The following is a 72,089-nucleotide window of genomic DNA, read 5'->3' as shown; positions in this document are numbered from 1 at the left end:
TCAGGCAGTATCTACAGCTGCTGGTGCCTAATAATGACTGTATTCTCCCTGAGGAGAGTTGTGCAGGCTCACCTGCTGGGGAGATACATATGGAGGGCCTCATTCACAATACCCCTCTGCCTATACGTTGGCAGGGGTGTCGCACATCCATACAGAATATACAATATAAAAGTTAACAATTCTCTTGTTTAATGAAACATGAATTTTGTTCTAGGTGCCAGGGTTCAGGAGATGTAGGCGTTTGAAGTGTTCAACCTCTAGCTGAAGGCAGAATGTAGAAGAAGCTGTAGGAAACACTTTCACTTTTCATTTTTGTAAAAGTACATGCACCCTCTGCATCTGTAGCTGAACCCTTGAAAGAGTGATGGAATAATGTTGTACATATTTATAACATAGTTTGGTAAAAGTTGTTACTTTTTAAAAAAAACCCTTTAATGGGAAAAATAACAAAGAATCTTATTTGTTCATATTTGTAGTCAATTATTGGCAAATTTTAATTACGTAATTATTAAAACTATTGTATCAAGATAAAGTCTCACATGTCTTGAAAAAAACTAAGTTAACTTTGTTGTGATAAGTAATGCTTTTCCAGAGATATTGTCATATAAAGAAATGCATAGCAGAATGTCAAAAATTGACCTGCTCTTTGTGGCACCAATGACCAGGAATATGAACATCTGATACAAAATCCCATGATGCTAAAAATAAATGAATATAACAAAACTCGATGTCATTAGTCACAATGTATTGCAGTATATTGTATAAGTAATCAGAACCCCTAGGATTTAAGTTCCCTAGAGCGGCTGAAATAATAGTAAATAAAAGAAAAAAAGTTTAAAAAAAATCTGATTTAAAAAAAAAAAAAAAATCTAATCATCCCTCTTTCCATGGAACACACATAAAAATGCATTTCTAAACATATTAGGTATTGCCACGTCCCAAAATGTCTGACCTATCAATGTACAAAAACAATTATTTCCAGCAGTAAGCCCATAACGGAAAATAGCACCTAAATTTCCAAATCACCACTTTTTTTGCCATTTTGCCTCCAATAAAAATTTGAATAAATAAATATCCCATCCCGCAAACAATGACACCTAACACAGCTCTGTAAGCTGAAGTTTAAAAAAGTTAGGGCAAAGCAAGGCAATTTTGTTAATACAAGGTTTTTGAATTTTTTTTAAAGGTATTAAAGAGAACCCATCAGGCAAATTAACCCCCTAAACTAAATATATTTTCATAAACTTCCATTAGAAAGCATTGCCTCTATCCCTTCATTATCCCTCTACATGCCTGTAAACTTAAGCAATAAGGTCGTAAAGCTGTATGCAAATGACCTGTGAGATGTCAAATGAGTCATTAGCATATTAAAGCTTTCCAGCTTATTCCTGAGGGTGAGACACAGTCACACCCCCAGTGCCTGACTGACAGCCTGTATAGTGATGTGATGTATAATGATGTAATGGCTCCTCTATGTGCTTCCTGGTGCTGGCGCCCCTGCAACCTGTGTGTGTATGAGATACTACTATACACATGACTGACAGCCTGTATAATGGTGTGAGGTATAGTGGTGTAATGGCTCCTCCATGTGCTTCCTGTCCAACCTGTGTGTGTATAGGAGAGATACAACAGCTCCAGGATGCAGCCATGTTATAGCAGAGCATGTCAGGTACTTGTGTAGCTGATGTCTGTGTCACACATGTGTATTAGGAGGGAGAGCATGTCAGCATATAAAGCACAGACACTAGCAATGCTTTACTATACATTACACACAGACATGAGCAGGGGGAGGAGAGGGGAGGGGTAACAGGGGTGACACCACTGCCTCTGACCATGTGACCAACCTCATTTACATAATAAATAAAAGATGATTTTATAATGATTAATGTATGAATTGACTAGATAAAGGCTGGGATGGAATCCTTGTGAGCTGCTCCAACAGGTAGTGGTGACAGAAATAATGACCTGATGACAGGTGTCCTTCAAGACATAACTAAACTATATAAATTTGCTATCGCTGCAATTGTACTGTTCCAAACAATAAAGGAGAGGTGTCATCTCGACAGCACATAGAAAGCCATAAAAAATAAAGCCCATCAGAATGTGATGTTTTTCACAATTCCACCACATTTGGAGTGGCACTGAATATTAAATGGTGCCGCTAGGAAATACAATTAGTGTAACGGATAACAAGCCTCTGAAGGCAAAAAAAAATTTAAAAAGTTGCAGTGGCGGGAAAAAACAGAGACACAAAAATACTAAAAAACTTGGTTTTGAAGGGGTTAATTACATTAACATTAATTATGTAACTTTATTTTGAATACAATTTGGTAAACAGCTACATTCCATAATTGTATCAATATCCAAATACTTCTAGATCTCATGGTATATACAGTAAATATCAAGATACATATATTCTAGCTACCCCTTTAACTGTGTCTTTCTGTACCCTGTTATTTCTGATAGACTATTAGTATACTGTTAGTATGACGTTGTTTGATTTATAAATATATACAGTATACATAGATATATTTTAGAAATTGTGCAAGAGAGTCAGAGACGGATACAATCTTATTTTCCCACCAGCAATCTGCCTGAATGGATAGAACAGGCTGCTGTCACTGATCACACACAGAGAAACATAATGAAATGCTTTATCAGATGATTGTTAGGGGCCCTCCCACACTCATATCAGCTTGGGTCCTTTTTTTAGTTATCCAATTTAGCATGACACAGATTTAATGATAGTGTTGATTATTAGAAGTTGTTTCATTACTTGCCACCACAGGGTCATATAGTAGTTTGTGTCTCACCCTCCCAACTTTACTTTATGCAAGTGTGAAATGGCGAAATCCAGACTCGCTGGGTTCACCACGCACATTAAGCAGATTAACCAATAGGGAGAAATGGCAAAACTATTATAAACGACTCACATATTTATTGTATTCTCAAGACTTACAGCTTTGAATGAACGCAGCCACTTAACTGAATTTCGCCTTTTTACACGGCACGTCACTTCTGAAAGGAAAGTTGTATATCTGTAGCTATTCCTTACAGATTATGCCTAGAAAATTACATAGTGGTTTGACTGAAAACAAGAAACCGGTTATTAGAAAGAATTAGATTTTGTCAGGATCTATTTCCCTTAAAAAAAAAAAAAAAAAACGAAAAATGCTAACAAAAGATCTTAAAATGTAGACTATGAATGTTTTTTTTTTGTAGCTTGTAAATAGGATTTGCTTGCACGTTATTGGATTTTCAGTAAAGCTACATATTTAATTCCTGGCTGCTGATTCAAAGAAGATGTGGATTCCTGGTGTTAGTGCAGGGTCTATGCTAATACTATTTATATAGTAAAAATGGAATGGCACTGCCTCATCTTATATCATGTTCTGCTTCTATGAAGAGGTGAGCAGATGCCTGGATGGAGGAGCAGCTGTGGATATTGTGTTCTTGGACTTTGCAAAGGCATTTGACACTGTCCCTCATAGACGCCTGATGGGTAAAATAAGGTCTATTGGTTTGGCAGAAACCATTTGCAATTGGATTGAGAACTGGCTGAAGGATCGTATCCAGAGAGTTGTGGTCAATGATTCCTACTCGGAATAGTCACCAGTTATGAGTGGTGTACCCCAGGGTTCTGTGCTTGGCCCACTACTATTTAATATATTTATTAATGATATAGAGGTAGGAATTAATAGCACTGTGTCTATTTTTGCAGAAGATACCAAGCTGTGAAGTGTAATACAGTCTATGTTCATAGGCTGCAGGGTAACTTGGACAAACTGAGTGTTTGGTCATCCACTTGGCAAATGAGGTTCAATGTGGATAAATGTAAGGTTATGCCCCTGGGGGATAATAATCCAAAGGCAAAATATGTCCTTGGGTGAGTAAATCTGGGTGAGTTCCTTGTTAAGAAGGACCTGGGGTACTAGTAGATCATAAATTGAATAAAGCCAGTAGGACCTTGTCATGTATCAAAAGCGGTATGGACTCTCGGGATAGGGATGTTAAAAGGGTAAAGGGTAAAGGATGCCCTGGAGCTGGAGAGGGTTCAAGGTAGAGCCACACAAATGATAAGGGCTATGGAGGGTCTAAGTTATGAGGAAATATTAAAACAACTAGATTTATTTAGTCTGGAAAAGAGATGACTATGAGGGGACATGATTAATTTATATAAATATATGAATGGTTCATACAAAAAATATGGTGGTAAGTTGTTCCAGATTAAATCAAATTAAAAGACGAGGGGCCACTGTCTCTGTCTGGAGAAATCAAGGTTTAGTCACCAGAGGCTTTTTTACTATGAGAACTATGTCAAGATCCCACTTTATATAAAATATTAAAACCAGGCTGTTGTTATTCGGCCAGAAATCTGCCACGTTAGGTGATATATTATCTCCAAACTTATTTACTTCAACTCATGTAACCCAATCGTGGCTAACCAGCAGAGGTAGTAGAGGTAAATGTGCTTAACCGCGATGTGCTACATGTACGTGTATTTCCAAAACAAAATTTGCATCCTCCTTACAAAGCAATGAGAATTATAAAATAAATTCATTTATAAATTGCAACACCACATATATAGTGTATTCCATCACCTGCACAGGTAGCACTAAATATGCCTAAATTGCAGAGCACATAGCGGGAGCATGCCGCGATCCATTACTTTCAAATACAGTTACATATACATGCAATATTACAGCTGTTTCCAGACAATTTAGGGACATACACAGTGGAGAAACCTCACATTATAGTGTTGTACCCATCAAACGAGTTAACTGCCCCAAAAGAGGTGGAGACTGGGCTAAAGCCCTCCGTAACAGATAAGCTTACTTGATTTTAAGCCATTAGGCTTAAAATTAAGAAGCGACTTAATGTATATATATTATCATTTTGTAATATTGTGTTTCTGCATGTAATTTCTTTTTTTTTCTGTGCTTTGGCTTCATTCCCCTCCCATTGTCTTTTGTGACGTAACCTGTGACCTGCTTGCCGCCCATTTCCGCTTCTTCCCCATAACTCTGAATCATGTATTGTAATGTTTAGACTATGATTAAGAACTGCATTTAGTTCAAAAAGCATCAATTTTTTTCTATAATGGTACCTCTTTTAACTATTTTTAAAAGGATGAAATAAACTCAACTTTTACTCTTAGGTTTGGCAATTATCTCTGCCTGGTTGCTGGATTCACCATCTTTTATTATACATGTTAAAATATGGAATTTTTAATAATTAGCAATCACAACTAATTACAGTTATTTTTTCAGCTTTATCACCTGGGTGAAAGGACTATCCAGGCGTTGTTCAAAGGCACTTTCCACTTAGGACAACTATGTACTTAGGATAACAATAACACATTCTCTTATTCACTGCTATTAACAAAAATACAGTATTTTACAGATATAATAAGTCCAACCTGTCTCTATCAGTCCTGGTGTACACAATTTTGGTTGCCCCTAAACTTATCCCTGAATCTTCTGAGTTTAGGCTCGGCGGACATTTTGTTTTTCTGCCTGTTGCTGCACTGAGCTCCTCTCTGCCTCTAGCCCCCATCCCTGCATTCCAGGAGGTGCTCACACAGACACTGACTTCCTGCCGGCAAGCAACAGCACAGCGTGAGGAGAGTAAAGCTGCAAGCTACAGACAGAGCAGATCTTTATCCAGGGGAGGGAGGTATATAGCAGTGCTGTGTGTGTTATAGGTGAGTTCACACCCAAAGAAAAAAGTTTGTATATTGCGACCAGTGTGTGACTGGATATACAATATGTACAATTGTTTGCAAAGAAAGAAAACAATGCCCAATAGGGACAACTATACCCATTCGTCAATTTACCTCAGCGTGCGTCCTCCCTTTAGCACGCTGAGGTCAGCCATTAGGGAAATAGGGAGTATCGCCTCCCATCAGATACGAGGGGCAGACGGATAGGGACACGCTATATGAAGGGGATTCCCAGCACCCACTATAGCACATTGGTGGTCTTGGCTAAATCCGACCCACTTATAGTGGTTGCGATTGACCTCTGCTGATATTTTTAATGTCACAATCGTGGATGGAGTAATGTCTTTCCATTTTTATTATTATACAAATAAAAGTTAAATTTTAGTGACGAATGGGTATAGTTGTCCCTATTGGGCATCGTTTTCTTATAGGTGAGTTAGCAGAGCTGAGAGTGTCCTTGTGTATTATATCCATCTAATGGATCTCATCTCTCATCTCTGATATCATCCAACTGAATATTTGGATATAGAATTGTATATACATTGTATGAAGTAGATCATTACATAATTGGCACATAAAGCCATTGATCGAGGATAATTTCATATTTTTCCCAGACTAACGTACTGTGTTCATATGCACATGAAATAAATTTACGTATTGGTCTCTCAGGTAATATTAGAAGGGTCTTGGGTGTCTTAAATGTCATTCAGGCAGAATCCTGCGAAAGCATTTGCAGAGATTAGCCCTATTAGTAGACCACACATTTTCTGGGATCCTGATAAATGTTACCCATTGACTTCAATTACTGCATCAGGATCAAAACTTACTGCCATTAAAATCGGCTTAGATCTCCCAGACATTTGTGGAAGGTCAGAGGTTGCACATATTTAATGTCAGTGCTGTCTTTATATGCAGTTAACCCTCAAGAACAAAAACGAGAAAAAGGACAGGAGTGGAAAAATATAACCCTTTATTATAACCTTTTTAAGGGCTATTTGCCCTTCATGAAATTAGCACTTTCAAGTATCTTTATTCATTGATCAGAAAGAATAGTTTAACAGCCGCTTAGTAGTGAAAATGTGATAGGAGTCTTGGGTTACCTTCGAAAGTTTAAGATGTTTGAAGTGAATTTTTACCTTTTTAGCAGACCTTGATTGGTCTTGACATGTGAAGCAATATGAAGCTATATTATCAGCATTTCTTGCCCTGAATGCAATGGTCAAAGGAGAAGAAGGTTCAGGGATTTAGGTCCTGCCACATTATGGAAATTGGCCATCATGGGACATCAAGTCGGATAATAACCAAACCAATAAGTGTTTTCTGAAATAACTAAACACTCAATCGGAGAGAATGCTGTATCATTGTCATTGCATCTCATCAGTACAGTACAACTTTACTGATGGTAGACTGCCCTTACTCACTTGCTCATTATGTCTTCTAGGGAATGGAACACTTTTTGTTATATCCTGGAATGCCTGCCTCTTGGCTTTGCTGGCTAATGGTTTTTGCACAACAATACTATCTGCACAATGGGTGGGCGGGACTAGGCTGTAATTAAAAGAGTGGAGTGTGCATGAATTAACAGTTGGTGGAGCCAAAGGCACTCCAGGGGGCAGAGTGGAGCACCTCTGTCTCATTTGCATAATTTTATAAGCTCATTTTCTGAAGATTTGTGCCATTCTAGAATATAATAAAAAAGGGTCCATCCCCTAGTAGACATAAAGAGCAAGTGAGTTAGGACAGTCTAGCATCAGTAAATCTGATGGTAGATGTCCTTTAATACCAAATTAGAGTAATGGTTGTTTTTTTTTTTGTTTATTTGATTTATTTTGAAAGAAATTATATATTTTTCTAAACAAAAAACAGTATCCAATTAGAATCCTATACAGGCAGTCCCCTACTTAAGAACACCCGACTTACAGACGACCCCTAGTTACAAACGGACCTCTGGATTATGGCAATTTAATGTACTTTAGCCCTGGGCTACAATGATCAGCTGTGACAGTTATCAGAGGTGTCTGCAATTAAGATTTATTGTTAATCCTGGTTCTTATGACAACCCAACATTTTTAAAATCCAATTGTCACAGAGGCCCAAAAAATTTTTTGGCTGCGGTTATAATTATACAATATACAGTTCCGACTTACATACAAATTCAACTTAAGAACATACCTGCACCCGTGATCCTCGGTATGGATTGCGGGTGCACCCGTGCCTGCTGCCGCGGTCCCCGCTCCCCCTGCCCTCACTTACCTCTCCTGGCTCTGGTCTGTAGGCCGCATGCTTCTTCCCTGCAGTTGCGCGCTCCTGCCTCTCGGGGGGGGGGGGGGGCGCGTGCGGACTTCTCCCAGCCTTAAAGGGCCAGCGTCCTTCTTATTGGCTCTGGCATTCCCGGCTCGGCTATATAGCCTGGCAACTCCCAGCATCCCCTGCCGGATCTTCATGTCCTGTTACTGAAGAGAAAGCCCTCTGTGTCCCTGAGCATTTCCAGACACCTCCATGTATTCTGTGATTCCATGTTCCTGTAATCCTGTGGCGGTCCTGCGATCCTGTGGCGGTCCTGTAATCCTGTGGCGGTCTGGTATCCTAGTAGTCTTCTGAGGTCCTGCCAGCCATCCTTCTGAGGTCCTGCCAGCCATCCTTCTGAGGTCCTGCTAGCCGTCCTTCCGAGGTCCTGCTAGCCGTCCTTCCGAGGTCCTGCCAGCCGTCCTTCCGAGGTCCTGCCAGCCGTCTTTCCAAGGTCCTGTCAACCCGAGGTCCTGTCATCCTGAGGTCCTGCCTTCCCAAGGTCCTGCCTTCCCGAGTTCCTGCCTGCCACGTGTCCCTACCTTGGCTGCCACTGTGGGCCTAGTTGCACCCGTAGAGCGACCTGGTGGCTCCCCGCCGCAGCAAGTCCATCCCGCAGCAAGTCCACTTAGACTCCGCTCCCGGGTCCTAAGGGACTATTCCCCCGAGATTGTGACAATGTATAACTGTATATAACAAGGTCTGGCTCTCTCTCTTCTAAATTGATCTGGGGATGCAGGGGTGTCAGGAGATAGAACTGACAATGATATGAAATTTCATTTAGGGTGAGAAGTTTGCAAGATTGTGACAAAATGTGGCCGACGTTTTACTTCTAATAACTGCAAAATATAATTACATGTCAGTTGAAAGAAAAATCTAAAATATTGTTTTACAGCTTGTCACTAAAATCACAATGCATTTCTTCTGGACAAACCAAATGAGATATATGTATAGGTGACAGCTGCTTTCTGGCTAGTTTACATTAGCATATTCAGCTGTGACAAAGTAACAAGCAATCAGAAACATTTTTGTCAGTCCATCTGCCAAATAGAATAGTAAATGATACTTTAATTGGACATCCTCAAATATTCATTCAGCAAAGTTCCATGCAAAATATGAGCTAATGTATGTTCCTGTTTACAATGCTTTCTATAAAAACAACTAAACATATGATAATAAAAACAATCAAGTTATATGCGTATACACAGACGTAGATACAGGTTAATTCATTGTGTTCCGGATCTCCATACATCACAGATTTTGTCAGAATGATCTGAGATATTTATATGAATGCTCATTTATTTGTTGAAGTAGCTTCTTAGATAATTTGTGTCCTACAATGCTCGGCTTAATATGAATTGTCTGCCATGACACGTCAGTGACGCTTATGTTTTTGTTCTGCCAGCGCTTTCCTGAATAATTTTAACATGACAGCAAAAATATGGGACAAATTTATTTATATATTAAATCATTGAAGTCCTATAGATCGTCCTGTTTTCAGAAAGGGTTGTTAACCTGAAACAAATAATTTAGGATTTTATTAATGTTATTCCCCATACAGTGTTTTCTTTTGATCTTTTAATAACATTTTTATCACATTATTTTTATTATTTTGGAGAGATTTCAGTTTGTTTTGATGTATAGACCCCACCATTTATAGTTATTAGCTCCCCACTAGTGCCCATTCTCCCATTCTTTCCTTTACTGTCTCGCAGTATAGAGTTCTCTGCTATCCTCCTAATTAATTTTATCCCTGCAACCCCTAAATTTTACTAATCTCATTTAAGAATGGAATGAGAAGAGTCATATTTGCCTGTGGAAGATTTTTTTAACAGGTAAACGTGTGAGATTTCACATGGGAGAGGGAATACATTCTGGATAGGACATTTCATAACCTACCTTAGGGGAATAGTAGTTTAGTGGGGTAAAAACAGGTGAAAGGTTACCTTTAAGTTATAGCTCATTTGCCATCTCAATAGATGTATATATATATATTTGTAATTGTTTATTTTATTTTATACTTTACTGTACTTCATGTTCTATATTTTATCACTAAAATTTGGTGGATCCAGTTCAAAAATATATACATTTATTATGAGCATCATTTATTATTTGTATCAAGTACAGAGATGTTTGTATGTAACTAGGGGTAGTCTGTAAGTCTGGTGTCCTTAAGTAGGGGACCACCTGTATATATTGGGGCTTATTTACTAAGGATTCGCGGACGCACTTTCGTCAGACTTCCCGGCATTTTCAGGTTTTGCACAGCTGTGACAGGTATTTTACAGGGGATTGTGTCGCACACGATCGGATTGTGGCGCAGCTGCACTCCCTTTCATGCACCAGGAATCAGGGTGCGGGCCATAAGACGATCTGACTGATTTGGACTGAGTGCAGGATTTAACTTTCAAATTGTGTCGCAATACAATGCACTTACATTCACCACTTAAAAGGAGGTGAGCTCTGTCCGACCTGAGCGGGGAAGCGACACATACAGGATATCAGGCGCATGATCTTAGTGAATCGTGGCAGAGTTCATGATCGTCTGACAATGCACTGTTCTGCAATGTTCTGTGAACTCCTCTGGATGGGTAAGTAAATGTGCCCCATTATATATAATAATTACATGTGTGTCTGTTACTGTAGGTCTCCATATGTATGTGTTTCAAACACCCACACACAGAAAATAATAAAATCTGTTTCTCTAATTTCCTTTAAGACAGGAAATTGAAAAGTGGGCTTGATGGTGTGGGGCACCGGGAAGATAGGCGATGCCCTGGCTTGCTAAATATTCTATACCATGTGCTAGTATATTATATATCTATGCATGTCAGAGATTTCATTCTGTTATTTTGTAGATCAAAATTATTATATATAGATCTATTATTATGTTTTTTTATAGGACTTCACTTCACTCCACTCAGGGTACGTAGGGTACCCAACAGGATAACCAATTTGTCCAAGAATCATAACATGAAAGATAACTTGGCACATATATTTTTTGGGGTAGGATTAAAGTTATCGGGGAAGATTTATCAAGTGTCTGAAAGTCAGAATATTTCTAGTTGCCCATGGCAACCAATCACAGCTCAGCTTTCATTTTATCAGTGCTCATGAATATTTTAAAGGGGAGCTGTGATTGGTTGCCATGGGCAACTAGAAATATTCTGACTTTCAGACAGCTTGATAAATCTGCCCCATCCTCTTTAATGTGCGTTGGCTGTGTTTCAAATCAAAAAGCATGTGTGCACATCATAAGGAATAATTCAGACAACAGCTGATTTAAGTCTCACTCATGCTATCATTGCCTGTGACAAATCTGCACTGCTCAAGCTTTATTTGGATCCACAGATCTTTATAGAAATTAGGAAAGAAGCAGAAGGGGGCAGAGAATTCCCAGCTCATGTAGTCTCTTGATTGGAGAACTTCCTTGACGTCAGGATAATGCATTTCTGAAATTCTTTAGCTTTGAAACTTTTCTATCTCGGCACCATCTTGAGTTCATTGTTTCTAATACAGTAGAAATGACAGGATTTGATCTATCAGCTAGGTTTACCATAACATATTAAATGCAAATGGAAATTTAATAGGTCAAAAACAATCCAAACTATCCAAGGGCTTCATCAGACATGAATTGCATAGAGGAAATAAGTAGAGAAAGTGGAGGTGTTCACTTTTAGTAAAATAGGTTGTGGAAGTGGCTGAGAACTCCAAATGTGAAAAAAGAGCTCTGACAGGTCTTGACAACAGCACTTTATAAAACAGAAGGTAACCTCATATACTCACTGGCTGGTGCAAACTCTAAGATCTTTATCTCATGATCTTGTCTCTAGGTGGAGTATGAAATGTATTATAGAAGTACAGTCTTTGTAAATGAAATCGCCGTAACATGCCAATGGGTTGGCAAACAGACACTGGAAGGTACCTGGGAGTAGCAGGGAGGAAAGTCTCTGTGGGAGGAGTCCGGTAGGAGTTGTCTGTGGACCAATGGACCATCTGGACCACCACGGGAGATCTATGTGGCACCTGGTCTTCTCTAGAGCCTGCCGCAAAGTGGGATGCTCTTGCTGCGGCAGGGTGTCACTAGTTCCGTCCACGGGAGCGACTAGGATCACGATGGCAGCCAGGGAAGCAGGGGTAACAGGAAACAGTCCAAGCCTGGAATGACAGCAGGAAAGCGGCTTGGAGGGATGAGCTGGAAATCATGGCAGGCAAGCAGGCTGTAGCTGGCACAGGACCCAGGTGGGCAGGAACAGAGAGGTCCTAGGAAGAGAGCTGGTGGCTAGGAGGCGTCTGGGAACGCTGGAACATGGGAGCCACCAGGAGCCTCTGGGAATGCTGGAGACAGGATACATGGAGGCAGTAGAGAGAAACGTAGCACACATCCTGTGATGAATTTTAAATGATCATTTATTTCATATCATATATTTCATAATTACAGCTCCACCGGGTTTATGAAAATAAGGTACTTCTTTTTAACAACAGATCATAAAGTTTCCTTGGTGTCATTTCGGTCTGAATCGACCTTTTTCAAGCACGATCTGAAACTAATTTGAAAAGTAGAGCAAAATTAACATATATTCTATGAAACAGTATTTTAAACAATATTAGCGGACCTCATAATAAAAGGAAAACAATTTGTGTTGTAAGTGTAACAAGAGGTGTAAGATTATAATTAGAGATGCGTACTCGAAACTGCTCGTTGCTCGGACGAATACTTTGCCCGCTCGAGAAAATGGCAGCTCCCGCCGTTTTGCTTTTTGGCGGCCAGAAACAGAGCCAATCACAAGCCAGGAGACTCTGCACTCCACCCAGCATGACGTGGTACCCTTACACGTCGATAGCAGTGGTTGGCTGGCCAGATCAGGTGACCCTGGAATAGACTAGCCTCTGCCTGCGCTGCTCGGATCATTCTGTGTCTGGATGCCGCTAGGGAGAGAGCTGCTGCTGCTGCAGGGATAGTGTTAGGGTGTTCTATTAGCTTACTGTTAGGCAGGAGTGAGTCTACAAGAACCCAACAGCCCTTCTTAGGGCTACAATAACGTTATACTTTTTTTTTTTTTATTTGCAGCTAGTACCATATTGTGAGGAATTAGCAGGGGGACTTGCTACCGTTGTGTTTAGCTCTTGGTGACACACATATCCACCTCAAACACCAAAGTGGGAAAATTTATTAGGGGTTTGATTTCAATTAGGCACAGTCTGCCATTTACTTTTTATTTTACGTTTATTTTTTCATAACTCAGCGTCATCTCATCTGGCATAGCAGTGTGCTTTCATACTTGGCTAGAAAATAGCCAAAGGAGAATCCAAACGGCTTACTTACGCCTACAATAGCGTTATATATATTTTATTTCTGGTTGATCTGCTGGTGGCTGTCCTTGCTGCAGTGCATCTACTACCAAATTGTGAGGAATTTGTAGTGAGACTTGCGACCGTTGTGTTTAGCGTTTAGTGACGCACATATCCATCGCAAAGACCGAAGTGGGAAAATTTATTAGGGGTTGGATTTCAATTAGGCGCAGTCTGCCATTTACTTTTTATTTTACGTTTATTTTTTCATAACTCACCGTCATCTCATCAGTGTGCTTTCATACTTGGCTAGAAAATAGCCAAAGGAGAATCCAAACGGCTTACTTACGCCTACAATAGCGTTATATATATTTTATTTCTGGTTGATCTGCTGGTGGCTGTCCTTGCTGCAGTGCATCTACTACCAAATTGTGAGGAATTTGTAGTGAGACTTGCGACCGTTGTGTTTAGCGCTTAGTGATGCACATATCCATCGCAAAGACCGAAGTGGGAAAATTTATTAGGGGTTGGATTTCAATTATGCACAGTCTGCCATTTCCTTTTTATTTTACGTTTATTTTTTCATAACTCAGCGTCATCTCATCTGGCATAGCAGTGTGCTTTCATACTTGGCTAGAAAATAGCCATAGGAGAATCCAAACGGCTTACTTAGGCCTACAATAGCGTTATATATTTTATTTCTGGTTGATCTGCTGGTGGCTGTCCTTGCTGCAGTACATCTACTACCATATTGTGAGGAATTTGTAGTGAGACTTGCGACCGTTGTGTTTAGCGCTTAGTGACGCACATATCCATCGCAAAGACCGAAGTGGGAAAATTTATTAGGGGTTTGATTTCAATTAGGCACAGTCTGCCATTTACTTTTTATTTTACGTTTATTTTTTCATAACTCAGCGTCATCTCATCTGGCATAGCAGTGTGCTTTCATACTTGGCTAGAAAATAGCCAAAGGAGAATCCAAACGGCTTACTTACGCCTACAATAGCGTTATATATATTTTATTTCTGGTTGATCTGCTGGTGGCTGTCCTTGCTGCAGTGCATCTACTACCAAATTGTGAGGAATTTGTAGTGAGACTTGCGACCGTTGTGTTTAGCGTTTAGTGACGCACATATCCATCGCAAAGACCGAAGTGGGAAAATTTATTAGGGGTTGGATTTCAATTAGGCGCAGTCTGCCATTTACTTTTTATTTTACGTTTATTTTTTCATAACTCAGCGTCATCTCATCAGTGTGCTTTCATACTTGGCTAGAAAATAGCCAAAGGAGAATCCAAACGGCTTACTTACGCCTACAATAGCGTTATATATATTTTATTTCTGGTTGATCTGCTGGTGGCTGTCCTTGCTGCAGTGCATCTACTACCAAATTGTGAGGGATTTGTAGTGAGACTTGCGACCGTTGTGTTTAGCGCTTAGTGACGCACATATCCATCGCAAAGACCGAAGTGGGAAAATTTATTAGGGGTTGGATTTCAATTATGCACAGTCTGCCATTTCCTTTTTATTTTACGTTTATTTTTTCATAACTCAGCGTCATCTCATCTGGCATAGCAGTGTGCTTTCATACTTGGCTAGAAAATAGCCATAGGAGAATCCAAACGGCTTACTTAGGCCTACAATAGCGTTATATATTTTATTTCTGGTTGATCTGCTGGTGGCTGTCCTTGCTGCAGTGCATCTACTACCATATTGTGAGGAATTTGTAGTGAGACTTGCGACCGTTGTGTTTAGCGCTTAGTGACGCACATATCCATCGCAAAGACCGAAGTGGGAAAATTTATTAGGGGTTTGATTTCAATTAGGCACAGTCTGCCATTTACTTTTTATTTTACGTTTATTTTTTCATAACTCAGCGTCATCTCATCTGGCATAGCAGTGTGCTTTCATACTTGGCTAGAAAATAGCCATAGGAGAATCCAAACAGCTTACTTAGGCCTACAATAGCGTTATATATTTTATTTCTGGTTGATCTGCTGGTGGCTGTCCTTGCTGCAGTGCATCTACTACCATATTGTGAGGAATTTGTAGTGAGACTTGCGACCGTTGTGTTTAGCGCTTAGTGACGCACATATCCATCGCAAAGACCGAAGTGGGAAAATTTATTAGGGGTTTGATTTCAATTAGGCACAGTCTGCCATCTCATCTGGCATAGCAGTGTGCTTTCATACTTGGCTAGAAAATAGCCATAGCAATAGGATAGCATCGTTTGGTTTTAAAAACTAAAAAACACAAAAAAAAAACACAAAAAAACACAAAAAAAAAAAACAAAAAAAAGTTAAAAAAAAATTAAAGTTATAACTTTCATTTTCAAAATGTTTAACCCGAGGGCTAGGGGTAGAGGACGAGGGCGGGGACGTGGGCATCCAACTACTGCAGGGGTCAGAGGCCGTGGTCCTGGGCGGGGTGAGACACCACCTGCTGATGAGGGAGCAGGGGAACGCCGCAGAGCTACACTCCCTAGGTTCATGTCTGAAGTTACTGGGACTCGTGGTAGAGCACTGTTGAGGCCAGAACAGTGCGAACAGGTGATGTCGTGGATTGCCGACAATGCTTCGAGCAATTCGTCCACCAGTCAGTCTTCCACGCAGTCCACCCATGTCACCGAAATCGGTACTCCTCCAGCTCCTGCACCTCAGCCTCCTCCCCCCCAGTCTGCCCCCTCCCAGGAAAATTTGGCATTTGAACTGGCATACTCTGAGGAACTGTTTTCTGGACCCTTCCCACAGTCACAAACCACTTGTCCGGTTGCTGCTGAGCAATTTTCCGATGCCCAGGTTTTCCACCAGTCGCAGTCTGTGGGTGATGATGACCTTCTTGATGTAGTGGAAGAAGTGTGTAAAGAGGTGTCCGACGATGAGGAGACACGGTTGTCAGACAGTGGTGAAGTTGTTGTCAGGGCAGGAAGTCCGAGGGGGGAGCAGACTGAGGGATCGGAGGATGATGAGGTGACAGACCCAAGCTGGGTTGATAGGCCGGGTGAACACAGTGCTTCTGAGACGGAGGAGAGTCCTCGACCAGAACAGGTTGGAAAAGGCAATGGTGGGGCCAGACGGAGAGGCAGGGCCAGAGCAGGTGCATCAGCGCCAAATGTGTCACGTAGTGAAGCTCCCGTGGCGAGGGCTCCCGCGGCGAGGGCTAGATTTTCAGAAGTCTGGAGGTTCTTTAAGGAAACACCGGATGACCGACGGACTGTGGTGTGCAACCTTTGCCAAACCAGGATCAGCAGGGGTTCCACCACTACTAGCTTAACTACCACCAGTATGCGCAGGCATATGAATGCTAAACACCCCACTCAGTGGCACCAAGCCCGTTCACCTCCGGCCGTGCACACCACTGCTCCTTCCCCTGTGTCAGCTGATAGTCAGCCCCCTGCCCAGGACCCTGGCACAAAAACCCCATCGTCGCCTCCACGATCCTCCACAGCATCCACCAACGTTCAGCTCTCCATACCCCAGACGCTGGAGCGGAAACGGAAATATAGTGCAACCCACCCGCACGCCCAAGCCCTTAATGTCCACATCTCCAGATTGCTTAGCCTAGAGATGCTGCCCTATAGGCTAGTAGAGACCGAGGCCTTTCGCAACCTCAGGGCGGCGGCCACCCCTCGGTATTCGGTCCCCAGCCGCCACTACTTTTCCCGATCTGCCGTCCCAGCCCTGCACCAGCACGTGTCAGACAACATCATCCGTGCCCTGACCAACGCCGTTTCTGACAAGGTCCACCTGACCACGGACACGTGGACGAGTGCTGCCGGGCAGGGCCACTATATATCGCTGATGGCACATTGGGTTAACTTGGTGGAGGCTGGGACCGAGTCTGACCCTGGGGCTGGTCATATACTGCCGACGCCGAGGATTGCGGGGCCTACCTCGGTCCAGGTCTTTCAGGCATACTATGCCTCCTCCTCCTCCCACCCCTCCTCCACCTCCTCCTCCGAACTACCATCCGTGGGCATGGCGCCATCAGTCGCTAGCTCTAGGCACAGCAGCAGTGCCGTCGCTAAGCGACAGCAGGCGGTGCTCAAACTGCTGAGCCTAGGCGATAAAAGGCACACCGCCCAAGAACTATTACAGGGCATCACGGCGCAGACTGATCTGTGGCTGGCACCGCTGAACCTGAAGCCAGGCATGGTTGTGTGTGACAACGGCCGTAACCTGGTGGTGGCTCTGCAACTCGGCAGACTGACACATGTGCCATGCCTGGCCCATGTGCTAAATCTGATAGTTCAGCGTTTCCTCAAGACATACCCCAATCTGTCTGATTTGCTCACGAAGGTGCGCCGCATCTGTGCGCATTTCAGGAAGTCCAGCACAGATGCTGCCACTCTCAGGGCAGCGCAGCGCCGCCTCCAACTGCCTGCTCACCGACTGTTGTGCGACGTGCCCACGAGGTGGAATTCAACATTAACCATGTTATCCAGAGTTTACCAGCAGCGCAGAGCGATTGTAGACTGCCAGATGTCAACTTCCATTAGAACTGGTAGTCAGGTCAGTCAGCTTCCTCAAGTCTACAATGAGGAGTGGACGTGGATGTCTGATATCTGTCAGGTGCTGAGTAACTTCGAGGAGTCAACACAGATGGTCAGTGGCGATGCCGCCATCATCAGCCTCACCATCCCGCTGCTTGGCCTGTTGAAAAACTCTCTGATCAGCATGAAGTCGGAAGCTTTGCGCTCGTCACAAGAGACGGGGGAAGAAGATTCCCTTGTTGATAGCCAAAGCACCCTTAGGTCTGTTTCTCAGCGCATATCGGAGGAGGTGGAGGTGGAGGAGGATGAGGAGGAGGAAGAGGAGGAGAATGTTGGCGAGACACAAGAGGGGACCATTGTTCAGTCCTTCACTGTTCAGCGTGTATGGGCAGAAGAAGAGGAGTTGGAGGAGTTGGAGGAGGAGGAAATGGACAGTCAGGCCAGTGAGGGGAGTGAATTCTTACGCGTTGGTACTCTGGCGCATATGGCAGATTTCATGCTAGGCTGCCTATCCCGTGACCCTCGCGTTCAAAGAATTTATTCCAGCACCGATTACTGGGTATTCACTCTCCTAGACCCACGGTACAAGCAAAATCTTTCCACTCTCATCCCTGGAGAGGAAAGGAGTGTGAGAATGCATGAATACCAGCAGGCCCTGGTGCACAAGCTGAAACACTATTTCCCTTCTGACAGCGCTAGCGGCAGAGTGCGTAGTTCTGCGGGACAAGTAGCGAGGGAGAGTAGGCGAGCAGGCAGCTTGTCCAGCACTGGCAAGGGTACGCTTTACAAGGCTTTTGCCAGTTTTATGTCACCCCAGCAAGACACTGTCACCTGTCCCCAGTCTCGGCAGAGTAGGGCTGATCTTTACAGAAAGATGGTGAGGGAGTACGTAGCTGACCATACCATCGTCCTAAATGATCACACAGCTCCCTACAACTACTGGGTTTCAAAGCTGGACATGTGGCACGAACTGGCGCTGTATGCCTTGGAGGTTCTTGCCTGCCCTGCCGCTAGCGTGTTGTCCGAGCGGGTTTTCAGTGCAGCTGGTGGCATCATCACCGATAAGCGTACACGCCTGTCGACTGACAGCGCTGACAGGCTGACGCTTATTAAGATGAATAAAGCCTGGATTTCTCATAATTTCCAATCTCCACCAGGTGAAGGAAGCTCAACCTGAATAATTTATGCACTCCTCCTCCTCATTTTCCTCCTTCTCCTCCTCTTTGTACACTAAAGCAGAGGAAACTGGCTATTTTTTGACAGGGCCCACTGGCTCTAGCTATAGTACTTTATGCATTTAATTTTTCTGGAGGGCCACCTACCCGGTCCTCTGTTTTAAACAATTTTTGGGAGTGCCACATACAGGCACTCAATCTATTCAATTTTTCTGGAGGGCCACCTACCTGCTCCTCTGGTTTGAAAACTTTTTTGGACTGCCACATACAGGCACTATCCAAATTAAATTGTCTCCATAGCAGCCTCCACACGTTGTCTCCATTGCTACCTCCAAAAGTCGTTCATATAGCTGCCTCCATACATTGTCCCCTTATCAAACGAGGTGTGTCAGGCAGAAATTTGGGTTGTTTTGATGGATTCCACATCAAAGTTGTTAACTTTGTCGCCACCCTGCTGTGTTATCCACAAAATATACTGGCAAACTTTTACCATTTAGGGATATTATTTCAGCGCTTCTTGCGCATCTGTTTACATTCCCCTCACCCGCCATATCCAAAACTTATAAGAACGCTACTACACTTAACTTGGTGCAGGCTGGGACCGAGTCTGACCCTGGGGCTGGTCATATACTGCCGACGCAGAGGATTGCGGGGCCTACCTCGGTCCAGGTCTCAAAGGCCTACTATACCTCCTCCTCCCACCCCTCCTCCACCTCCGAATTACCATCCGTGGCCATGGCGCCATCAGTCGGTAGCTCTAGGCACAGCAGCAGTGCCATCGCTGAGCGACAGCAGGCGGTGCTCAAACTGCTGAGCCTAGGCGATAAAAGGCACACCGCCCAAGAGCTATTACAGGGCATTCCACATCAAACTTGTTAACTTTGTCGCAACCCTGCTGTGTAATCCACAAAATATACTGGCAAACTTTTATCATTTACCGATATTATTTCAGCGCTTCTTGCGTATCTGTTTACATTCCCCTCACCCGCCATATCCCAAACTTATAAGAACGCTACTACACTTGATCTTATACAAAAGGTTCTTAGAAGTGCTGTTTGGGGAGTAGCCTAGAGACAGGGGCTTGGATTGGCGAAAGCTCGCCTGGCAGCGGAGCGCCAGCTCCATCCCAAGATCCAACTAACATAGTTTTAACTGCAGCACCTTTAATCTACTACTAGTTCACTGCCTCCATAATAATAATAATAATAATCTTTATTTATATAGCGCCATCATATTCCGTAGCGCTTTACAAATCATAGGAAACAAATACAAATGTAATGTAACAGAGCACAACATTTGTATGGAACAACAGGAGTGAGGTCCCTGCTCGCCAGAGCTTACGGTTTATGAAGATGATGGGGTAACACGAGGTAAAAGAATATTTAATGGTCAAGCCATTCTTCTTAGGGAATAGAACAAAATATAATAAATGGAATTGCTGTCGCTTGAACCACTCAGCCGTCATCTTATATACCAGGTCCAGGGTGAATGGGACTGCAGAGAAGTCTGGTGCCTGTTGGTTGCTGGATAACAGATGGGAGGACGACACAGGACGGGTTAGTAGAAGAGTTAAAACTTCATGCAGTTAATGAGTGTTATAGGCTTGCCTAAAGAAATGGGTTTTAAGAGCACGTTTGAAACTTTGGAGGTTAGGTATTAGTCTGATAGTCTGGGGCAGAGCATTCCATAGAATTGGTGCAGCTCTAGAGAAGTCTTGGAGACGCGAGTGGGAGGTCCGCACTAGGGTAGAGGTTAATCTAAGATCACTGGCGGATCTAAGAGCACGGGTTGGGCGATAGACTGAGATAAGAGAGGAGAGGTAGGGGGGTGCAGCATTATACAGAGCTTTATGGATGAGGGTTATTATTTTAAACTGTATTCGAAAGGAGACTGGCAGCCAGTGCAGCGACTGGCATGAACTGTAGGCATACATGGTCCCCTTATCAAACGAGCTGTGTCAGGCAGAATTTTGGGTTGTTTTCATGGCTTCCACAACAAACTTGTTAACTTTGTCGCCACCCTGCTGTGTAATCCACAAAATATACTGGCAAACTTTTATCATTTACCAATATTATTTCAGCGCTTCTTGCGCATCTGTTTACATTCCCCTCACCCGCCATATCCTAAACTTATAAGAACGCTACTACACTTGATCTTATACAAAAGGTTCTTAGAAGTGCTGTTTGGGGAGTAGCCTAGAGACAGGGGCTTGGATTGGCGAAAGCTCGCCTGGCAGCGGAGCGCCAGCTCCATGCCAAGATCCAACTAACATAGTTTTAACGGCAGCACCTTTAATCTACTACTAGTTCACTGCCTCCATACATGGTCCCCTTATCAAACGAGCTGTGTCAGGCAGAATTTTGGGTTGTTTTCATGGCTTCCATGTTAACTTTGTCGCCACCCTGCTGTGTAATCCACAAAATATACTGGCAAACTTTTATCATGTACCGATATTATTTGAGCGCTTCTTGCTCACCTCCTTTGGTTCCTCTCTGCCACCCATTGGTTTGAAGCCTGAGTCCATTTAGGGTATGTCGCCATGCCACTCTCTAGCCTGCCGCTGCTGCCGCTGCCTCTGCATACCATCCCCTATAGTGTCAGGGTCAATTATTGGATGTTTTAGATGCTATCTAGCTTCATTCTGTCACTCTGTCTTGGCCATGCTGTTGCCCATAATTTTGGCATAATGGTGCGATTAAGCAGCCTCAGAGGCATCCATGCATGCTGCCCCTGCTGTTTCCTGTCCATTTCCGTGGTGTTTCCATCCTTTTCTGAGGTTCCCAGGTGTTTGGCCAAGCTTCCCTGTGCAGAGCCTTGGTCCCCTTGAAAAATGCTCGAGTCTCCCATTGACTTCAATGGGGCTCGTTATTCGAGACGAGCACTCGAGCATCGGGAAAAGTTCGTCTCGAATAACGAGTACCCGAGCATTTTAGTGCTCGCTCATCTCTAATTATAATCAATATGTAGAATAAAGTTGGATATTAGTTAGTGGTTTAGGAGGTCCAAGAGGTATGGTTGCGTAATGTCTGATGGCTGGAGGGTAGATGGGAAAAAGAACAGGGGTAATCTGGTAAAGATGTTGGAATGATAAGAGGTGAAGAGGGAGGCAATGAAGGAGGGCACTTACTGTGGACAGTAACTGTGTTCCAGTTCGGGTGGAGAGAGAAGGGCCTGTGCCTGTGAGTCGCGTGCTTTTAAGCACGGACTGATTGTGTTCTGGCCAGTGAGTGGGCGCGCGGCCGTGAGACCGGAAGTTGGGTCCACGGTGCGTGCGCCACTTTGTGGCGCATGCGCGCCACTTTACTGCGCACGCGCGCCGAGGGCGCGATCCACCGCCTGAAGTATCAGGTTGCTGTGGAGACGAGCCACAGGGCGCGCACGCGCAGCACAGGAGCCGCGGCCGGCGCCCCTAACATCGGGGTTGTTCGCACAGCCGCGGCCCCTGCCTGGCCCGATGTTGTAGACAAGATGAAAGTTAGTATCTGAGTTGGCTAGTAGGGAGCATAATATGATTAGATAGTGTGTAGACTCTGAATGAGTGTGTTGTGATTGAGAGGTAACGAAGCAGAATAGGAGTATGTATATATAGTATAGAGTAAGGAGATCATGTAAAGGAGTTGTAAAGTCATAAGAGTATATTGAGAGGAAGATAGTTAGGAGAAAGATAGTTAGGAATATGAAGTTATGCAAAACAGATTTGTACAAGAGGGAAGTAATAGATGAGGTTTAGTAAGACTATGATGTGTGTATATAGTTACCATAAACCGCGAGTCTATGTGTGGGGGTCAGTCCCATAAGATCTTATCCACGAAATAATCTATTTTTTCTGTAAAGCAAAAATAAAACGAATTAGAAACAGAATCTTTCAGAAATGGTCAAAAGATATACATAACATAAAGAAACATTAAGAAACATCATTTTATGAAAATGTTCTATCATAGGCACGATTAAGTCCCTTCGGTTCAATTGTCTGGAGAGTGTGTATCCAATAGGCTTCTCTTTGACGTAGTAGAGCTGCCCGGTTTCCTCCTCTTCTTGGCATCTCAATTTGTTCGATTACCTGAAATCGTAACTGTGACGGATGATGGTGGTGGGAATTGAAATGAGCTGGTACAGGAAGTAAATTTTGGTTGGTACGAATAGCAGACTTATGCTTACTTATTCTGTCTTTAATTGGGGTAATTGTTTCTCCAACATACCCTAGTCCGCAGGGACACTTCAACAAATAGACCACAAATTGGGAGTTGCATGTGTAATAACCCTTGATAGGGTAACATTGTCCAGTTCTAGGGTGGTTGAAGTGTTCACCCTTAATTACTGAGGAACACTGGTTACATTCAAGACACGGGAAAGTTCCTTTTTTGGGAGTTGCTAAAAAGGTCTGTTTTGACACCTTTTAAAAACTCCCTATGTCTGCTCTAACTAAAGAGTCTTTTAGATTCTTAGTGCGTTTATAGCACATCAAAGGGGGTTCCTGGAATTCTTGAATGTTAGGGTATGCCTTTTGCAGGAGAGACCAGTATTTATTTACAATTCTAGTCAGGAGGGGCGATAATGAATGATATTGGTGTATCAATGGGATACGGTTAGAGTTTTTTTTGGGTTGTGATTGTACTTGTGTCAGGCTTCTTGTTTGTGTCTCTTGTAGCAATTTACGGGGATACCCTCTCTGAGAGAATTTGTTCGCCATCTCGTTTATTCTCTCAATTTTTTTGGTTGGTTCACTCACTATCCTGTTTAATCTGTTAAATTGAGATATGGGTAGGGATTTTTTTGTGCTTGGGGCATGCGAACTTTGGTAATGGAGAAGAGTGTTCCGATCTGTAGGTTTGGTAAATAGATCTACCTGGATGTGACCCTCCTCAACCTGAATGATCATAGTGTCCAAGAAGTTCATTTGTACACTATCGTGGTGAATAGTAAATTGCAACTCCGGGGTAATTGAATTGATGTATGAATGGAACTGCAAGAGGGTATCCAACTGGCCCACCCATACGCAAAAGATGTCGTCAATATAGCGACGCTAGTAGATTGAATGTTGTTTAAAGTTGGGATTGTTGTAAAGGTTTTTTTCTTCAAAATGTGCCATATAGGCATTTGCGTATGAGGGGGCCACGTTGGACCCCATTGCGGTCCCTTGTAATTGTAAGTAATATTGATCTCCAAACAGAAAGAAATTGTTGTGAAGTACAATGTGTAGCAGTTCTATTATGAATTCTCTATCTTTCTCAGTGGTCTGATTCTGCTTAAGTAGGTGTTCAACCGCCTCTAAGCCCTTGTCATGTTTGATTGACATATACAGACTGCAAACGTCCCAAGTCACTAAAATGGCTGTTTTGGGTAGAGGGGAGAGTGCTTTAATAGAGTTCAGAAACTGTGACGTATATAACAGAAAGGCTGGGGTAGTTTTGATCATGGGTGTCAGAATTTTTTCTAAATAGATAGCTAAGGGAGAGAGGATAGAATCTGTTGAGGCCACTATGGGTCGTCCTGGAGGGTTGGTTAGTCTCTTATGGATTTTAGGAAGCGTATAGAACACTGGCGTGGTAGGGTGGTGGTTAATGAGGTAATCTGAGGTCTTGGAGTCAATTGTTTCTAATCTCAAATGTTTTTCAATGGTGTTTTTTATCAGGTTGGAGATTCTGGGGGTAGGGTCATGTTGTAGTGGCATATACGTAGTGGAGTCTGATAATTGTGAATTAATTTCATTTGTGTAATCTGCCTTATCCATGACTACTATTGCTCCCCCCTTATCTGCTGGTTTAATTATGATATTCTTGGACTCTCTCAGTGTCTTAATGGCTTGTCTCTCTCCCTTGGTGAGGTTGGAGCGGTATTTAAATCTGCTCCTATTGACATCATCCATGAGTTCCTGCATCTCCTTGTTAACCAAGGAGATGTAAGTTTCCACCGGATGATAACTCCTTGGGGGGTTGTATGTACTTTTTTTCTTTAGGCCTAATATGTCAGTCGAGAGACTGGGTGTATTGGTAGATGTAATATTTAAGGTCGATGGGGAGTCTGCAAAGTGGGCTTTGAGTCGAATATGCCTGAAGAATCAATGTAAATCATCTTCGAGTGTGAATGTATCTAGGGGATTGGTGGGGCAGAAAGATAATCCCTTACTCAGTACTGTCATTTCTATCGGTGTAAGTAGCTGTGAAGAGATATTGATTACTTGATTCGACTCACCTGTGAGCGAGTCTGTAGGCGCTGAGGGATTACTTTTGATCTTGCCCCCTGGTCTAGTGGGTCGTCTCTTTCTGGTGGAGCGGGTGGGCGAGGGTAGGGGCACCTGTGTTGTCTGCGGCCTAAAAAACGATTGCTCCTCGAATCTGTAGATCTTTCACCACTAGACGATGATGATCGGCGATAGGTTCTTCGTTGGAATCTGTGGCCCTGAAAGTTAGGGTCCTGCCACTTGTAGACTTGTTATTCTTGATAATCTTCTGCGTCTCGCAGGAATTTTTGTCTCTTCTTATTTTCTAAATCCAGTCGGAATTCTGAGATGCTTTTGTCGACTCTTTCTCTCAGTTTGGACCACTCCTCTGGTGATAGACTTGTACTGAGTTGTTGCTCAATTGATTTTAGATGAGTAGATGATTCTGCTATTTTCTTTAGTAGGGTTTCGACTGTCAAAAGAATGAGGTCGAATGAGCACTTATTCAATATATTTTCGAATTTCTTGCAAAATTCCGGGTCGTCTTTAAATAATGTTGGGTAGAGGTGACTCCGTAATCCTCTTGGAATACGCTCCACTTTATAGTATTCCGTCAGTGTAGCGCAATGGAGTTTTAGTGAAGTAAATTTTCGGTATTCTTTTTCGAACTCTCTTGTTTTGAGTTCTGCATTGGGTATTTGAAGGAACTGGCTAGTCAGAGTTACTTGATCTATAATCTGACTAGCTGATTCCTCTGTATATGAGAAAGTGTTGGAAGACATTTGTCCTCAGGGTGCTGGTCCCGGGTGAGAGGATACAGTCCAGGAAACAGGGGTACCGCACTCCTTGTGGGATATGGATGGTGCTTACGTCGGGCACTTACGTCGGGTCTCACGGCCGCGCGCCCGCTCACTGGCCAGAACACAATCAGTCTGTGCTTAAAAGCACGCGACTCACAGGCACAGGCCCTTCTCTCTCCACCCGAACTGGAACACAGCTACTGTCCACAGTAAGTGCCCTCCTTCATTGCCTCCCTCTTCACCTCTTATCATTCCAACATCTTTACCAGATTACCCTTGTTCTTTTTCCCATCTACCCTCCAGCCATCAGACATTACGCAACCATACCTCTTGGACCTCCTAAACCACTAACTAATATCCAACTTTATTCTACATATTGATTATAATCTTACACCTCTTGTTACACTTACAACACAAAAATTGTTTTCCTTTTATTATGATGTCCGCTAATATTGTTTAAAATACTGTTTCATAGCCAGCAACAGAATATATGTTAATTTTGCTCTACTTTTCAAATTTAGTTTCAGATCGTGCTTGACAAAGGTCGATTCAGACCGAAACGTCGCCAAGGAAACTTTATGATCTGTTGTTAAAAAGAAGTACCTTATTTTCATAAACCCGGTGGAGCTGTAATTATGAAATATATGATATGAAATAAATGATAATTTAAAATTCATCACAGGATGTGTGCTACGTTTCTCTCTACTGTCTATTTGGGCTGAGTGCCCGACGTAAGCACCATCCATATCCCACAAGGAGTGCGGTACCCCTGTTTCCTGGACAGGATACATGGAGGCGTCTGGAAACGCTGGAGGAACACAGGGAACATGGAGGCATCTGGAAACGCTGGAGGACAGAAGCGTCTGGCAATGCTGGAGACATTGGAAGAACCGGGAAGATCCGCAGAGGAAGGAAGGGAGGTGCGGGATTATAAGGGCGAGGCTGGATTAGCAAGCGCCAACCAGGAGGACGCTGGCCTTTTAAGGCCCTAGAGAGCACGCGCGCGGCCTGGAGAGAGGATACGGCCTAGTCGGGAAGCAGGAGCACTGGAGAGGTAAGTCCGGGCCGGGGGTGCCACACCACATGGAAGGGCATGGGCGTACCCGCAATCCATACCGGGGATTGTGGGTGCGGCCATCACAGTACCCCCCCTTTTAGGGCCCCTTTTCTTCTTCTTCCATCAAGGTGATGGAACACCTCTGGATGAGGACAGGGAGCGCCTCTGGAAAGCTGGAGACTAGAGTGGCTTCTGAGAAAGTCAGAGACTCTGGAGTGGCTTCTGGGAAAGCTGGAGACTCTGCAGATCCTTCTGGAAAAGCCGGACACTCTGGACGGGCTTCTGGAAAAGCCGGAGGCTGGAGCAGCTCTGGAAAGCTGGAGGCTGGAGTGGCTTCTGGGAAAACCGGAGACTCTGGAGTGGCTTCTGGGAAGGCCAAAGACTGGAGCGGCTTCTGGAAAGCCAGAGCCAAGCGAAGCAGACGTGGAAACCGACCTCGGAGTTGCTGAGGTTCAAGCAGACCATGAAGCATAGAAGCAACTTTGCCTAGTTGTTCTTCCCGAAAAAAGAGCTGCCGGGACTGCTGAGCAACTAATGCAGAAAGATCAGCCAGCAACTGATGAGAATCCTTAGCAGAGTCCCTGATCCTGGCGGAGTCCATGGCGAATCTTACTGTTAGGGTACACAGAAACCGGAAGGTACCTGGGAGTAGCAGGGAAGAAAGTCTCTGTGGGAAGAGTTCAGAAGGAGGAGTCTGTGGACCGGTGTAGTCTGTGGACCGGTGGACCCTCTGGACCACCGCAGGAGATGGTGATGGTACTAGCCCCAACCCGGGACCAGAGTCTAAGTGGCACCTGGTCTTCACCAGAGCCTACCGCAAAGCGGGATGGTCTTGCTGCGGCGGGGTCTCACCAGGTCGTTGAACGGGTGCGACTAGGCCTGCAGTGGCAGCCAGGGAAACAGGGGTAGCAGGACACAGTCCGAGCCTGGGATGACAGCAGGAATGCAACTTGGAGGGATGAGCTGGAACTCACGGCAAGCAAGCCGTCAGTTGCTGGCACAGGACCCAGGCAGACAGGAACGGAGAGGTCCCTAGAAGAGAGCTGGTGGCTAGAAGGTGTCTGGAACGCTGGAACACGGGAGCCACCAGGAGCGTCTGGGAATGCTGGAGACCGGATACACGGAGGCATCTGGAAACGCTGGAAGACACACAGGAAACACGGAGGCATCTGGAAATGCTGGAGGACAGGAGCACCTGGAAATGCGGGAAGACTTTCTCTTCAACAGGACTAGCTATGGAAAGCTAGGTCTGGAAACCTTGGAAGAACCGAGAAGATCCGGCGAGGAAGGAATGGAGGTGCCAGATTATAAGGAGCGAGGCCGGATTAGCCAGAGCCAATCAGGAGGAAGCTGGCCCTTTAAGGCCAGGAGAGCTGGCGTGCGTGCGCTCTAGAAAGCGGGGATGGAAGCAGCTGCACTGGAGAGGTAAGTCCGAGCCGGGCACTGCATGGAAGGGCACGAGTGTACCCACAATCCGTACCGAGGATAGCGGGTGCGGCCGTAACAGGGCACACACAACTGATCAAACTGTGCGACAGGGGTGCGGTTCAAAAGCCTTTTGATGCACCCACTTGTGGATTTGGCAAATGTGTTTAGAATCCATTAAACTTTAATTCCCCTGATAAAGTCACCGTGAGTGACGGAACGTGTGGTGGTTACGTACACTCCCTGATTGCTTTGTTGTTAGCTCTCCCCTCCATAGCCATGCCGGTTCTAGATCTCTATTCTGGTATTTACATGGGAGGTATTTTGTCATGGTTATGTCATATTGTTTCTGCTTGTACTTACCACACTGTTCTTGAATCATTGTATATCTTGTGTAGCACATATTGTATTGGCTCATATTTATTATGTATTCAGATTATCTAATCATGTGTTGTATTCATTGGTGAGCTCACACCTCTCGGATTTGTGCAATCAGGGTTTGAGTGCTGGTGAATATACTCCATTCACTGTACTGAGTTTCTAGTGTAGATTGCTACACTTTTTAAGTGTTTTTATACCTTTCATGCCTGGTCTTTGTGTAGTTGAATTAATAAAGTATATTTTACAAGTATTTTTTGGGTTGTCATGGCACATCTTTCTTGTGAGTAGAATATGATTTATATAGTGTCCAAATACCCAACTCTTATGGTCTGTTGTGCAGGACCCACAAGGATTTGCTTTTGTTTGTTTAGATGATGCCAGCTACCTCAATCAACATTGCTGGAGGTCAGTTCATTTGCCCAGCAGAGGCAGGTATAGGGAATAGCCAGTTGTTCCATGTTGTTAGAGGATAAGTGACTACAGTAGGAAAACCCACTTAAGAGCCTAATTTGTTACCTAATGTCTTTTGCTGTAAATAACCTCCTTCAACAAATTGTTAGCACGTTTGGCTCAAATAAAATGTGACCAAATGCCTTAACTACACTAATCTTGGGCTTTAAAAACTTTAATTGATTTGTAAATGCTGATAATAAAATAATTTTATACATAATAAATGACTCGCTCAGTATATAAATTCCCATTATCATCCATTACAAGCTATTGAGCTGAATGACTAAACGCTTGGACTGTTTCTTAATTTGATTTTAATAATTTTACTATTATAATCCATTAGCATGCATTGTAAAAGTGAAGTGCAGATTTATCCAGAACAAATTATTTTGCTTTCTTATGACTTGTCTGGGAAATTAGTTGAATTTCATTTTAGGATAATACAGGTTCCATGCAGATGACATTGCAATACTGTGTTTTTCCAGTATATAAGACGACTTTTTAACCGCTGACAATCTTTTAAAAAGTCGGGAGTCAAGTACAGGCGGTCCCCTACTTAAGAACACCCGACTTACAGACGGCCTCTAGTTACAAACGGACCTCTGGATATTGGTAATTTACTGTATTTTAGCTTTAGGCTACAATAAACAGCTATAACAGTTATCAAAGGTATCTGTAATTAAGCTTTATTGTTAAAACTGGTTCTAATGACAATCCAACATTTTTAAAATCCAATTATCACAGAGACCAAATAAATTCTGTCCGGGGGTACAATTATAAAGTATACAGTTCCGACTTACATACAAATTCAACTTCAGAACAAACCTACAGAACCTATCTTGTACGTAAACCTTGGACTGCCTTTAATCAAAAGACCATGCAGTCCTTAAAATGGTAGCAATGAAAACGTCATCTCATCTCCCAAAAAAATTACATGTCATTCAGTGCCGTACACCGAAGTGTGAAAAAGTTATTAGCACCAGAAAATCGAGAAATATAGATTTTTTTGTTTTTACCATATATAGTTATATGGTACTTTAATGTGGGAATAGCTACATATTGCTATAATCCAACAGTTTTCAGCTGAACTCCCTTGTGGTTTTGCTGAACTCCCTTGTGGTTTTGCTGAACCCAACTCTGATGAGAACTCAATACCAACGTCTTCAGGCTCTACCTGTCTGTCTAGCTATCTCATTGTTTGTTATATGGGAGGGATTGAAGGTAGCACCCTGGAAATCCTATGTTCATATTCTTTACCTGGTAGTATCCCTTACAATCCATAGCAGTGAAGGTGTTTTGCATTATATCCTTGGTGGAATATCAATGTAAAGGTTAATAAAAGTGTTGAAGTCAACATTTTTGGCAGTTTCATGAAAAAATGGCATTAATAATAAAATTGTGTGAGTTTACATTGTAAACTATCAGGTATCTAGGGAGAGTTTATGTGAAGGTGGAACCGACAATTTGAACAATTTAAAAAAAATATATACTCTACATATATATTGGTACTATGTCTGTATGTAGGTATATATAATGTAAAAAGACAGCATATAATTCAGAATGTGATAATATTTAGCTGCCTTCTTACACATATAAAAATTAAAGTCATTAGATTAGAATTTTTGTTCAGTCAAGTTGCATTTATGTAAAGGATCCCATTTCACATCACGTAAAAAGACATAAACACTAAACACCAGAGGCTAAATTCAATGTATTTATCCTGAATGTCACAAGTTATGTATCAAGTTGATATACAGGTCTTAAGAAATCTTCCGAACGTCCAGTCTAGGCAAGAATCCAAGTTGTAGGATATGATTCTGTCCAACAGGCTTACTCGAGCATGTTTGCCACTACTAGAAACATAAGTGAGTTTCTCAAAATTTCATTGTGTCCTCAGGGGCAGGATATGGTGATGCTGATGAGACTTATTACGCATGCAAAAGGTAAGGTGTCATAATGTTAAATCTACCTTAGAGCTAATGTGTCATCCTTCAATGTCTGGAGTGGTGTGAAAACAGGGTTTAGTAATATTGTGTGTGAAAGACAGATACCTGCTCAAACAGCAGCAAAGGACTAGTCTGATCGATGTGGATATTCAGTTAAGTCATTTAACTAAGATTTTTATTGTGCTTAATGAGATTATATGCAGAACAATGAAAATACAAATAAAAGAACTGAGGAGATGGTACAAACATTAAAACCCTGGGCAGGATTTTAGAGCCTGATAAGAGGACCACATCAATTTTTGTGCCCTCGCCCCCCTCCCCTGAACAATATACTTTCCCACACATGGCTAGTTGTTAGGGGTACCAATTTGCCGGATCAGCTGTTTGGCAATACGGACCATCCAAAACCCAAACGCAAACATTGGGTCCACTCATATCTACTCATAATAGTTTTTCTAAGCATATAGTACCAAAATGACTTAGTAGACAACGTGAGCTAATATATTTCTCACATATGGTACACTCAAAAATAAGCAAAAACATAATTTAAACCATTTTTGCTCACAGGAGAAAGTGTAGCACCAAATATTTGTTTGACGTCTATCTGTATTACCTTCCACAAACTAATCCTCTTAGTCATAGCTATTTGAAGGCTCAAATTTACAAATTTATACAGCACAAAGGAAAAGCTTCTAGATAAGATATGAACATACCACTTTAAACAAACCGAGGCCAGGGCAAATAAGCACCAGCTTCCAATTTGCCTAAAAATTCGTCACCACCACTGAAATTAGTCTTCTAGAGAGCTGATGTTCCTATTCTTTCCTCTTCAATTTGTACATTGATAAGCATTATCGCCTAGAGTTGTTATTTACTAGCACCTGCAACCGAGGCTATTGCCATGGAGAGTTATCTGCAAACTAAAGGTGATTTACATGGACAGTAACGATGTAACATTTCGTTGTATATCACCTAGTCTAAAATAGTAGAGTTTGGTAAAATACATTTCTCTTTGTGACAAATAATAATAAAGATAGCAATAATAATTATAATAATAATGATAACAGTTGTAATTAAGTGCTTTTTTTACAGGGAAAATAAAATCCTAAACAGGGCCGGCACCAGCACTGGGCAAACCTGGGCAAGTGCTGGGGCTCAGAGCTGCTGGGGGGCCCACATAAGGCTGTACATAAGGAAATCATTGGGTACAGGGGGGTTTTATCTAATGAATCCATAGTGAGTGAGGGGGCTTTATATAAAATAACCATGAGAGGGCTGTTTGGGATGATAAACTAGGGAATATTTTAGGAGACTGTTTTAGTCTCTACATTTTTAATGCCCCCATGTGAGTTTACTGCATAGAGGCCCACTGAGGCTCTGTCAGCCAGGGGTCTACTGAAACCTGGAGACGACCCTGATCCCAAATCTCCATGTGAGACCTGATTATATGGTCTTTATTTATGTTTTAAAATAAATTCTATTCCAGGGCTATTCTCTGAGGCTATAGTCACAACAACTTTTGGCCATAGCTATTCAAGCTCCATATGTAGTTGCCACCTTTAATAATTCTGTACTTCTTTGTCTGGTTCTGTAAATGTTTGTAGCTAGTATAGACAGGTACATCACGAGTGATGTAGAGAAGCTGGGTGAGCTGAACAGGGCTATAAGAATCAGTCAGCCCCTTCTTTCACTGTGCCGAAAGAAGAACGGAAAAGGAAGGAGAACTAGGAAGAAGAGGATAGGAGGGGAGTAATGTAATGATACTTTGGTGTCAGACAGGAAAAGTGAATAAGCTTGGAATCCACATTGACTATTTCAAACATAAACACCACCTATGGGCTATGCCCATCTGACTCCATGTCTGGTTTTGAAAATGTTGTGAGGAAGGAGGAGCTATGCAAGGCTTTATGAGAATAGTATTGTCAGCTTATTAGCAAACGCTGCTGGAAATGAGCTAAATGTGTATGCTCAGGCTGCTTTTTAATTGATAACTTGAGGTTTGCCCATGAAAGAAAGTAGTAAATTTTAATCCCTTAGGGATGTTTACACAATAAAATTCATTTTAAACCACTTTACTTTAAAATTTTACTTAGTTTTATCTATAACTCAGTGATGGTCAGTGTAAAGTGGGGACTCTTTAAACAGACACTACATGATTCCTCTGTGCTATGAGATTCAGTGTGCTGATAATGTGCTTAGATTATCAGGGTACAGGGTTTATCTACCCTTTTATTTAGCTTCTGAACATACACTAGTATCTGACACACAGAAAGAGAGATGAGACAGATCAGAGATGAGAGATGATGAGATCCATGAGATGCATATAATACACAAGGACACTCTTCAGCTATGCTACATCTGAGTTATAACAAACCCTGTCAGCTCTGCTACATCTGAGCCAGTGGCAGAATTAGTGTACCTAGTTGTGTTCACACAACTAGGGCCCCTCAGTGTCCAAACCAACATGTGCCCGATTGTTAAGGCTATCACATTCCCTAACTGCATGAAACCATCCACCCTGACTATCGTCCATACCAGATCACCGAGACAGTGTAGGAGATCTGGACTGCTAAACCTGGCCCAGCCTCTGTGCACTCTACAGCGGAACTAATTGGTTACCCCGCAAATACCCCACATCTTACCCCAACCCATACAATGTGCCATTTTCAGCAGCCCCTGTTCTAAAATGCCCCCTTTCCTGTGGCCCCTCCTGATGTCCAGCATCAGCCACCACCTCATTAATAAAATGATCACAGCAGAGCTCCCCTTTAAAGAAATAATGAAAATGTCCACAGCAAAGCCCCTACTTAACAGAATGTCCGTAGCAGAGCTCCTCTTTACAGAATGTCCACAGCAGAGCTTGAAATAAAATGTCCACATTAGAGCCCAATTGAAAAAAAAACTCTATACTTACTCCTCGCTGTGGCTCTGTCTTCTTCTCTTCACACAGCCTTGACACCGCCGCATCATAATGTATACACGCAGATAGGAACATTCACAGATGGAGCCATTGGGAGAATAGGCGGAAGCTAGGAAAACTTCAAAAGCGGTTGTATAAAATACTAATCTTCCAGCTTTATTCTTCACTTAAAATTGCGTAAAGCAAATGGCAAACAAGTTAGGAGAAAGAGCAAGTGTAAAGGACTGTCTCTAGCCTACGCATTTCGATAATAACATCTGATTCATTGCTTTGTGTACTCTAAAACCAGCCAATCTTACATGACCCACCTTGAATCATGTGAGAGTCATGAACAATGATAATCATTCTAACACAATCACCTCCGAGTCGGCTTCTGTAAGTCATAGTTCATACATGTGCCAGTAATGTGTGCAGTGCCAACCAGCTAGTTCTTATGGTGGTACTTGTGCATACGCTGTGAATGAAGAATCCCAATGGTAGATGCACTGCACATGTGCAGGAATTTTAAACTGAGGAGGCAGGGGAGCTTGACTCAATCCTAGAGCTCTCCCGAATTCTTGTCTGGATATGCGACAAACAAGAGTTGGAATAAAACAGGCTTTTAAGCAAAGGTGCAATGGAGAGTAACCCTAGTAGCAGCATCCACGGACATGTACATGCTTGAATAAGGCGCTGTTTGGGGTTTATGCAGGATATTAGAGGTGATATGAGGATTAAGGCCCAAAAGCTTTCATCGACCTGTTATCCTTCTATATTCTAGGAGACTGAGCATTACACAGAAAAACACACAAATGACCTAAGGAGTCACAGAACTTGAGAAGAGTCATGCTAGGCTAACTTCAGCAGTTCTCATCCTGCTTCTGATGTTGTACCTAGACTATAGGACATAGACTATATCTGTATTACACTGTGTTAGGAGAAGAAGAGCTTGAACAAGCAATCAGTGCATCGCTTGTTCAAACCAACCTGTAAAAAATTTTAAACACCCAATAAAGTCTTTTTGATAAAATGTATTAATTATTAAATGTGTATAGGGAATGTTGGTGTTTAGGAGACTTTCACTTTATTTACAGTACAGAAGCCACAAAATCACAACACCCCCCCACGCATATTTAGAATCGCCGCATCCGTAAAAACAAACCGTAAAAGCAAAACCTGAAAAACTTGCCAAAAATGTAAATTTTTCATAAGATCCCTTTACAAAAATGATCAAAAAAAGTTATGTGCACCAAAATGGTACCACTGAAAGGGAAAACTCAACATGTTAACAATAAACCCTAAACCAGCTCTGTCAAGAAAGAAATATTGAAGCTATGCTATATGGTTATACGAAAATAAATTAGATTTTCTCTTTACTAGTTTTTCTTCAGTAAAATTGTAAAAATTTTACATACGTTGAGGGGTGTAGTGTCTATAATGGGGTAATTTATGTGGTTTTACTATTATTTAGGCCACTTAAAGCGACTTGAAATCTGAGTAGGTCCCTCAATAGCAGGATTTTGCGTTTTTTAAGGAAAATGTGAAAAATCACATCTAAAGTACAAAGCCCCATAACATTTTACAAAAATGAGAGAATGCATAAAAAGCCATGTCCACATAAAGAATTCACTGACAATTGCTGTAGTAGCAAAAAATTATTATTAAAGATCTCTCAGAACGAAAGGAGGATTCACTGATATTAGAGAGGGATCTGACTGTGGATATCCTAAAAAATAACTTTTATTCACAGTTGCATTAAAAATAGACCACTACATGGTCAAACCCATTAAAATTGTGTCATTTCCCACAATGCCGCAGGAAAAAGATTTTTAATATATTAATATATGGACTGAGGGTCAATTTTGGATAATATTATTCGACCCTGAGGACAGATAACTGTCGGTGTGTATTCCGGAGAGGGTAGACTCGGGCACGAACCTACACTGCAAGAACCACGGGCTTGCCCCTGATATACTCAGGCAGCCAACTAGTCTAAGTGTATTTATTCGTCCCTGCTCTCCATAACAACACCATTCACACTATATTTGACCCAACGCGTTTCTAGTACTCCTATCATCAGGGGTCACATTCATTCGCTGTCATACATGATTTTATAAGACAGAGCGGCGTGGGCTCACGCTGTCGCATTGATATCAGCCTGACAGCGTGAGCCCACGCCGCTCTGTCTTATAAAATTTTAATGGGTTTGACCATGTAGTGGTCTATTTTTAATGCAACTGTGAATAAAAGTTATTTTTTAGGATATCCACAGTCAGATCCCTCTCTAATATCAGTGAATAACCCATGTCCACATAAAGCTGACATCCGGTAAATGCTAGTTTTTTTTGGTGTTATGTCTATATCTAACTACTTATAGTGACACAGGGCAGATTTTAAATAATGGGCCGTGTCAGCAAGGTGAAAAGTGACTTCAGCGGTAAGGGGTTAAAGACTGACCGACTAAGAAATTATAAATTAATAAAGGAAATGTATAAAGAATATATTCAAGTCATCCCAGGATCTTTTGCCCGGTTGGTACCCTGAAGGTAAACACTTTAAATGCGATAATTCTTTACTTGACAGAAAATGCATTCTCCCAAAATTAATCATTCTTTTTTGCATTTTACTTAAACAATTGATGAAAAGAGGCATCCAAGTCACTAAACTCATGTGGCAAGAATATCGCACAGTTCTTACAGTACAGAAACTTTTTATGATGATATAGTTGATATATCTTGTTTCCACTAGACATAAGGGATTTAGACTTGGTTAGAGATCAAGATATAAAAATATGTACAATATATCAGACATGGTAATTAAATAAATTCAAACCCATCTTTTGTTCTTTAATAAATAACCCAACATTTTTCCAATCCGACCATTTTAAGATCTAAGTACCAACCCCCACAAATTCCCTCAATTACCTTTGTAGCCCTTGTCTACTGTATATCCCTTGTAGTTCAGCTAAGTCTTCTCAATGTACCTAGGTTGTATTTGTAGAGGGTATTGAGTTACATGTAGAGATGTAAGGCTGAGTAGACACACACAATGGATATGCATTTAGTTCTTACCTTGCATATGCTCATTTCAATAAATCCTGGGTGGAGGAAGAAGAGTTACTTCAATTTCATTGTTGTGGTCAGAAGAATATTTTCCACAGAAGGACCACAACCAGGTCAATACCAATAACTAACCTAAAAGTCACCTCTTGATAGAAGTATAGAATAGGAAGACACAATGGGATACATTGGGGCACATTTACTTACCCGGTCCAGTCGCGATCCAGCGGCACGTTCTCCGACGAGGATTCCGGTCTGCTGGGATTCACTAAGGTCCTTGCGCCCGATATCCACCAGGTGTCGCTGCTGCGTCGAGGTCCGCCGGAGTTCACCTGCTTCGTCCCGGTGCATGTAAGTGCTGATCTTGCGACACAAATTATTTTTAAATTCCGAGGTTTTTCATAATCTGTCAGGTTTTTCAGAATCGTGAAAGCCGGCGCCGATGCACCAAAATCTGATTGCATGCGCTAAAATCCCAGGGCAATTCAGGGCAAATTGGAAACCCAACGAAAGTGCGCGTTTCGGACCCTTAGTAAATGAGCCCCATTTACTTACCCTTTCACAGAAAGTGCATTGTCCGACGATAATGCACTCTGCCGCGATTCACTAAGATCGTGCGTTTGATATCGTGCATGTGCCGCTTACCCGCTCAGGTCCGCCGGAGTTCACCTTCTTCTTACTGGTGCATGTAAGTGTAATGTCTTGCGACACAATTTGAATCTTAAATCCCGCGCTCAGTCGGAATCAGTCGGATCATCTGATGGCACGCCCCCTGCGCCACAATGCGATCGTGTGCAACACAATCCCAGGGGAAACCCCTGTTAAATACCTGTCAAAAGTTCGCAAAAACCCGAAAACGGCAAACAGTCCGACTAAAGTGTAGTGAGCGACCCTAAATAAACACCATTGCCATTTACATGCAAAACTGAAAATGATTAGTATCTGTCCGTTTTCCTTATGTAAAGGATCAGCATACATAGTATTTTTAACATCCCCGGGAGCTCTTCTAGGCCAGATATTATACAAATAAACTACCGGTACATGAAAATATGAGAAACTTTTAAGATTGTTTTTCAATTTTTACTGAATCATCTTTTAAAATTAAGGCAATAAAAGAAAGGCACAGAGAGGTTATTCAATATAAATAAGATTACTTTTTTGTGATCAAAATGGCAATATTTGTGCTAAGTGTGATGGATTGGTTTAATAATGTGATATGCAGTTGGTTATTGCAAATTTTATTGCCAACCAATGTCTAGATTCCTTATGCTTCATCCATTCATAACGCGTTTATCCAGAGAGGTCAGAAAAGGATCAATACGTAAATAAAATGAGATAATATGTACAAGCATTACAGGACATAGTAACCAGTTTATCAATGATTGATTGTTTTATAAGGCAATGTGTATCTTTTTGGGTGGACGGTAGAATAATGGACTTCATAATGCTCTCTTCTCAATTGATCAACAATAACCATAAGTTATAATGTTTAGTGGTAGTTAGAGTGGTTTGCATGCTACCTGGTTATATGCAGTGATATCACCATTCCTAAACATGTGACCACTGAAGTCTTTGATTGGCCACAATAGTCACAAGACCCTCCAATGTTCTGCTGACACAGCTGGGAGTTTCATCAGAACAAATCAGACCCGCAACGTAGTTTTGGGAGGTGGCAAGTAGAGATGAGCGAGCACTAAAATGCTCGGGTACTCGTTATTCGAGACGAACTTTTCCCGATGCTCGAGTGCTCGTCTCGAATAACGAGCCCCATTGAAGTCAATGGGAGACTCGAGCATTTTTCAAGGGGACCAAGGATCTGCACAGGGAAGCTTGGCCAAACACCTGGGAACCTCAGAAAAGGATGGAAACACCACGGAAATGGACAGGAAACAGCAGGGGCAGCATGCATGGATGCCTCTGAGGCTGCTTAATCGCACCATTATGCCAAAACTATGGGCAACAGCATGGCAATGACAGAGTGACCGAATGAGGCTAGATAGCATCTAAAACATCCAATAATTGACCCTGACACTATAGGGGACTATGCAGAGGCAGCGGCAGCAGCGGCAGGCTAGAGAGTGTCTTGGCAACATACCCCAAATGGACTCAGGCTTAAAACCAATGGGTGGGAGAGAGGAACCAAAGGAGGTGAGCAAGAAGCGCTCAAATAATATCGGTAAATGATAAAAGTTTGCCAGTATATTTTGTGGATTACACAGCAAGGTGGCGACAAAGTTAACAAGTTTGATGAGGAAGCCATGAAAACAACCCAAAATTCTGCCTGACACAGCTCGTTTGATAAGGGGACCATGTATGGAGGCAGTGAACTAGTAGTATATTAAAGGTGCTGCAGTTAAAACTATGTTAGTTGGATCTTGGGATGGAGCTGGCGCTCCGCTGCCAGGCGAGCTTTCGCCAATCCAAGCCCCTGTCTCTAGGCTACTCCCCAAACAGCACTTCTAAGAACCTTTGTATAAGATCAAGTGTAGTAGCGTTTTTATAAGTTTGGGTTCTGGCAAGTCAGGGGAATGTAAACAGATGCGCAAGAAGCGCTGAAATAATATTGGTAAATGATAAAAGTTTGCCAGTATATTTTGTGGATTACACAGCAGGGTGGCGACAAAGTTAACATGGAAGCCATGAAAACAATCCAAAATTCTGCCTGACACAGCTCGTTTGATAAGGAGACCATGTATGGAGGCAGCTATATGGACTACTTTTGGAGGCAGCTATGGCGATGACGTGTGGAGGTAGCAATGGAGACAACGTGTGAAGGCAGCTAAAAAGACGACGTGTGGAGGCTGCTATGGAGACAATTTAATTTGGATAGTGCCTGTATGTGGCAGTCCAAAAAAGTTTTCAAACCAGAGGAGCAGGTAGCTGGTCCTCCAGAAAAATTACATAGATTGAGTGCCTGTATGTGGCACTCCCAAAAATTGTTTAAAACATAGGACAGGGTAGTTGGCCCTCCAGAAAAATTAAATACATAGAGTACTATAGCCAGAGCCAGTTGGCCCTGGCAAAAAAATAGCCAGTTTCCTCTGCTTTAGTGTACAAAGAGAAGGAGAAGGAGGACAATGAGGAGGAGGAGTGCATACATTATTCAGGTTGAGCTTCTTTCACCTGGTGGAGAATGAAAATCCGGAAAAATCCAGGCTTTATTCATCTTGATAAGCGTCAGCCTGTCAGCGCTGTCAGTCGACAGGCGTGTACGCTTATCGGTGATGATGCCACCAGCTGCACTGAAAACCCGCTCGGACAACACGCTAGCGGCAGGGCAGGCAAGAACCTCCAAGGCGTACAGCGCCAGTTCGTGCCACATGTCCAGCTTTGAAACCCAGTAGTTGTAGGGAGCTGTGTGATCATTTAGGACGATGGTATGGTCAGCTACGTACTCCCTCACCATCTTTCTGTAAAGATCAGCCCTACTCTGCCGAGACTGGGGACAGGTGACAGTGTCTTGCTGGGGTGACATAAACTGGCAAAGGCCTTGTAAAGCGTACCCCTGCCAGTGCTGGACAAGCTGCCTGGTCGCCTACTCTCCCTCGCTACTTGTCCCGCAGAAGTACACCCTCTGCCGCTAGCGCTGTCAGAAGGGAAATACTGTTTCAGCTTGTGCACCAGGGCCTGCTGGTATTCATGCATTCTCACACTCCTTTCCTCTCCAGGGATGAGAGTGGAAAGATTTTGCTTGTACCGTGGGTCCAGGAGAGTGAATACCCAGTAATCGGTGCTGGAATAAATTCTTTGAAGGCGAGGGTCACGGGATAGGCAGCCTAGCATGAAATCTGCCATATGCGCCAGAGTCCCAACGCGCAAGAATTCACTCCCCTCACTGGCCTGACTGTCCATTTCCTCCTCCTCCAACTCCTCCAACTCCTCTTCTTCTGCCCATACACGCTGAACAGTGAAGGACTGAACAATGGTCCCCTCTTCTGTCTCGCCAACATTCTCCTCCTCTTCCTCCTCATCCTCCTCCACCTCCTCCGATATGCGCTGAGAAACAGACCTAAGGGTGCTTTGGCTATCAACAAGGGAATCTTCTTCCCCCGTCTCTTGTGACGAGCGCAAAGCTTCCGACTTCATGCTGACCAGAGAGTTTTTCAACAGGCCAAGCAGCGGGATGGTGAGGCTGATGATGGCGGCATCACCACTGACCATCTGTGTTGACTCCTCAAAGTTACTCAGCACCTGACAGATATCAGACATCCACGTCCACTCCTCATTGTAGACTTGAGGAAGCTGACTGACCTGACTACCAGTTCTGGTGGAAGTTGACATCTGGCAGTCTACAATCGCTCTGCGCTGCTGGTAAACTCTGGATAACATGGTTAGTGTTGAATTCCACCTCGTGGGCAAGTCGCACAACAGTCGGTGAGCGGGCAGTTGGAGGCGGCGCTGCGCTGCCCTGAGAGTGGCAGCATCTGTGCTGGACTTCCTGAAATGCGCACAGATGCGGCGCACCTTCGTGAGCAAATCAGACAGATTGGGGTATGTCTTGAGGAAACGCTGAACTATGAGATTTAACACATGGGCCAGGCATGGCACATGTGTCAGTCTGCCGAGTTGCAGAGCTGCCACCAGGTTACGGCCGTTGTCACACACAACCATGCCTGGCTTCAGGTTCAGCGGTGCCAGCCACAGATCAGTCTGCGCCGTGATGCCCTGTAATAACTCTTGGGCAGTGTGCCTTTTATCGCCTAGGCTCAGCAGTTTGAGCACCGCCTGCTGTCGCTTAGCGATGGCACTGCTGCTGTGCCTAGAGCTACCGACTGATGGTGCCATGCCCACGGATGGTAATTCAGAGGAGGAGGTGGAGGAGGGGTGGGAGGAGGAGGAGGCATAGTAGGCCTTTGAGACCTGGACCGAGGTAGGCCCCGCAATCCTCGGCGTCGGCAGTATATGAGCAGCCCCAGGGTCAGACTCGGTCCCAGCCTCCACCAAGTTAACCCAATGTGCCGTCAGCGATATATAGTGGCCCTGCCCGGCAGCACTCGTCCACGTGTCCGTGGTCAGGTGGACCTTGTCAGAAACGGCGTTGGTCAGGGCACGGAGGATGTTCTCTGACAAATGCTTGTGCAGGGCTGGGACGGCACATCGGGAAAAGTAGTGGCGGCTGGGGACCGAATACCGAGGGGCGGCCGCCGCCATGAGGTTTCGAAAGGCCTTGGTCTCTACCAGCCTATAGGGCAGCATCTCCAGGCTAAGCAACTTGGAGATGTGGACGTTGAGGGCTTGGGCGTGTGGGTGGGTTGCGCTATACCTCCTTTTGCGCTCCAGCGTCTGGGGTATGGAGAGCTGAACGCTGGTGGATGCTGTGGAGGATCGTGGAGGCGAAGATGGGGTTTTCGCACGGGAGGTGTTTGGGCCGGGGTCCTGGGCAGGGGGCTGACTAGCTGATGACACAGGGGAAGGAGCTGTGGTGTGCCCGGCCGGAGGTGAACGGGCTTGGTGCCATTGAGTGGGGTGTTTAGCATTCAGATGCCTGCGCATACTGGTGGTAGTTAAGCTAGTAGTGGTGGAACCCCTGCTGATCCTGGTTTGGCAAAGGTTGCACACCACAGTCCGTCGGTCATCCGGTGTTTCTTTAAAGAACCTCCAGACTTCTGAAAATCTAGCCTTCGCCACGGGAGCTTGACTACGGTCAACATTTGGTGCTGATGCACCAGCTCTGGCCCTGCCTCTCCGTCTGGCCCCACCACTGCCTCTTCCAACCTGTTCTGCTATAGGACTCGCCTTCGTCTCAGAAGCACTGTGTTCACCCGGCCTATCAACCCAGCTTGGGTCTGTCACCTCATCATCCTCCGATCCCTCAGTCTGCTCCCCCCTCGGACTTCCTGCCCTGACAACAACTTCACCACTGTCTGACAACTGTGTCTCCTCATCGTCCGACACCTCTTTACACACTTCTTCCACTACGTGAATAATGTCATCATCACCCACAGACTGCGACTGGTGGAAAACCTGGGCATCGGAAAATAGCTCAGCAGCAGCAGGACAAGTGGTTTGTGACTGTGGGAAGGGTCCAGAAAACAGTTCCTCAGAGTATGCCGGTTCAAATGCCAAATTTTGGTGGGAGGGGGCAGACTGGGGGGAAGGAGGCTGAGGTGGAGGAGCTGGAGGAGTGCCGATTTCGGTGACATGGGTGGACTGCGTGGAAGACTGACAGGTGGACAAATGGCTAGAAGCATTGTCCGCAATCCACGACATCACCTCTTCGCACTGTTCTGGCCTCAACAGTGCTCTACCACGAGTCCCAGTAACTTGAGACATGATGAACCTAGGGAGTGTACCTCTGCGGCGTTCCCCTGCTCCCCCATCAGCAGGTGGTGTCTCACCCCGCCCAGGACCACGGCCTCTGACCCCTGCAGTAGTTGGACGCCCACGTCCACGCCCTCGTCCTCTACCCCTAGCCCTCGGGTTAAACATTTTCCAAATTAAAGTGTAAACTTGAAAAAAAAAATTTTTTGTGTTTATTTTTTTTTAGTTTTTTATTTTTTTTAACAAAACGATGCTATCCTATTGCTATGGCTAGTTTCTAACCTACACTGACAGCACACAACTGGATTTTGTGCTTTGCAAGATGAGTTTGAGCTATAAAATGAAATAAAGGTAAAAAAAAAAAAATCAGCAGACTCTGCCTAATTCTAATCAAACCCCTAATAAATTGCCTCACTTCGGTGTTTGAGGTGGATATGCGTGTCACTAAGAGCTAAACACAACGGTCGCAGGTCTCCCAGCAAATTCCTCACAGTATGGTACTAGCTGCACTACTAGTGCCAGCAAGCCCAGCCACAAGCAAACAAAAAAAAGGAAAATATAACGCTATTGTAGGCCTAAGTAAGCCGTTGGGGTTCTCCTATGGCTATTTTGTAGCCTACAATGAGAGCACACTGCTTTGCAAGATGAGTTTGAGCTATAAAATGAAATACAGCTAAAAAAAAAAAATCAGCAGACTCTGCCTAATTCTACTCAAACCCCTAATAAATTGTCCCACTTCGGTGTTTGAGGTGGATATGCGTGTCACTAAGAGCTAAACACAACGGTCGCAGGTCTCCCAGCAAATTCCTCACAGTATGGTACTAGCTGCACTACTAGTGCCAGCAAGCCCAGCCACAAGCAAACAAAAAAAAGGAAAATATAACGCTATTGTAGGCCTAAGTAAGCCGTTGGGGTTCTCCTATGGCTATTTTGTAGCCTACAATGAGAGCACACTGCTTTGCAAGATGAGTTTGAGCTATAAAATGAAATAAAGGTAAAAAAAAAATAAATCAGCAGACTCTGCCTAATTCTACTCAAAGCCCTAATAAATTGTCCCACTTTGGTGTTTGAGGTGGATATGTGTGTCACTAAGAGCTAAACACAACGGTAGCAAGTCCCCCTGCAAATTCCTCACAATATGGTACTAGCTGCACTACTAGTGCCAGCAAGCCCAGCCACAAGCAAATAAAAAAAAAAAAAGTATAACGTTATTGTAGCCCTAAGAAGGGCTGTTGGGTTCTTGTAGAATCACTCCTGCCTAACACTATTCTAATAGAACACCCTAACGCTTTCCCTGACCAGCAACAGCTCTCTCCCTAGCGGCATCCAGACACAGAATGATCCGAGTAGCGCAGGCAGGGGCTAGTCTATTCCAGGGTTACCTGATCTGGCCAGCCAACCACTGCTATCGACGTGTAAGGGTACCACGTCATGCTGGGTGGAGTGCAGAGTCTCTTAGCTTGTGATTGGCTCTGTTTCTGGCCGCCAAAAAGCAAAACGGCGAAAGATGCCATTTTCTCGAGCGGGCGAAGTATTTGTCCGAGCAACGAGCAGTTTCGAGTACGCTAATGCTCGAACGAGCATTAAGCTTGGACGAGTATGTTTGCTCATCTCTAGTGGCAAGTAACTTTTTCTTGCCCCCTTCTTATTGGGTTTAATTTGCAAATCAATAAAAGAAGGTATCAACTTACCAAAACCAAATGCAGATATTTTTCTTCCCTCTCTCCCTCCATTTCTCGTACCTTCCACCTGCCGGAGACCTGCCAAGAAATGGACGAGGCCTCTGCTCCCTGGTACCAAGCACCATGACCGAAGACGAGCGCTAAGCCGCACACTTCAGCCACTCAGGTACCTAGGGCTCGGGATTCCTCCAAGCCACAAAAAAAGGCTAGGCCCTGGTGGGGATGTTGCATAAATATTCTAACATTTTGTATTTTCTTCTATAAAACAGTAATGGCTCTTTATTTGTGGACCTGACATTTCTATTAATATAATTTCTAGGAATTATACCTCTATAATGTACTTGCGGTGCGTTGGCCATTGTATCCTGTAGATGTGTGCCATAGTCCATTACCAACTAGGCAACTAGAAAAAAACAAAAACAAATCAGTCCATACAACCATATGGAGAAGCAAAAAAAAGCAAAAAAAAAAGAGACTTTAATTCCTTAATTTTGCAGAGAGATGCATAATGGTGCTATAATGCATTAATGTGTGTTGAACATTACATGTGAATTTAATTAGCTACGAGCTCCTATCAGCATGCACAGTTTTTCCATAAGAAAATGAAAAATGAAAGAGACAGTTAATTTCTTTCTTACCTCTTTCCATATTCATAAAATGACTGTGTGTTTATTTGTAATGGGATTTGGATAAAAGTCATCTAATCAACAGGCGCTACAAGATTGTGTTTTCTTCACTGTAATACAATATTATTTAAATGAACACAAATGAACACTATTCCTCATGTGCTTGATTAAAAGCTTTATGGATTTAGAGGGGCATAGAATGGTGACTGGTTATAGGTTCTGGTCTGCAATGAACAATCCTACTATTCTTCTATCATAATGGGTATTTAAATACTCTAACAATCAATACACTCATTTGCTTCTCCAGCTATTAACACAGTTTTTTTTAAACTCTGAAAATAATGAACACATTTATTTCTTTACGAGAGCAAGAATGATTTGAATTCTTACACTATATTTCTCGGAAAAGAACACTAAAGCTACAAATAGACACATAGGGCAGTGATGACCAACCTTTTAGAGACCGAGTGCTCAAAAATGCAAACCAGACCAACTTATTTATTGCAAAGTGCCAACACAGCAATTATTGCATTAAAATCTTCTTTCTCCGTGCTATACCACAACTTTCAGCGGTCCGGAGGACATCAATATCGTTGACAGAAGGTGGGAAAATTCAGATTGCCATTGAAGCGTGCCTGAACAGGAAGAATTGTAGGGCCAAGAGCAGGAGCTTCAATGGCTCCATGATAATCTGACAATGTCCACACCTCCTCTTCCTGCAGTCTCAGGCAGACCAAGATGCTTCATGTTTTGGGCTACCTGGGCCTTCAGGAGAATCCCTCAAGTCCTTTCTGGTGAATTCTGTGCTGGGGCAACAGCCTGAGTGCCCACTGAGAGGGCTCAGAGAGCCACCTCTGGCACCCGTGCCATAGGTTCGCCACCACTGACATAGGGGATAATCTCGTACTTACTATTTGTGAGTCTGCTATATTTTCTGCATGTTCATAAAGCAAAGAGAAAAATGGGTTCACATTCTGGTGATCTTCCAATTTCTAAAAAGGATAGAAAACAAAATGAAAGTTGTTTTGCAAGATAAAAGTCTACGTATGCCCTTTGTAGGTTATTACATTTTACAGCAGAACATAACAGAAGATAACCACCTATTACCAGCCCTAAAAAATTATCCCACAAATGGTCACTGGGGGTCTTACTCCTGGCATCTCTAAAGATCACATGGCCATGTGGAAAACTATTTTTTTTATAATTGCTGGGGGTAATGTGTTAAAGAGGAGCTGTCACTAAATTGGAAAAGCTGAAGGACTGGTCTTGATTTTTATCTGCTGGGCCCATTGGAAATTTACACACTCAAGTGACATAGCATACAAAGACACACCTTTAGAGAAAGTAAAAGATTACAACCCCGTAGTCTAGTATTACATGATCTCAGTATACGGTAAACTTTTAAGAGAAAAACGCTAAATTTATCAGGAGTACAGTGGGAATCAGACTACACATTTCATTCAACATTGTGTCTATCTCCATTTTGTCTCTATTCTTTAGCTATGAATTTGGATTTTGATTTATATAACATTTTATGAAATGTTTGTATATGGGGACCCTTTTTTCAAATACTTATTAAGTCTTCTAATAAAAATACAATTTCAAAAGTCTTCCTTTTTTAATTTTCACCTAATACCATTCTGCCCACCCAATCACATGACCAGTGGTTGTTAAATGGTCAAATTACTTTTTTATATCTCATTATCCGGTTGTTCAAGGGAATCCACTCTTCCCAATGCTTCCATTTTTTTAATGGTTGGTGACCTAATGAAGACACCCCCTGCAATATCCATTTTCTAACCATGCAAAGAAGGGCAATAACCAATAATTTCATTTTTATCCGCCCCACCTTAACTTGTAAAAACACACACCAAAAATACCTTCTCAATAATTTCCAGTTCCTTATCTCAAAATTAATTTATTCCATGATTTTAGGTGCACCAAACCTACCTCTTCTACATTACATTTATGAAACAATAGGAGTGAGGGCCCTGCTCGCAAGAGCTTACAGTCAATGAGGATAAGGGGGTGACACAAAAGCTATAAGAGCTTGTATAATGGTCCAGCCATTCTTTATAAGGGAACAGAATAACATAAGTTAAAAAATAAAAATGCTGCCGAACCAGCCATCAGCCGCCATCTTTCAAGGTCAATAGGACTGCAGAGAATCCTGGAGCTCGGTATGTATCTGGTGTTTGCCGAATTACAGATGGGAAGAGGACACAGGATGGGTTAGTAAAAAAAGCGGACATTTCATGCAGTCAGCAAGTGTGATAGCATGTTTGAAACTTTGGAGGTTAGGTATTAGTCTAATAGTCCGGGGAAGGGCATTACAGAGAATTGGTGGAGCTCGGGAGAAATCCTGGAGATGTGCATGAGATGTTTTATTTGATCTAAAACTGAAATGAGAAAAGAGATGGGGAGCTACAGCATTATGCAGAGCTTTGTGGATGAGGGTTATTATTTTAAACTGTTATTCGGAAGGAGACAGGTAAACCAGTGCAGTGACTGGCACAAACAGGAGGCATCCATGTAGAGATTGGTCTGAAAGAGAAGTCTGGCTTCTGCATTTAGTATAGAATGGAGTGGAGAAAGTTTAGTGAGTGGAAGACCAATTAATAGGGGGTTACAGTAGTCGATAGTGAATGAAAGCAACAATTAGCATTTTACAGGTTTCAGTTGTAAGAAATAGACAGATTCTGGAGATGTTTCTGAGATATACGCGACAAGACAGAGCAAGAGATTGAATATGTGGTGCAAAGGAGAGGTCAGAGGCCAACACAACCCCAAGACAGCGGGCCTGCAGACTGAGATAGAGAAGTCATGGTTGGGTCGATTAGTAGATGGTGGAAAGATAAGAAGTTCAGTCTTAGAAAAATTTAGTTTCAAGAAGAGAGAGGACGTGATGAGACAGCAGAGAGACATTCACTAGTGTTCTGGTTTAAGGCAGGGGTAATGTTACGTGAAGAAGTATATAGCTGGGTGTCATCAGCATAGAGATGATAGTGGAAACCAAATCTTCTGATGGTTTGTCCAATGGGGGCAGTATAGAGGTAAAAGAGAAGAAGACTCAGGACTGATCTCTGAGGAATTGATATTTTCTGCTTTGTGATGCCATGAAATTCAAGAAGTAGCAGAATGTTCTGCAGTAATAATATCACTTTATTTCCGAATTCTATTATCCGACAAATGGCTTTAATTTTACAATAATGTGTGACAATACAGGCGAGCTGAAGAAGAAAGCTGAGAATCATAATTTATTTTTGTTAAGTCAACTGCGCTTTTCTACTCTTTGATAGAACATCTGTACCTGTCATTATCTGACAGATCATGGATACATCACACTCATTGCTGAGCTCTAGTGATAAAACACTGCATTAATTGTTCGGGGTACATGTGAAATACTCAAGTCAGAGATCTACGTGTAAACTACAAAAACGCAGACCTTAAAGGGAGGGAGGGTGAAGCAATGCTGACGCATGAGAACAGCTGGGAGTGACATTGTGAAATGCAGACAACAGTAACAAGTCTGTACTGCCAACGTCATTGGCATGTAAACCTGCCTTAAACCATGCCAATTACACTTACAATAGTGCAATCTACACCCTATACGTGTGCCATAGCGATGATGTAAAAGAGAATGAAAAAAATTAGTTCTCATTAAGAAGCAGCTGTAGAACTCTAGATTTATCTTCAGTGTGTAAAAATATATGACTCTTACTTAGGACACAAAGGCAACATTGCTTATATTATATATACTTAACCCCTTAACGACTTTTTCATTATTGGTGTTCCTGTTTTTCATTCCCCACCTTCCAAAACCCAAAACTTTTTATTTTTCAGTTTACAGATGTATGAAGGCTTGTTATCTGCAGGACAAAGCATTGTTCCTAGTGGGAGTTGAAATTAAGTACAATTGGGCAGCATTTCTTATAGTATATATGCTTAACCCCTTAACAACTTGGCCTTTTTTCATTTTTGGCGTTTCCGTTTTTCCCTCCCCACCTTCTAAAAGTCTAAAAAAAAATTTCAGTTTACAGATGTAAAAGGGAATGCGATCTGAAGGACAAATCATTGTTCCTAGTGTCAGTTGAAGTACAATTGTCAAAACAAAAAAGTTTGAGACGTTTTCTTAAAGGCTTAATTTTTTTCAGTGTGGTTCAAATTATACCTCTACTTTATTCTTTGGGTCAGGGCGATTACTTAGATTCCAAATTTATAGTTTTTGGTATGTTTTAATATCTTTAAAAAAATGTAAACATTTTCAGAATTTTTTTCAGTGAGGGGGATCACAGAAGACAATAGAAGTCTGTGGATCCGCAAAAAAAAACATGCTGACAAGTTTTTTTCACTGATGAGGCTGGGGAATCAGGTGTTTTCTAACAATGTTAGGCCTCTTCCACACTTGCAGTTCACGTCAGAGTCTGATCAGGGTGCGATCAGATTTTGGTCAGTGAAAAACGTTCAGTGTCTCAGTTTTTCACGTGCATTTTCAATGCAATTTCAATAAGTTTTTCACACACGTGAAAAGGACTCTGGACTGAGCTCTATCTTTTCTATGGCAATTGATGCATGAAAAACGCATTGCACTTGCACTGGACTTGTATGTGCAATGCGTTTTTGATGCATCTCCATAGACTTGTATGGTGCGTTTTTCACTTGGAAAAGTAGAGCATGCTGAGATTTAAACAAGCGTTAAAAAAAACGCACCTGTGTGCTTGATTAAGAATGCAAGTCTGAAAAATCCTGTTGATTACAATGGGTCAGAATGCAATGCAAGTTCTGCAAGTCAAAAGCACACGCGCGTGAAAAAGGCCTAAGCGCGCATTCACAAGATGCGTTGAGTCGCGTTTTTGACGCAGCCTTGATCACATGCTAAGATTACACTGCGTTTTAGAAGATGCAGTGGAAAAGCAATGTAACCTTAGCATGTAATCAAGGCTGAAGCCAGTGGAATGCGTCAAAAACGCGATGCACAACGCAACGCAACACATTGTGTGAATGCGCCCTGAGGATTGCTGGATCTTTTGTCGCAACTAAATGTTGAAACACACTTTCACATACAGCTCCTCCACAGTACCTTAAAATCCTACCTATTTATTTAGATTTTCATTGACGGATCTAACAAAAATGAAAATAAGCCCTATTATACAGATAATCCAAGCACATCACCATGTATGATGCTCACATGCTTTAGAATTTAAATTTCTTTATCAAAAATCCCAGCACAAGTTAGAATCACCATGGAAAAGAGCGTCTCATCAAGACTGTAATTGAAGACAAAATGCAATGATTTAAATACCTATGGCCTCATCATTCTCGTAGCTTTGGATCCCCATTCATGAGCTTTGTGCTGGTGATTACACAGGAAGCTTAGTTAAAGATCATTTCACCACTCGCAGACTCTGACCAGGTGCAAACATTTCGAGCCCAACGCCGCACAGAGAAAGAAACTTGTCACAAAGCAGCCTCATTACACGGCACAGTGTCATTGTAAAACATCATTTACAAACAAGTTTAAGGAAAAAAATAGAAGCAAAGCTAAATTAAGAGGTTTTACTTTCATACTGATCTTCAAGTTCTTTAACTCTTACAGGACTCAACCGTTTTTCGTCTTTGCGTTTCTCTTATTTTTAATATCCCATTTCCGATATCCCATATTTCTTGTGGGCTCCTTTTACGGCTAATCTATTGTGAATAAAAACTTGCGCCATTTCGCAAATGCTTTTTCACACTTTGCTGTACGGACCTATGTAAGGTGTTTTTAATTAATATGAATTTGGGACCTACAGTTTGATCATTTTTTATCCAAATATTTGTGGATGGAAAAATGGTGAAAAAGTGGCGATTCAGACATTTGGGTGCTTTTTTCCATTATGGTGTTCGCAGCCAGGAATAATCTTTTTAAAATTTTGACAGCCATTTTGGGATGTGGTGATAAGATTTTACTGTTTATTTTTTGTATGTGCTCTATGGAAAGAGGTTGATTCAAACTTTTAATTTGTACTACTACAAAGCCTTCAAGAAGAACCACTCCTGATTCCAATGTAATAAAAATGGTTGTGCCTTTTCAAAAATGCTGTACATTTGTCAGACCATGCTCAAGATGATAAAAATCTTATTCCTCCAACCCAAACCTCCCTCCTCTCCACCACCGCCTGCTGAAGGTCCTCCCAATAAATTTCTAAATTGCAGTTCACCTTTTAAGATATTTTGGAATCAGTTGGCTCATATTTCAATATGATTATACATTGATTGCTATACAATTTAAATGACATTACAAGATTTGTTCAACTCATAACATGGAAAATCCTAAATGTGAATTACAACATAATCAAAATCTGATTAAAATGCTGCTTGCATGTATTAATTACTAGGTCTGTAAGGTTTAGTGTGGAAGTTTTAATTTGATTATTATCACTTGTAAAACAAACAATTTGAGAAGTGTAAGCATTATTTTCCCTGACATTTCAATTAGATTTTTGAGAAGTACAACGCACTTTGCATTTGCAAGTGTCTTGAAATAAAGCAAATATTGTTTTCCATACACAAGCTATTCCATTCCATATGCAAACCAGATAGAAGCTAAACTAAATATACATTTTGATGAAACTTTTCCACCGGGGTCATTTCTATTCTTGGTTAATATGAATGCCAGCTCTGGAGAAAAAGAAATACAATTCAAATGGCAAAACTTCCTTACGACCCTCTTTCCCCAGGGTTCGGTTTAAAAAATTCAGCTGATGCCAATGAATTATGATTTCTTGGATAATAATCTTTATTTATATAGTGCCATCATATTCCGTAGCACTTTACAACTCATGGATAATATCTACGGTAATTGATGTGGAACCCTATATAAAATGTGGAAAGTGTGTATAAGAATGGCTCTGTGATGTGTTTTCTAAGGGTATGGACAAGAGATGAGCTGACCTATCCGTATTCGGGTCAGGTGTGTTTGGCCAAAACCAAACCCAACTACAAACACCTGTGATCCAGGCCTCAGGTTTTAACCCTTTGGGTCTGCTCATCCACTGGTAACACCCACGTTCAGTGCTGGCACCGATCGCTGCTGGAGTTATCCTGTACATGCCGCAGGCAAAGCCATCCGTGGCATGTAATTGCTGGAGACACTAGCATGCCACCAGTTTCCCAGCAATCTTGTGATTTTTTTCATTTTAAAATCAAAATATCAAGACTCCAAAGAAAGTGTGGGCACTTCAACATGTGTAGATACAGGCAGTCCCTGGGTTACGTACAAGATAGGTTCTTTAGGTTTGTACTTAAGTTGAATTTGTATGTGCAACATCCCCCATGGGTTCCAGCCTTTTCTTGGGGCTTGGAGGCAGCCGGGGCCCAGAATACCAGAGTGGCTGGCGGTTGCGGCCTAGGCACGCTAGTGTCACGGTGCTTGGTATGGGGACCGGAGAGCTGTTCTTCAGCCTGGCATGTCTCCAGCAGGTGGTGTATGCAAGAAATGATATGGAGGGAGAGGCTATTGTACTGATTTTCCCTGGGGCAGCCTTTAGAGTCTGTAGTGTGTGTCCCTGGTAGAAGGATGGGGCGCCTTTGATGTTGAAGCCGAAGCAGGGACCAGCCAGAGGCAAGGTTGAGCAAAAATAACTTACAGTTCTTTATTTGAACCAACAGCGACAGCCAACGTGCCCAACGATTCCTTACAGAGGTAGGATACTGGGAGTGCTCTTGGAGAGGGAACCACAGGAGTCTGTTCCCCAGCCTGGATGCAGGGGCAGGCTGGGATGGAGCTGTGTCCAATGTAGGAAGCTTCAGCTTTTATCCTGGAATGGTTAAGTGTTAGCCCTGAAGGTGGACTGACACTCTATAGAGCTGCTGAGGCTTAGGAGACCTGTGGTCAGATCATGGGCTCTGAGCTGGTGCTTCTTAGTCAGAAGCTGGGTTTCCACACATGTTTGCTCTCAACCTGACTGACTTGACTTCTCCTTTGGAACTTTCCTGACCAGGGGTTTTGTTACACCTCCTGGTCAGGTGGTGGCTCACTCTCCAATCACACTCCAGTTCACAATTAAGTGCATTGAGGCATATCATTGGATGATAACATTAAACAGCATTTAACCCTTGCCTTTCCAGGCAGAATCTACCACTGCACTGATCAGACTCTCTATTAGGGGAACACACATATTAGGGGATTATTCGCAATAACTCCTCTGCCTTGCATTGGCAGGGATGTTGCATATGTAAGTTAGAACTGTATATTTTATATTTGTAACCCCAGTCAAAATTTTATTTGGTCTCAATTGCAATTGGATTTTAAAATTGTAGGGTTGTCATAAGAACCAGGATTAACACTAAAGCTTAATTGCAGACACAATTCATAACAGTTATAACTGTTTATAGTAGCCTAAGACTAAGTACAGTAAATTACCAACATCCAGAAGTCCATTTGTAACTAGGGGTTGTCTGTAAGTCGGGTGTTCTTAAGTAGGGGACTGCCTGTGCATGTAAGTCACACTTTTATTACAGCAGCATTATATTTAACCCTTAGTTTTGTTTTCAAAATGATATACCTGTAGCACAAATCAAATTTCAATCAATAAAACCACAATACACATATTGCTCCATCAAGAGTCAGATTACAGAAAAGGGAGGGGGAACAGTCATGCTGGGTCTCTCATATCTTAATTTGATTTTCATAAAAAAATATGAATACTATTAATATCACTGCTCAATGATTATTTTCATTGTATATAAATTATAGAATGGGAATGATAAATTTAGTGAAGGACCCAGGACCAGGGTCAGTGTCAGCATCAGGCATACCTGAGCAAAAAATGGGGCCCATAGCTGCTGGGAGGGCCCGAATCTCAGTCCCCAGTGCAGGGCCTGGTGAGGGGATTGTATATAATAAATCCATTGGGGGCTGTATATAACTGAACCATGATGAGATTGTATATAAACTACAAATGGGCTGTATATAGTTAAACTATGAGGGGCCTGTATATAAAACAACCATGACACAGCTGTTTGGGAATGATAAACTACGGAATATTTTAGGTAGTTTCTGAATTTTTAATGCCCCCATATGAGTTCAGTGCAAAGGGGCCCACTAAGGCTCTATTGCCCAGGGGCCTACTGAAACCTGGAGCTGGCCCCCTGTCCAGGACATAAAAGATTTAGATCATTAAATTTACTCTTTCCATGACAAATGATTTCCAAGAATTAGATTATATAAAGGTCCTCATGTTCAGCAAAGGTCTTTACCTCACAGTACAGTTTTAAATGATGACTCTCCCAAACATAATTACCTATGCTAAGCATAAAAGACTAACTTACCATGGCCAAATACCAGACAAATTCTACTCCATCATTGTAATTGTCATATGTGCTGCCACACTGCAAACATTGTTCAGCCATGGATTTTGCAACATGGAAAAGAATTCCAAAGAATCCAGACATTCTTTCTTGATTTTGTTTTTCAAAAAGAATACAATTGATGCCCAGGCATTTATGTATTAGTCCTCCTTCTCAGAAATCAAGAGATAAAGAAGGAACAAAGTTGTAAATAATCAAACAAAAATAACAAATAGAAAAGTAAAATATATGGATTCTCTACATTTTAACTTTTTCAATGGAAATTCAAACACTTCAAAGTGTTTGCCCAGAATATGAAAATTATTTTATTTCAACAATATGATCCTGATTCTATCTTGCCTCAGTTGTGGGATTCTGCTGCATGATACAACTGTGGATCAAAGAGAAATTATAGTAAACTTTCTAATATACTTTATTAATATTATATACATTCTCCTATACTCTGAAATGAACAGTATTTTTTAAAGTGTTTCTGAAGTCCATTCATAGCAGAAAAACAAGATAAGAAGGCTAAAGTGTAAGTCCTTTAATACATAAAGAATATTTTGTAACAATTCAGCTCTGTAAGAGTAAGGAGTTAAAGCTAGAGATGAGCGAGCACTAAAATGCTCGGGTACTTGTTATTCGAGACGAACTTTTCCCGATGCTCGAGTGCTCGTCTCGAATAACGAGCCCCATTGAAGTCAATGCGAGACTGGAGCATTTTTCAAGGGGACCAAGGCTCTGCACAGGGAAGCTTGGCCAAACACCTGGGAACCTCAGAAAAGGATGGAAACACCACGGAAATGGGCAGGAAACAGCAGGGGAAGCATGCATGGATGCCTCTGAGGCTGCTTAATCGCACCATTATGCCAAAATTATAGGCAACAGCATGGCCATGACAGAGTGACCGAATGAGGCTAGATAGCATCTAAAACATCCAATAATTGACCCTGACACTATAGAGGACGGCATGCAGAGGCAGCGGCAGCAGTGGCAGGCTAGAGAGTCTCATGGCGACATACCCTAAATGGACTCAGGTTTCACCAAAGGAGGTGAAATGATTTCCTATGTGAACAAAAGGTTGACGGTATATTTAGTCGATAACAGAGCATGGTGGCGACATAGTGACCAAGTTCCATAACGTATCTGGTGAAACACCCGAAAAATGAGCCTGACACAGCTCTTTTGATAAGGGGACGACATGTGGAGGCAGCCATGGAGACGACTTCCATGATTAAGAGCGACAGTATGGGGCATTCATATTGCGCTGCTATGATTGCAACTTCAGGTCTCCAGCATGGCGGCGACAGATGGGCCGAGTTCCACTATGTATCTGGTGAAACACCTGAAAATTCTGCCTGACACAGCTCGTTTGATAAGGGGATGATGTGCTGCATATCCTCTCGTGCTCCAGCGTCTGGGGTATAGAGAGTTGAAATGAGACATTGGTGGACGCTGTGGAGGATCGTGGAGGCAAAATGGACAGGAAACAGCAGGGGCAGCATGCATGGATGCCTCTGAGGCTGCCTAATCTTGGGATGGAGCTGGCGGTCCACTGCCAGGCGAGCTTTCGCCTGTCCAAGCCCCTGTCTCTCGGCTCCTCCCCACCCAAAATGGGCCTGGGGGCCAGAAGCGTTTACTTTGAAAAAATTATAATTTTCAAATCAAGCCGGGTCGTTTGAATATTTCACCTGGGAATAATGGAATAGCATAGTGGTTCTATTTTTAATTGTTTTTACGGAAATGGTTCCATGATTAAGAGCGACAGTATGGGGCATCCATATTGCGCTGCTATGATTGCAACTTCAGGTCTACAGATGGTCCGAGTTCCACTATGTATCTGGTGAAACACCTGAAAATTCTGCCTGACACAGCTCGTTTGATAAGGGGACGATGTATGGAGGCAGTGAACTAGTAGTAGATTAAAGGTGCTGCAGTTAAAACTATGTTAGTTGGATCTTGAGATGGAGCTGGCGCTCCGCTGCCAGACGAGCTTTCGCCAATCCAAGCCCCTGTCTCTAGGCTACTCCGCAAACAGCACTTCTAAGAACCTTTTGTATAAGATCAAGTGTAGTAGCGTTCTTATAAGTTTGGGATATGGCGGGTGAGGGGAATGTAAACAGATGCACAAGAAGCGCTGAAATAATATTGGTAAATGATAAAAGTTTGCCAGTATATTTTGTGGATTACACAGCAGGGTGGCGACAAAGTTATCAAGTTTGATGTGGAAGCCATGAAAACAACCCAAAATTCTGCCCGACACAGCTTGTTTGATAAGTGGTCGATGTATGGAGGCAGTGAACTAGTAGTAGATTAAAGGTGCTGCAGTTAAAACTATGTTAGTTGGATCTTGAGATGGAGCTGGCGCTCCGCTGCCAGGCGAGCTTTCGCCAATCCAAGCCCCTGTCTGTAGGCTACTCCCCAAACAGCACTTCTAAGAACCTTTTGTATAAAATCAAGTGTAGTAGCGTTCTTATAAGTTTGGGATATGGCGGGTGAGGGGAATGTAAACAGATGCGCAAGAAGCGCTGAAATAATATTGGTAAATGATAAAAGTTTGCCAGTATATTTTGTGGATTACACAGCATGGTGGCGACAAAGTTAACAAGTTTGATGTGGAATCCATGAAAACAACCCAAAATTCTGCCTGACACAGTTCGTTTGATAAGGAGACCATGTATGGAGGCAGCTATATGGACGACTTTTGGAGGCAGCTATGGCGATGACGTGTGGAGGTAGAAATGGAGACAACGTGTGGAGCCAGCTAAAAAGACGACATGTGGAGGCTGCTATGGAGACAATTTAATTTAGATAGTGCCTGTATGTGGCAGTCCAAAAAAGTTTTCAAACCAGAGGAGCAGGTAGGTGGTCCTCCAGAAAAATTAAATAAATTGAGTGCCTGTATGTGGCAGTCCAAAAAAGTTTTCAAACCAGAGGAGCAGGTAGCTGGTCCTCCAGAAAAATTAAATAGATTGAGTGCCTGTATGTGGCACTCCGAAAAATTGCTTAAAACAGAGGACCGGGTAGGTGGCCCTCCAGAAAAATTAAATACATAAAGTACTATAGCTAGAGCCAGAGCCAAAAAATAGCCAGTTTCCTATGCTTTAGTGTACAAAGAGGAGGAGAAGGAGGACAATAAGGAGGAGGAGTGCATACATTATTCAGGTTGAGCTTCTTTCACCTGGTGGAGAATGAAAATCCGGAAAAATCCAGGCTTTATTCATCTTGGTAAGCGTCAGCCTGTCAGCGCTGTCAGTCGACAGGCGTGTATGCTTATCGGTGATGATGCCACCAGCTGCACTGAAAACCCGCTCGGACAACACGCTAGCGGCAGGGCAGGCAAGAACCTCCAAGGCGTACAGCACCAGTTCGTGCCACATGTCCAGCTTTTAAACCCAGTAGTTGTAGGGAGCTGTGTGATCATTTAGGACGATGGTATGGTCAGCTACGTACTCCCTCACCATCTTTCTGTAAAGATCAGCCCTACTCTGCTGAGACTGAAGACAGCTGACAGTGTCTTGCTCGGGTGACATAAAGCTGGCAAAGGCCTTGTAAAGCGTACCCCTGCCAGTGCTGGAAAAGCTGCCTGGTCGCCTACTCTCCCTCGCTACTTGTCCCGCAGAAGTACGCCCTCTGCCGCTAGCGCTGTCAGAAGGGAAATACTGTTTCAGCTTGTGCACCAGGGCCTGCTGGTATTCATGCATTCTCACACTACTTTCCTCTCCAGGGATGAGAGTGGAAAGATTTTGCTTGTACCGTGGGTCCAGGAGAGTGAATACCCAGTAATCGGTGCTGGAATAAATTCTTTGAACGCGAGGGTCACGGGATAGGCAGCCTAGCATGAAATCTGCCATATGCGCCAGAGTCCCAACGCGCAAGAATTCACTCCCCTCACTGGCCTGACTGCCCATTTCCTCCTCCTCTAACTCCTCCAACTCCTCTTCTTCTGCCCATACACGCTGAACAGTGAAGGACTGAACAATGGTCCCCTCTTCTGTCTCGCCAACATTCTCCTCCTCTTCCTCCTCCGATATGCGCTGAGAAACAGACCTAAGGGTGCTTTGGCTATCAACAAGGGAATCTTCTTCCCCCGTCTCTTGTGACGAGCGCAAAGCTTCCGACTTCATGCTGACCAGAGACTACTGGCATCGCCACTGACCATCTGTGTTGACTCCTCAAAGTTACTCAGCACCTGACAGATATCAGACATCCACGTCCACTCCTCATTGTAGACTTGAGGAAGCTGACTGACCTGACTACCAGTTCTGGTGGAAGTTGACATCTGGCAGTCTACAATCGCTCGGCGCTGCTGGTAAACTCTGGATAACATGGTTAATGTTGAATTCCATCTCATGGGCACGTCGCACAACAGTCGGTGAGCAGGCAGTTGGAGGCGGCGCTGCGCTGCCCTGAGAGTGGCAGCATCTGTGCTGGACTTCCTGAAATGCGCACAGATGCGGCGCACCTTCGTGAGCAAATCAGACAGATTGGGGTATGTCTTGAGGAAACGCTGAACTATGAGATTTAACACATGGGCCAGGCATGGCACATGTGTCAGTCTGCCGAGTTGCAGAGCCGCCACCAGGTTACGGCCGTTGTCACACACAACCATGCCTGGCTTCAGGTTCAGCGGTGCCAGCCACAGATCAGTCTGCGCCGTGATGCCCTGTAATAGCTCTTGGGCGGTGTGCCTTTTATCGCCTAGGCTCAGCAGTTTGAGCACCGCCTGTCGCTTAGCGATGGCACTGCTGCTGTGCCTAGAGCTACCGACTGATGGCGCCATGCCCACGGATGGTAATTCGGAGGAGGAGGAGGTGGAGGAGGGGTGGGAGGAGGAGGAGGCATAGTAGGCCTTTGAGACCTGGACCGAGGTAGGCCCCGCAATCCTCGGCGTCGGCAGTATATGAGCAGCCCCAGGGTCAGACTCGGTCCCAGCCTCCACCAAGTTAACCCAATGTGCCGTCAGCGATATATAGTGGCCCTGCCCGGCAGCACTCGTCCACGTGTCCGTGGTCAGGTGGACCTTGTCAGAAACGGCGCTGGTCAGGGCACGGATGATGTTCTCTGACACGTGCTTGTGCAGGGCTGGGACGGCACATCGGGAAAAGTAGTGGCGGCTGGGGACCGAATACCGAGGGGCGGCCGCCGCCATGAGGTTTCGAAAGGCCTCGGTCTCTACCAGCCTATAGGGCAGCATCTCCAGGCTAAGCAACTTGGAGATGTGGACGTTGAGGGCTTGGGCGTGTGGGTGGGTTGCGCTATACTTCCTTTTGCACTCCAGCGTCTGGGGTATGGAGAGCTGAACGCTGGTGGATGCTGTGGAGGATCGTGGAGTTTTCGCACGGGAGGTGTTTGGGCCGTGGTCCTGGGCAGGGGGCTGACTAGCAGATGACACAGGGGTAGGAGCAGTGGTGTGCCCGGCCGGAGGTGAACGGGCTTGGTGCCATTGAGTGGGGTGTTTAGCATTCAGATGCCTGCGCATACTGGTGGTAGTTAAGCTAGTAGTGGTGGAACCCCTGCTGATCCTGGTTTGGCAAAGGTTGCACACCACAGTCCGTCGGTCATCCGGTGTTTCTTTAAAGAACCTTCAGACTTCTGAAAATCTAGCCCTCGCCACGGGAGCTTGACTACGGGCAACATTTGGCGCTGATGCACCAGCTCTGGCCCTGCCTCTCCGTCTGGCCCCACCACTGCCTCTTCCAACCTTTTCTGCTATAGGACTCGCCTCCGTCTCAGAAGCACTGTGTTTACCCGGCCTATCAACCCAGCTTGGGTCTGTCACCTCATCATCCTCCGATCCCTCAGTCTGCTCCCCCCTAGGACTTCCTGCCCTGACAACAACTTCACCACTGTCTGACAACCGTGTCTTCTCATCGTCCGACACCTCTTTACACACTTCTTCCACTACGTCAATAATGTCATCATCACCCACAGACTGCGACTGGTGGAAAACATGGGCATCGGAAAATTGCTCAGCAGCAACCGGACAAGTGGTTTGTGACTGTGGGAAGGGTCCAGAAAACAGTTCCTCAGAGTATGCCGGTTCAAATGCCAAATTTTGCTGGGAGGGGGCAGACTGGAGGGAAGGAGGCTGAGGTGGAGGAGCTGGAGGAGTGCTGATTTCGGTGACATGGGTGGACTGCGTGGAAGACTGACTGGTGGACAAATGGCTAGAAGCATTGTCCGCAATCCACGACATCACCTCTTCGCACTGTTCTGGCCTCAACAGTGCTCTACCACGAGTCCCAGTAACTTGAGACATGATGAACCTAGGGAGTGTAGCTCTGCGGCGTTCCCCTGCTCCCTCATCAGCAGGTGGTGTCTCACCCCGCCCAGGACCACGCCCTCGGACCCCTGCAGTAGTTGGACGCCCACGTCCACGCCCTCGTCCTCTACCCCTAGCCCTCGGGTTAAACATTTTCCAAATTAAAGTGTAAACTTTAAATTTTTTTTTTTTTGTGTTTATTTTCTTTTATTTTTATTTTTTTTTAACAAAATGATGCTATCCTATTGCTATGGCTAGTTTCTAACCTACACTGACAGCACACAACTTGATTTTGTGCTGTGCCTGATGACTTTGAGCTATAAAATGAAATAAAGGTAAAAAAAAAAAAAAATCAGCAGACTCAAGCAAACAAAAAAAAGGAAAATATAACGCTATTGTAGGCCTAAGTAAGCCGTTGGGGTTCTCCTATGGCTATTTTGTAGCCTACAATGAAAGCACACTGCTTTGCAAGATGAGTTTGAGCTATAAAATGAAATAAAGGTAAAAAAAAAAAAAAATCAGCAGACTCTGCCTAATTCTAATCAAACCCCTAATAAATTGTCCCACTTTGGTGTTTGAGGTGGATATGTGTGTCACTAAGAGCTAAACACAACGGTAGCAAGTCCCCCTGCAAATTCCTCACAATATGGTACTAGCTGCACTACTAGTGCCAGCAAGCCCAGCCACAAGCAAATAAAAAAAAAAATGTATAACGTTATTGTAGCCCTAAGAAGGGCTGTTGGGTTCTTGTAGACTCACTCCTGCTTGACAGTAAGCTAATATAACATCCTAACGCTATCCCTGCAGCAGCAGCAGCTCTCTCCCTTACGGCATCCAGACAGAGAATGATGCGAGCAGCGCGGGCAGGGGCTAGTCTATTCCAGGGTCACCTGATCTGGCCAGCCAACCACTGCTATCGACGTGTAAGGGTACCACGTCATGCTGGGTGGAGTGCAGAGTCTCCTGGCTTGTGATTGGCTCTGTTTCTGGTCGCCAAAAAGCAAAACAGCGGGAGATGCCATTTTCTCGAGCGGGCGAAGTATTCGTCCGAGCAACGAGCAGTTTCGAGTATGCTAATGCTCGAACGAGCATCAAGCTCGGACGAGTATGTTCGCTCATCTCTAGTTAAAGCACATCTGTCTCTAGGAATGTGATTTTTAGCTGGTGTCAGGTTCCCTTAGCCTTTGCTATGCTGATTTTCAAAAATGCCTTTGTAATTATTCTGAATCATTTCAGCAATTTATAATAGTTTGATTTACATTACCCGGCTCCCTGCCAGCATCATGTGGTAAGTATCCGGGTAGGGGCCACTACAGCATGTGCCTGTGTCCCCTTATGCATTCTTCCTCTACTTCACACCATCCCCCTCCCTCATCTGCCTGCTTAATGCACATGACAGGATGTAGGGAGGGGGAACGGAGCAAGATGAGTTTGGAGGAGAGAAGACTGACACAGGCACACAGGCTGCAGCTATCCCCTCCCTACCCTGAGACTCAACACATGCTACTGGCAGGGAGCCAAGTAATGTGAATTAAACTTATATAAACTATTGAAATGATTCAAAATGCTGACAAGGGCATTTTTTAAATCAGCATAGCATAGGCCAGTGGTGGCGAACCTATTGCACGGGTGCCAAAGGTGGCACTCAGAGCCCTTTCTTTGGGCACCAGGGCCATCGCCCCAGAACACCAGACAGGACTCAAAGAATCTTCCTGCAGTTCCAAGCAACTTAGAAAATGCTGCTTTCAGTCATATTTTGATACTTACTTCGCTACTTGGGACTGTAGGAAGAGGGAGAATGAATAGATAGGGCCGAATTATCTTTGAAGGACCTTCTGCTGGTCCCTACAGGTCTACAGAGGAGCACTGGAAAGAATCTAAAATTATGCAAATTTTCTATATTTCTACTGTGGTGCTGTTCTCAGGAGGCCAATATGATTGTTGACGAACAGAGAGCAGTAAGTTACTGCTTTAATTTTTGGTTGGCACCTCGCGATAAATAAGGGGGGTTTGGGGTGTCTTTTTGGGCACTCAGCCGCTAAAAGGTTCGCCATCACTGGCATAGGCTATTGGAACCTGTCTCCAGTCACTAGAAACCCTAAAAACATTTTTGCCTATAAGGCTGTAAGGGAGAAACAAAAAGGGCAAAAAGCATTTGATATCTTATTTAGTATACTATACCCATAGAAAAAAGAGGAATCGTCATTTGCACCACACTGTAAAAGTCGTAACTACCCAACTTGTAAGAAATACTGTACCTGCATTCTTTCATCAATTTCACCGCAATTGGATTTTTTTTCCCAGCTTTCCAGTACATAGCACAAAATATTGAGATAAAAGCAGCAAAAGATACACCCTGGTATTGTACTTGTTTTTGTCTATTGTCTTAATATAATTTTTTAATAAAGAGGAAATATTGATATGCATGGCCAAAAGTTTTCAAAATTAGTTTCTGGTGTCCTATCTCTTTTACATGTCTTTATAGCAGACAGAAAAGACTAGAAAACCTCTTTTAGTTATGTCTTAATTCACTTTCAAGGAGCAGATGATAGCACCAACTATGCATGAATGAGTAATTGCATCATACTAATTATGCTTTAAGGATAATTAAGCCTAATTATTTTTTATAAGCATAGATAATTCTAAATATCTGATAATAATACGGTTCTAGAGTTGGAATTAAAGATACAGTTTACTGTATGTACAGCAGTGCTCCAGCAGTGTTACTAGGCAAAGGGGGCAATGACACTCATAATAAAGTCTTCCACACAGTCGCCATTAAATTACCATAATTCGGTAGCAAATGCACTTAATTACAACTATAGATCAACTTAACTCTCTTGAGATAAGTCATGGTAAATTGAATCTACCAAGCAATAGTTATTTATGCTAGTTCCCAAGAAACAGTTCTAGATTTTTGTTGCCAAAGGGACTATGAAAGATATTCTATAGTCTAAGTCTTCTGTGTAAAATCTTGATAATATCTTGGACATAGGTAATTATGCTTAAAGGAAATCAACCATCAAAATCAAACAAGATAAACCAGGGATCCTTACCTTAAAGGGAACCTGTCACCAGGGACCTCATTTTCACTAAAGACAAATTGTAAAAGCCAATGACACCTGCAGTGCAAAAATGCCTTTGCATTGCAATATAATTGTGTGTTATAACTTACTCTTGCATGCTGATAAAATCCTGGGGTAGTCACAGGGGTGGGGCTTTGGTTTGGATGCATTTCAAAAAACAACATGTGACTTGTCTGAGCTGCAGGCTGTCTCCATCTTTGTGCTCCTGTAGAGCTTGTCCCTTCCCCATTGATATCATCTCACCAGGCTATGACCTGTGAGAAGAAGCGGGAGGTGGAGATGTACAGGAGCACAAAGGTGGGGGCCAAGCTCTGTGGAGTGAGTAACATAGACAAGGCACGTGTGCCCAGCTATTTATATTGCATAGAGCATATTTTTCCCCTCAAATGTTGGCAAAGATGTATAAGGGATGTAAAGCACTATGTATTGTACACTAGGTATTGTCCCAAGATAAAGGTTTTCTGAATTAATGTTATCGAGGAAATAGAAAAACTGACAAGTACGCATGGGCTATATTCATTTCAATTGTGTATTTAAGGGTTGGTGGAAGATGTATCAATAGAGACCCAAAACAAATACTTAATTAAAAAATATTGCTATATGCAAGATTTTGTATCATTAAGAAATGGATTGTAAAAAGTCCCCCAACCAGCAATATGTGGATTAGAATATCTAACCTGTCTCTACAAGGAGAATGGTACAATCTGAAGACTGTCTCAAATAAGAAAGCTGTGCAATTTAAAAAGATGTGGAAAAATTGGATAGAAAATAACTTTACAGTAGAGGAGTTGTACTTTATTGATTAAGAGAAAAAGAGAAAGGAAATAAGGGAAGAGAAAGAGAGAGATGGGTTTGTTTTCATTTTGTTTTGTTTTTTTGTTTCTTTTGTGGGTTTTTTTTCTCTCTTTTTTGGGGTTGGGGGGGAATAAACAAAAAATTAAAGTATTACATGACAAATAGAGATGTAGGAGAAAGACTTTTGTATACAGTGCTTAAGATTGCGGCCAGTGTCGTGTAGAATTACTGTATTTGTAATTGTAAAATTGTCTAGAAAAGAAACAATGTGATATGTGTATTAATTGGAATTATTTTCCTCTTTCTAATCTTTTGTTAATTTTTGTAAGTGATTAAAAAAAAAAAGAATAAGTGACATAATTTCATGAATTTTTTGGTTATTATTTAGCATTTTTATGCTAATTTCTAATTATGATTGATTTATAAGTTTTAAATTAAAATTTACATTTTATGCTACTTTATACTGCCATTTGTAAGCTTATAGTAATGGCTTTCACACTCAATCAAAACAGAGAAGACCTCAGAGATCTTTTTAGTTAGCTACATATTAGCAGTTGTCGGAATCAATTCTTCTGCGATCATTGTTACTGTGATGTGGCCTTTCAATCTGAAATAAAAGTTCCCTTTTTTGATGGTAAAATAATTCATTCCTACTTTTAGTACAGTTGGAGGGAAGGTATCACTATAAATCCTCTGCCAGTATCTATTGCTTGCATTTTATTGCTAGTAATGATCCAAGTATGAGATCAAAGAAGATTCAGTTATTATTTTCAGAATCTATGTATAACAACTACCAAAAGTGCTATCTAAAGGGCTCTTAAGAGTACACTGGAGGCAATACAGAAAATAATTTGGTTGAGTTTCTTTGCTGTAGTGTTAGTGCTTTCAGTTACAGGAAGGGGGACCTTATGACACTTTCTGCCCCCGCTCTATCCATTTTATCCATAAGATTGTTTGCATCCTAATATCTATTCCCCACTTTCACGTAATTAGGTCAATTAACGATACATAATGGCTTGCACACCCAACCGGGCTGATGACTCCCCAATTCTGCTGATGAACCTATAAAAATCACAATAATTGGTTTCTATGCTTAGATGGAGCATTGGCCACACAGAAGTCTCTTTTGTCCTTAACTAAAATGGCTAACAATAGTTTTATCAAAACATGTTAAAACATGTTAAATTTATATGGGCTCCAGCCATTGTGTCAACTATATAAGGGTCCTACCACTGGAGCTATCATTCCACTTTTAGGTTGTAGCTGTGGTTGCGGATGCCTTCATCTACCCCATTCAACTATATAAGATTACTGGAGCCAGTCAAGTGAAGTGGATCAGATATAAGCGGTAAATCACAAGCATTACCCAAGACAACTCAAACACACATAATAACACCCTAATACTGCATAGTAATTGTTTGTTCATTGCAAAATTGTATTGAATGGTTTCGTGAGAAATTGGAGTCCATAATCTGTATTTTAATGGATACTTACCCAATTAGGCGAGATGGATCAATGCCTTATGTCACTGTCCATTTTTTAAGAGGGAATGAGTAATTGATCACAAATAAAGTTTGGATAGATTGTGTAATATTAACTAGAGGAGATAGAAAAGCCATTGCTTAAATAGCCTTATCATCATGTCTAGGGGATTTATATTTAACAGCTCATATACACTCACCGGCCACTTTATTAGGTACACCATGCTAGTAACGGGTTGGACCCCCTTTTGCCTTCAGAACTGCCTCAATTCTTCGTGGCATAGATTCAACAAGGTGCTGGAAGCATTCCTCAGAGATTTTGGGCCATATTGACATGATGGCATCACACAGTTGCCACAGATTTGTCGGCTGCACATCCATGATGCGAATCTCCCGTTCCACCACATCCCAAAGATGCTCTATTGGATTGAGATCTGGTGACTGTGGAGGCCATTTGAGTACAGTGAACTCATTGTCATGTTCAAGAAACCAGTCTGAGATGATTCCAGCTTTATGACATGGCGCATTATCCTGCTGAAAGTAGCCATCAGATGTTGGGTACATTGTGGTCATAAAGTGATGGACATGGTCAGCAACAAATTCTGACCCTACCATCCGAATGTCGCAGCAGAAATCGAGACTCATCAGACCAGGCAACGTTTTCCCAATCTTCTACTGTCCAATTTCGATGAGCTTGTGCAAATTGTAGCCTCATATTCCTGTTCTTAGCTGAAAGGAGTGGCACCCGGTGTGGTCTTCTGCTGCTGTAGCCCATCTGCCTCAAAGTTCGACGTACTGTGCGTTCAGAGATGCTCTTCTGCCTACCTTGGTTGTAACGGGTGGCGATTTGAGTCACTATTGCCTTTCTATCAGCTCGAACCAGTCTGCCCATTCTCCTCTGACCTCTGGCATCAACAAGGCATTTCCGCCCACAGAACTGCCGCTCACTGGATGTTTTTTCTTTTTCGGACCATTCTCTGTAAACCCTAGAGATGGTTTTGCGTGAAAATCCCAGAAGATCAGCAGTTTCTGAAATACTCAGACCAGCCCTTCTGGCACCAACAACCATGCCACATTCAAAGGCACTCAAATCACCTTTCTTCCCCATACTGATGCTCAGTTTGAACTACAGGAGATTGTCTTGACCATGTCTACATGCCTAAATGCACTGAGTTGCCGCCATGTGATTGGCTGATTAGAAATTAAGTGTTAACGAGCAGTTGGACAGGTGTACCTAATAAAGTGGCCGGTGAGTGTATATTTAGCAATATTTACTTGTCTACCCAATATTCTAAAAAAAATTCTCAAAAAAACTGTGTTAATGCAGTTTGACAAATTTCTTGACTGTGAGAGAACAACCGATGAGCTGGATATTGCTGTTTCTATTTTCTTGGGAAATCTTTATGGCTGCTCCTCAAACCAGTGACCTTATGGTCACTATTAGGCCTAATAACAGAATAAGCTAGTACAGAAGTAGGTAGTAGTGAATATGAGAACAGGATGTAATGTGTAGTAACTTTGCGGTTACATGATAAGAATCTGCATAATTATGTATAAGATACCAAGATGATTATCTATAAAATGACTGAAGTCTCCCGTTCACATTTGTAGTGGATGGTGAGATTTAGAGCCGGAAAATCAAAATTTCAAAACATTGCAACCCTTTTGTTCGGTGTATGTGAATTTGGACCCATGTGTGGTATAATGAGCCTTTTACACTTTTGACACATCCAAAGATACACAGAATAAGGGCCGCCACAGTGAATTTTGGGGGCCCTGACTGGAAGATTTTTGTGGGCCCCCTTCACCAGCGTCCATTCCCACATTGATACATAACATTGTATACACAATATATTTTTGCAAAACCTTTTTAAGCCATGATAAGCTAGACTCTTTTGACAGGACCCTACTCTACCGCATGTGCCCACACAGTATATAGATAGCCACTACACATGCCCACACAATATATAGATAGCCCTCCCAGCACATGCCCCCTCAGTCCATAAACAGCCCCCAGTCCGCATTCAGCACCCCCATGCCACAGTCAGCATGCTCAGTCCATAGTCACCCCCCCAGTCCAAAGTCAGCCCCCCAGTTCACAGCAAATGCCGCCCTTTAATGAAATGTCCACCTCAGATTCCCCCTTTAAGGTAATGTCCCTTCTAGATGCCAACCTTTAATGAAATGTCCACCCCAGATGCCCCCTTTAATGAAATGTCCACCCAGATCTTCCTTTAATGAAATGTCCACCTCAGATGCCCCCTTTAAGGTAATGTCCCTTCTAGATGCCAACCTTTAATGAAATGTCCACCCCAGATGCCCCCTTTAATGAAATGTCCACCCAGATCTTCCTTTAATGAAATGTTCACCCCAGATGCCCCCTTTAATAAAATGTTCACCCCAGATGCCCCTCTTTTACATAAATCTATCTTCACAATGTAATATCCACAGCAGGCCCTCTTTAAATAAAAAACCTATACTCCCCTTCGGCTTCTTCTCTCCATCCCTGTGGCTCCGTCTTCTCCTCTTCGGGCCCAGGCGCTTCACTATGATGCAGCGGTGTTGCAGCCGTGTGACGACATAGTGTAAGGGCCCGTGCTGCACATACACTATGATGTCACGTGGCCTCAACACTGTCACATCATAGTGATGTGCTTGGGTTGGAAGAGGAGAAGATGGAGCCACAGGGCCAGAGAATAAAGAAACCAAAGGTAAGTATAGCTTTCATTCTGATGGCGGATCATATGGAGCCCGGGTATTGGGGGGGGCTTGTGGGTACTGATGGTGAATTTGAAAATGGGGGGGCCCTTGAACACACTCCCACTATACCCCCCATGATTGCAGCCCAGCACAGCATACAGTGCACAATTCACTCATGGTTATGTAACGTAGGATCAGAGCTTCACATTTCTTCTTTTTCCTTTTTTTGACTTGCGTGTAGTTGTAATCTTCCTTTTCCTATTACCAGACATATTGAGTGAATGAAGTTATATAGTAGCAGGCATATAAATGCAAGGCAATTTAGAATACACAATCGTGTCCTAATGGGAATGTCATTAATACTAGACCTAATTTCTCAATAGAAGATTAATGTGCAATGTCATTATTTCTTATAAAACATGTTGTTTCAGTGAATAATTTAATGACGATTTAAATGCATCTATGTTTAATTCATTGTCGCCAAAAGGAAAACTAGCGGACAGTAATAGATGCTAGGTTACTTTTGCATTATCACAGTTTAATATAAAGCACATGAGTAAAGGCTATAAATAAAGAGCCTTGGCCAAATTAGATATCCTTATTTTCACAAAGTTTATTTGTATACAGGATAAGACTCTAGAACTAGAGCAGATTTCATACAACTTTTAATACAGTAATGTACCATTATGATTAGCTAATGTGGCGGCCTCACCCCTTCAGTTTTGGATTGGGGTTTCTACGGGCCACAAGATAAAATTATATTTTCTCACCCCCCCCCCTTCCTCATCCCCTACCTGCCTACAAATTAGGTTTTCTTCTTCTGTATCTATGGGTTCCAGTATTAGGTATTAGCCTGTGTCCATTGCAGGATCCTCTGGTTCTCTGGTGGGCCAGTCCATCACTGGGCCCCATGAGTTTTTACACATCATTGGATATTCTAGGGTTAATGGTGTGATAAGGCTCTTCACTTTCTAACAAGCACAGTGCCTTGCAAAAAAATTGAAGGCCTGTAAAAAAAATTAATGGATTTTGTTTTCCATACCCCCAAAATCAATGAGTGCTGATCAATAATAACATATATTCAGATCTTCCCAACTATTGGAAATTTCCTTTATCTCCTTAAAGGGGTTTTCCCACAGGATAGAGCCAGGGGTGTAACTAGGAAAGGCCGGGCCCCATAGCAGATTTTTGCATGGGGCCCCCTTTCTCCTTAAAATATACATATTTGTAAAATTACACGCATTTATACACTCAAATATACACACATTTATATGCACAAAGTTCTATACTCATACACAAATTAATACACTCTTACACATGTATAAACTCATACACACACATTTTTGTACTGATACATATATTATATGAAAACGTATAAAGTATATACACACACAGTATGTACACATCCAATGTATATAAATCATATAAATATATATTATATACACATCATTTACACACATTATGTTTAGTCCATATACATTATAAACACACAGTGTGTATATTATATATATATATATATATATATATAATATATTGTATTATAATATATACACAAAGTATAAACCCATACATATAGCATATACACACCTACATACAGTATGTAGACATCATCCATACATACATACATAGAGTATATACATACCATACATCATATGCACACATACAGAACGTACACACATACCTAAAGTATATAGACATAAACATATAGTATACACTCATATAGCATATACATAAACACACACATACAACATACACACACAGATAGATACACAGACAGATAGATTGCTAGATAGATAGATAGATAGATAGATAGATAGATAGATAGATAGATAGATATGATATAGATAGATATGATATAGATAGATATGATATAGATAGATAGATAGATGGGAAAAGGCAGCTGCAGACTTACCAGTAGATGCATCCTGTCTGTGTTGGGGTTCTGCACCTCTCTACTCCAAAATAGCAGATGATGTGGGCCACTTCTTAGCTGAGGGTTTGTGACAGTTGCATCCCACCTGCCATGGTGTGCATGAGGTTAATCACTGCACACTGATTAACCTTTACTTTCAAGATCTCTGCTTGCTGTCAGGGCACTGTCCTGAGGAGGGGGAATTCAATTAATTGACAACAAGAAGAGGTCTGTTAAAAATCTGAAGAGAATCTCCTGGCTGATTGTTGCTGTACTCGGGCTCCTCCTCCTAGGACCCAGTTCCTGGGATAGTGCAGCTCCCTGGCCGGCCTGTACTGCATGCTGTGTAGCAGGGGATTCCCGAGGCCCTAGCAGCTCAGCATCGCTGTTTTTCCAGTTGGTGCAGCAGAACAAGGCCCATTGATCCCTGCTGCTGCTGCGTGGGCTGGTGTGTACACGGTGGGGATCCTGCAGGGCCCGTGCTCCGGGGAGGAGGAGCGGCGGTTAAGGCAGCTCAGGGCTAAGTTCTAGAGCACAGACTCAGTGGCCTCATCATCCCCAGGCACCTGCAGTGCTACCTGTTGCTGGACCTGCACCTCCTCCACCACTCCCTGCAGGGCTATGTGTCCGGCCTGGAGGGGACTTTCATCCGCGTGTGCCTCGGAGGTGGCGCGGAAATGTGATATTAGAGTCTGACTATGGGAGAACAAGTTTGCGCCATCTGGGGGGGGAGCTTAAAATTATTAAGCCACACTCCCATCTCCTGTCTGCCTGACGGGACAATGTAATGAAGTAGCGCCACAGT

The 72,089-nt window shown here is 42.9% G+C and overlaps 1 long non-coding RNA gene across 2 annotated transcripts; it reads right to left on the bottom strand.

Annotated features, from left to right (window-relative positions):
- Positions 1–45,412: 45,412 nt before the first annotated feature.
- On the bottom strand, positions 45,413–71,403 carry LOC140134238 (uncharacterized). Of its 2 annotated transcripts, none has more exons than XR_011856146.1 (4): positions 71,285–71,403; positions 46,624–46,704; positions 45,725–45,822; positions 45,413–45,489 (listed from the first exon to the last, which is right to left on the bottom strand). It is a non-coding gene; the product is annotated as an uncharacterized lncRNA (long non-coding RNA). The 2 variants fall into 2 exon arrangements; XR_011856147.1 differs by lacking the exon at positions 71,285–71,403 and adding an exon at positions 66,422–66,522.
- Between the last annotated feature and the right edge of the window lie 686 nt (positions 71,404–72,089).

Source organism: Engystomops pustulosus, chromosome 5 (assembly GCF_040894005.1).
Source record: "Engystomops pustulosus chromosome 5, aEngPut4.maternal, whole genome shotgun sequence".
NCBI lineage: Eukaryota > Metazoa > Chordata > Amphibia > Anura > Leptodactylidae > Engystomops > Engystomops pustulosus.
This window is presented reverse-complemented; position numbering and strand designations above follow the sequence as displayed.